Genomic DNA, 72089 nt, shown 5'->3' on the forward strand with positions numbered 1-72089 from the left:
ATGTGATCTATGGTTGAACGTCCTGCCATGAATCCAAAGTGATAAGGTCCTATGATCTCTTGTAGAGCAGGTTTCGGGCGATTAAGTAACAGGGATGTTAAGACTTTATAACCTACCTCAAGTAGCGACATTCCTCGATAATTCTCTACTTTTGTGGCATACAATTGCTCTCTTCCATTCAACCACGATCTCCTCTGATGACCAGATTTTGACAATAAGCTGTCTTATGGTCTCCAATAAAACTTCCCCTCCGTTTCTAACTAGCTCTCCACTAATACCACTACCACGTGGCGTTTTATTGTTTTTGAATGACTCTACAGTTGTTCTTATCTCTTCCACCGAAGGTTCAGGTACTTCCTCTTCCTCCGTATCTAACTCCCATTCGTGTTGTATACTTCCTTCTGGAGTTTCAACATTTAGCAACTTTTCTGAAATGTTTTCCAAACTGATGTGCTTGGTCCATAGGAGGTACCACATTTCCTTCTTCATCTGTTAGGATTAACGTTTGTTGTTTATGATTGCCTAGAGCAAAACCTGCCAATTTGGACAAGGGATGCGGTGTTTTCTTCGATTCCTCAACTGCCACCAATATTCTCTATTCTTCCTTCTAATGAGCCAGCCTGTCATTCGTCTCACTTCTGAGTATGTTGCCTGTGTATCTTATGACGGGTGACTTAACCACTCCAATCTCTTCTCCATTCAATCCTTAACAGACGATTGGCATTCATCATTAAAGCATGATTTGTTTTTGGGTTTAGGTTGTCATCTCAGTTCTTCCTTTGTACTCTGGATAACCACGTCCTTCAATTGTGTCCATATTCCTTCCACATTAGCCGGGGCCTCTCTTGACAAAAGCGAGCCAGAGACTCTATCTTGGTATCGCTATCTTACTTGCTCATTTGAAAGTTTGTCCTTATCATGACACTTCTCTTTTCCTTTGCCATTTTGTAGAGTGTTTTTGACAGATATTCAAAACTACTAACAAGTGGTCTGAATTCATAACAGCACCACAGTACGTTAGTACTTGCACGATTCATCCATAATGCCTTCCATCCACCAATGCATGATCAATCTGGTTTTCGTCTTACCATTTGGTGATATCCATGTGGTTTTATGTATCTCTTTCCGTGCGAAGTAGGTGCTATTAATTCTTGTAAGGTCAGCAAAATTTATCAATCTAACACCGTTATCGTTGGTTACTTCATGTAGTCTATTCGTCCCTTTTGTGGGACGATATTCATTTTGTTTTACAATTTGTGCATTGACATCACCCAGGACTAAAGAGATGGAATCTCGCGGTAGTCTGTCAATAGTGTTTTCCAAATCAGCACAAAAGTTGTTCTTTATCTCATCATCCGTGTCCTCCGATGGTGAATAACGGTTAACAATGTAAATCTTGTATGGTGATGCCTTCAGAATCATCGCACCAATGCGATCATTTATTGGGATTCACTTACTAACCGCTGAGAACACCTTGTTGAGAACAGCAAATCCCACTCCAGAGGTCTAATATGGCCGTTCCCCATAATGTGTAGTGATCTCCGACCTTCATGGATCGTTGGGGGATTCTTGTTTCTTGTATAGCTGCTACGAGGCACTTATAGTTGCCAAGTACTGCGTCCAATTGATTCATTAATCCTGTCGTGATTGATCTAATATTCGAAGTTCCAATTCGCAAACCAAGCATTCCATTAATCATCCCACTGTCGTTAACATTTTGATCACTCTGGTACTTTCTTTTGCTTTTTTCGTTGATCTCGTAATTCAAGGCTAGTAGGTTATCAGCCTTCCGAGCCCGAGCACAGTGATGGGGCTGCCATCCACGGACCTGAGCCACCCAGTTCGTGATCCAAGTAGCTTTCTCCTAGGTGAGTTGCCTTCTCCACGGCTCAAACAGTCCGACCTACACTTGGTCTCCTATGCCGTTGCCCATCATTGGATCTTCTGCCGTTAGGGATTATTTCTAAACCAAGGACATAGGCTATCTTAATGTCCCAATCTCTACCCACTCATCTGTCTTCCAAGGAGGCCGTTGGCATGGAAGAGGGAGACTCCTTATCCCGGGAGTCACTCGGTCGCCAGAGCCTCTTAATTTTTCAGGAGGGTGCACCACGTGCAGGTGACGATGGCTTTTGGATGAGAATTTCTCACCCTTTACACCCCAAACAAAACCCTGATGCCAGATAAATGACTTTGTGCTTACCTCATTTTCGTGGATGAAATACTTATCGTTCTACTGATTCACAAGAGCAGAAGACATTTGCAGTAGGGGCTGAGGTTTCTAAGTTCAGCCCAGGGATCTGAATTCCGCTCTAAGTAGGAGACATGTCGCTGTGTTGCTCTCCGGGATGACATGTGGAGAAGTGTCTTCTGACACCCTGAGGAGAAGTCATTCTCTCCTCTGCCCCACAGAGATTTTATCTGTGTCAGCCAGTACACTCCAAGGAAACACAGCTTTCTATGCTTCGTTCTAAATGCTGCGTTTCTTGCACCTTACTAGAAACAGCACATGTGAGCCATAAAGACAGTCGCTGCCGGAGTTCTTATTCCACTGGAGGTTGTATCTATGTTGCCTGTGATGTTCCTGGCATCCAGTTGCCACAACTGAAACGGGATATTTTGTCAAATGAAAGCCACTGACCTGCGGCCGTCTGGTGTGTCCTTATCAGAATTCCTCCGTGGGTGGTCCCTCTATCCAGGTATGGAGTTTTACTCATCCCAGTGAGCTTCCAGATGGCTTCATACTTACGTAAACCATCCATAAACCAATAAAGATGTAAAGTGAGTCAAATAACTACTGATACTCACTGGTATTAACATGCAGTTCATTTCTGAGTGTTCATTAATAATCTCAAACTAATGGGTTTTTATATTCGGATTTTATTTTAGCCACAGGGCAGTTTTGTAAAAAACAGTTACATAACAAACTGTTTACTGGCATTCTTGAGGGCTAATACAATTAGTTAATGAACAGATGTCGGCCGCGGTAGCCGAGTGGTTCCAGGCGCTTCATTCCAGAACAGCGCGACTGCTACGGACGCAGGTTCCAATCCTGCCTCGGGCATGGATGTGTGTGATGTCCTTAGATTAGTTAGGTTTAATTAGTTCTACGTTCTAGGGGACTGATGACCTCAGATGTTAAGTCCCATAGTGCTCAGAGCCATTTGAACCATTTTGAACCACGAACAATTAATAAACAACAAGCGGTTTGGAAGGTAACATCGTCTAAATAAAAATTGGCTAGGGCTTTGTCTCTAATTCAAGGGTAAGACAAAATCCTTCCGTAGTGGTTTACATAGAGCGCTAGAGATCCGTCTCTTCCGTCACCGTCTTTGACGGAACGTAAAAGGTGAATGAAATAAAGGGTTGCAAGCAGAGTTAAGTGTCTTCAAATGTACAGCGGGAAGTGGTAGAGGAGGAAAGGGGGCAAATGAAGGTAAAGAAATTCGATTCTGTAAGAGCGCGAGAGCTTGATAAATAGCCGACGCATAGTAGCGGGAGGTGGTGGAGGGTGTTATCTGTAACAGTCTGGGGAGCTTGACGGGACGGGCATGCCCGCGTCGGCCGATATTAACGAAAATAACATTAAGACGACGCCTGCGGCTCCATTAAGAAACCATTTCCTCGCCCACGCCAAGGAGGGCAAAGTGGTGCTGTCCAGAGCTGGAGGCTGCCAACGACGCAGCCCCATTCATCTGTGTTCCTTCCAAACGGTCGCACACGTCCAGTGCACCGCCTCCGGTGCTCCTGACGTGACGCCAAATAAATTCACATTTTGCCGCGTGCACTGCCGGCAGGGAAATTCTCAGATTAGTAACGCCCAGGACGATCAAATAAATAAACAAAGATAAATGAACATAGCTACGAAACCAGAGTGTGGTGGCAGTGGATCGAATTCAAACCTAGGCTGATGCAGAAGAGTTATTTTAAAATTCTGCTTGTGTCGAATACGAAGAAGGCTGTGAGACAAATCTGCCTTGGGAAGCTTCAGAGTGGGACATTAGGAAAAGAATAGAATATTTAGACCTACATGGTCCAGTGCTGGACCATTCCTGTTCTCATTTTGTGTGAACGACCTGACAGTTACTTAAGAGATAACAAAGACATGTTAACATCTGTGTGCTAAGCGTATGGAGTTAAAACCAAATATTCTATATCCGTAAAAAATTGTCAGAAATGAAGACTCCAGTTTTTAAATGCACATATCTACATCTACATCTACATCTACATTGATACTCCGCAAGCCACCCAACGGTGTGTGGCGGAGGGCACTTTACGTGCCACTGTCATTACCTCGCTTTCCTGTTCCAGTCGCGTATGGTTCGCGGGAAGAACGACTGTCTGAAAGCCTCCGTGCGCGCTCTAATCTCTCTAATTTTACATTCGTGATCTCCTCGGGAGGTATAAGTAGGGGGAAGCAATATATTCGATACCTCATCCAGAAACGCACCCTCTGGAAACCTGGCGAGCAAGCTACACCGCGATGCAGAGCGCCTCTCTTGCAGAGTCTGCCACTTGAGTTTATTAAACATCTCCGTAACGCTATCACGGTTACCAAATAACCCTGTGACGAAACGCGCCGCTCTTCTTTGGATCTTCTCTATCTCCTCCGTCAGGCCGATCACACATTACTTTATGACGATAGATAAAATTTTTGATGTACTTTCTCTTGAATGTCCCTGTTGGCTCAAAGTTACAGGCCAGGCACAATCCACGTATATAACTTTTCCTTTTGACATGTTTCACTCGACAGACGTGAGCAACTTCAGAGGTTAAAGAACCAGAGCCCCAAGTTAAATATATCTGGTTGTTTACAAGCCGCGTCTGTAGAGCGAAAAATGTCCATAAAGGAAACTTATTGCGATTTGCGGAAGATCTAAAATTTTAATTTCTACCTGTAGCTATTCCTCCTGCAGGTGGTGTCTACACTAGTTATCTTTGTTATCTGTTGTACGCTGGGAAATTCAACAAGGAAGCTGCCAACAGTACCTCATAGTTGCAGAAGCAGATTTACGTGTAAGTATCAATGAATGTCCTACTTCACGATCGAACGTCGCTTCGTCAAATTCTACTTTGCGAGCAATTGTTTGTCGACTACCTTTTTAATACTTAGTGGCTCGAACAACACGTTTTTTCGTAAGTTTCTATCTACTGCGGTAAATTTCTGACAAATAGAATGGTGTTCTTGCCTTTGATAGGGTGGCTTGCGTGCCTCAGCGATATCGATAACCGTACCATAGGTGCGATCACGACGGAAGGGTATCGGTTGAAAGGCCAAACAAACATATGGCTCCTGAAGATGGACGGCAATCTCTTCCATAGTTGGAGGGGAAACAGTCAGTATGACTGATTGATCTGACCTTGTATCATCAACCAGAATAGCCTTTCTGTACTGGTTCTGTGAACGGCTGAAACCAAGCAATTTTTGCCGAGGGCAAGCAGCTCTACTGAATGGTTAAACGATGATGGTATTCTCTTAGTAAAATATTCCGGATTTAAAATAGTCCCCCAATCGGATCTCCGGGTGGGGACTACTCAAGAGAACGTCATCATCAGGAAAAAGAAAACTGGCGCTCTATAATTCGGGGCACGGTTATTTTAAATCACTTAATCTGGCAGGTAGGTTAGAAAATTAAAAAAAAAAATGGTAGTCAACTTGAATAATAACCTCTTGGCTCTTCTTATAAATAATTTAGTTAGCGATCTGTCTCATAGCCAAGAAGCCATATTGTCGGCTAAGATATCTTAAATCATTACGGTCAACTTGCAACATGGAATGCATCGAACATTTCTTGCCAGTGAATAAATGAAGCAATTAGTCAATACAAGGAATGTTCGGTCTCGTCTACATTTAACCAAATGATATGGGTTTCAGGCTACGAAACCGGCCGTTAAGTAAATTAAAGACCAGCGAAGCGATAATTATTCACGATGTCTTTTTACGGCTGTGGTTCTCCCTCATACAAGATAGTGTCTGAAAATGGATAGGCTGAAGTTAGATACATTGGGGATTAGTGAAGTTCGCTGGCAGGAGAAACAGGCCTTCTGCTCAGATGAATATACGCTTATAAATACAAAATCAAATATGGTAAGGCAGGATTAGGTTAAATAATGAATAGGAATGCGGGTGAACTACTATGAACAGCCTTATTGTAACCAAGATAAGGTACTAAGCCCAGACCAACCCAATAGTACTAGTTTATATGCCCACTAGCTCTGGAGATGATGATGAGACTGAAATAATGTACGATGAGAAGAAAGAAAGTATTCTGCTAGTTAAGGGACACGAAGATTTAATTGTGATGGGGGCCTGGAATTTGACAGTAGAAAATGGAAGAGATGAACGAAGAAGCCATGTGGTAACATTTGGCGTAGAGCATAATTTAATCCTTGCTAACACTTTTTTTTTTTTTAGTCATCCATCAGTCTTCTGACTGGTTTGACCTCCACGAATTCCTCGCCTGTGCCTACCTCTCCATCTCAGAGTAGCGCTTGCAGCCTGCGTCCTCAATTATTTGCTGTATGTATTCCAGTTTCTGTCTTCTTCTACAGTTTTTGTACTCTACATCTTCCTCTACTACGATGGAAGTCATTCCCTGATGTATTAACAGATGTCCTATCATCCTCCTCAACTTCATCTGCTTCGTGACCATCAATCCTGATGGTTTCTTGCTGTTCTCGTATCTGCTATTTGTCATTACTTTCGTCTATCTTCGATTTACTCTCAGTCCATTCCGTACTCAATGGACTATTCATTTCATTCAGCAGATCGTGTAATTCCGTTTCACTCAGGATGGCAGTCCTGAATATTGTGTATGTGGAAGAGACGTGGAGACACCGGCAGATTTCAGATTGAATGTATAATAGTATGTCGATATTTGGAAACGAGATTGTAATTTTTAAGATATTTCCAGGGGTAAATGTGAAATCTCACGACAATTTATTGGTTACGAACGGTATAATAACACTCAAGAAGTTGGAAAAAGGCAGGAAATTAAGAAGATGGGCTCTATATGAGTCGAAAGAGCGAGAGTTGTTGAGAGTTTCAGAGGGAACAGTAGGCAACAATTGAACTGCGGAAAAGAATACAACAGAAGACGAATGGGTAGCTTCAGACATGGAATAGAGAAGGCAGCAAATACGTAAAAAGACCATTCCTAGCAGAAATTCTTGGATGTAACATAAGATAATGTATTGCATTGAAAAAAGGAGAAAATATATAAATATAGCAAATGAAACATACGAAAGGAGAAACAAACGTCTAAAAATGAGATTGAAAAGAAGTGCAAAATGAGTGATCAGGAATGACTAGTGGACAAATGAAAGGATTTAGAAGCATATTTCACCAGGGGAAAGATAGATACCGCCTACAGGAAAATTAAAGAGGCATGTGGACAAAAGAGAAGCAGCTTTAGGCATGTCAAGAGCTCAGACAGAAAATCAGTAGTAAGCAAAGAACGCAAAGCTGAAAAATAGAAAAGTACATATAGGTTCTATTCAAGGGAAATGAACTTGAAAGCAATATTATATAAAAGACAGAGGACATAGATGAGATGGTAGATGTGATTCTTCAAGTGGTGACTGAGCTCTGAAAGATTTAAGTCGAAACAAAGCCCCTGAAGTAGACAACACTTCCGTAAGAACTGCTGATAGCCTTGGTATAGCCAAACACGAAAATATTATACCACCTGGTGTGCGAGATGGTTGAGACAGATGAAATATCGTCAGACTTCAAGAAGAATGTAATGATTCCAGTTCCAAAGAAAGCAGGTGATGACAGACGTCAATACTACCGAATAATTCAGGGTTGCAAAAAACCAACACGAATTTTTTACAGAAGATTGGAAAAACTACTAGAAACCTACCTATGGGAAGATCAGTTTGGAATCCGGAGACAAGTAAAAACAGACGAGGCAATACTGACTACGATTTCTCTTAGAAAACAGGTTGACGAAAGGCCAGTTGCTATTTATAGCATTGGCAGAGTTAGAGAAATCTTTTGACAGTGTTGACTGGGAGACTCTTTGAAATTCTAAGCACGGATAAAGTACAGGGACAAAGGCTATGTACAACTTGAACAGAAATTATATGGGAGTTATAAGTGTCGAGGAGGATGGAAGGGAAGCACTAGCTGAGAACTGAGTGAGATAGGAGCGTAGTCTGTCCCCAATGTTGTTAAACATGTTCGTTGACCAAGCAGTAAAGAAAAACCAAAGTAAAATTTGGAGTAGGAATTAAAGTTCAGAGAAAGAAATAAAAACGTTGAGGTTTGCCAGTGACATTATAATTTGTGTTAGAGACAGTAAAGGACTTGGAAGAGTAGCAAAATGTAGTGTAGAGTATCTTGATAGGACATAAGATGAACATCAACAAAACCAAAACAAGGATAATGGGGTGTAATGACTTTTAACCAGGTGATGCTGAGGGAATTATATTAGGAAACGAGACACTTGAAGTAGTAGATGAGTTTTGGTATTTGGGCAGCAAAATGACTGATGATGGCGGAAGTAGAGAGGATACAAATTGTAGACTGCCAATGGCAAGAAACGCGTTTGTAAACAACTAAAAATTGTTAATACCGAATATAGTTTTAAACCTTAGTAAGTCTTTCCTGAACGTATTTGTCTGAGGTGTTGGACATGTCCGAAAGAACAGACACCACGCGATATCTACACCTGTGATACAAATAAATTGTGTGAATTAAAAGTGGATGGGGAAGAAAGGAGAAGAATTGAACTAATGTTAACAACTGCATCTATATTTAATGCGTAATCAGCTGCGACGAGTGAAAATGTGTGCCAGACCAGGACTCGAACGAGAAATCTCCAGTTTACTAGGCAGCTACGTTAAACACTGCGCCACACGGATACACCGTTTATCACACATACAAGGACCATCTAGAATGTTCCCGGTCGAGCCACCTTCTCATTTAATGGTCCTTATCCACAGTCCCCATCCGTGTCCACCATGCTCGCTAATTTTAGCCCGTTAGATGTTGAACATAAAAGTGGATCCACACTGAACTTTGTGGATTCGCTGCATATCAATGGACTATTCTATGACAGTATTCCATATATTACCCAACTGGAAACCTTCGACCCAACTGATAAGATGGTTTTATTTTTCTGTTTAGTTTATTAGCAACAAGTAAAGAACGGGTGTTTCTCACTTTCAGAAAACAAGAGGTACACAGTTTTCTCAGTTGTTATTTGAAGGGTAAAGGGGAATACAACCATAACCCACGTTAGCCATACGTGGAGATATTGTGTCGGAAAACTTTAAGAAATATTTCGTAGGAAAGTTAGTGACAATTTATTAGTAATGCAAGTTGTAAACACTGTTTAAAGATTCAAACACACAAATCAATAGAAAAAAAGAGAACCTGGAATTAATAATGTACGAATGTTCATATTAGGCTAGTGCAGTATTAAGCCGCATTTTTCCACAAGCTTAGACTTAAGTCCTCAATAACAAATTCTCCTTCACTATTTATAACAGACTGCCAACGCTGGGGTAACTTTGCCATTCTGCTACTCTAGAAACCACGTTGTTTTAAGGCGAACAACTCGTCAAGCCATATTTGGACTGCATTTTCATCCGGAGTGGAAGTTTCTCGAAAGATGATCAATAGAGGCCCGGAAAAGGTGAAAATATGAGGGTGCAAGGTCGGGCGAATAAGTTGGGAGCGGAATGACTTCACAACCCAACTTCTGTATAGTGTTTTTCGTCAGTTTAGTAGAATGCGGGCGGGCATTATCGTGGAGAAGCATCACTTCACACATCCTTCCTGGTTGTTGTTCTTGGACTGTGTCTGCCGGATGTCTCAGCTGTTGACAATAAATGTCAGCAGTGATGGTTACATCTCGTGGACGGAATTTGTAGCACACCAGACCTCCGCAATTCCACCAGATGCGTAACATTACTGAGCCGTGGCAGACTGGCACCAGCATCGGGTACGCTCGTTACATCGTTGCGGTCGGTTTTGGAGGTTACATGTGATCTTTGTACTGTATATCGTGTGGCCTCCTTCCCGGTAGGCGGGCTTCAAGAGTCGGCCGTCAGCTTCCGATAGAAAAACATTGAGAGACTTGTGACGTCTCCGGAGAAAGGAGTGTCGACTGCGACCGGGTGTGATCTATCAGCGTGATATGCCGCGGAGTTGAATTGGTCGATAAATCCGTATTTTGGGGCAGCTCGGAGATCCATGTTTCGTGATTTCTATAAAGGGTCACTGAAGCAAAGTGGTTAAGCTGCTTGAGTCGCTGGGTTGTGCTGTGTGCAAACATTAAGCAAGTTGGCCGTTAGTGTATGTGGCTGAGCGACGTGTTAAGAGGCGTTTCACTCGCCGTTAATCGAGAAGTATGAGGAAGAGCTCCGTGCGAGCTGGTTATATGTTGGCTCCGCAGGGAAGTCTTAGTTATAGCTCACTGGTTGTTCTCTAATTGATTATTAAGGGTGTTAAGTGATTGAAAACTTCACCTAAGTGATATAAGTATTATTGGTGAACCGTCCTCAAATGGTTTCAATTTAAAGGTCAGTGATTGCTGTGGACGGAACATTTTGTAGACTGATGCACGTGTGACTGGTGCAAAGATTCTGCCCTGTATTTTTGTGTGCGTTTCAGAGAGTTACAATTGTAATGTGTTTGTCAAAAGATGCTGTAAATGTCAACGACTTGGCGGGGAGTGAAGTGCAACCCGCAACCGAGGTCCCGCTGTGTTTGCGTAGCCCTGGATTGCTTTGGGCGAAGCCCTTTCCACCAAGCGGGTAAAACGCGTTTTATAATTTCATTGTGATTTTCAGACGTTTAAACAAACGTTTTTTTTTTTTTTGGTTAGATAAAGATAGACCTGCAACTAAGGAAACGTTAGCAAATATAGCAGGAGTAAAGTAATTAAATTCTCTCTACCTATTGCCATGTAATTTTGGGCTAATTGCAGTGATCTGCCTCTGTAGTAATAGACAGTCCACAGTGATTGTTGAGTCGATGTCACATCTCTATTTAAGTTCCAGTGTGTAATCAAGTAAAGTGTTATCAGGGTTTGTTTCATGGCAGTCTTTCTTGCTTCTGTTTCATATCCAAGTTCTAGTGAATTGTGGTTAAGCACATGAGTTTTAAGTGTTGTTTGGACCATGTTGGGTCGTGTAGTAATCAAATGCAATTAAGTGGCTGACCCAATCTGATGGGAACTGTGCTGCCAGTTGTAAGCTTTTGTTAAATGTGGCGAACCCACGGCAATACTGTGTTTGCTAGTTGTTTCTTAACTCATTTCACATGCATTTTATGATTATACATGTTGGGTTCTGATAACAGTCTTGTTTCAGTAAGAACTAATACTAAGTAACTGCTGCATTGTACTGAAGATTTTAGGGAATTATCTGAAGGAACCTTATGTTAATGAATTAAGTATGTGTAAATCAAAGTATGACTGCCAGCCATGATTCGCCATCCCGTTTCCCGTCCTCGTAATAGTTGTGGTATACATTGTGCTAGGTCGTATTAAAGGGGCCACATACCAATTACCTTTTGTGGATACGCGCAGGTCTTCGTGCGGGGAGATGCTGCTTTAATTGGACTGAACCATTCCTTTCTTTTCCTTATGTTAACATATATACACCCTTTATCGTCACCTGCAATAGTAAAGGATAGGGATGGTAAACTATGTAGTCAAAAGTATCAGAAAACCTCGCTGAAAATGACTTACAAGTTCGTGGCACCCTTCATCGGTAATGCTGGAATTGAATATGGTGTTGACCCACCCTTAGCCTCGATGACAGCTTCCACTCCCACAGGCATACGTTAAATCAGGTGCTGTAAGGTTTATTGGTGAATGGCTGCCCATTCTTCACGAAGTGCTGCACTAAGGATAGGTATCGATGTCGGTAGGTGAGGACTGCCGCCAAATCGGCGTCCCAGAACATCCCAAATGTGTTTTATGGGATTCAGGTCAGTACTCCGTGCAGGCCAATTCATTAAAGGGATGTTACTGTCGTGTAACCACTCCACCACAGGCCGTGCATTATGAAAAGGTGCTCCAACGTGTTGAAAGATGAAATCGCCTTCCCCGAATTTCTCTTCAATAGTGGGAAGCAAGACGATTATTAAAACAGCAATGTAGGCCTCTGTTGTGATAGTGCCACGCAAAACAACAAGCCTCATCTATGAAAAACACGACTACATCATAACACCACCGCTTCCGAATTTTGCAGTTGGCACTACACACGCTGGCAGGTGACATTCACCGGGCCTTCACCATACCTACACCCTGCCATCGGATCGCCACATTGTGTACCCTGATTCGTCACTCCACACAACGTTTATCCACTGTTCAATCGTCCAGTGTTTACGCCACTTACACCAAGAGAGGCGTCGTTTGGCATTTACCGTGTGGCTTACCAGCAGCCGCTCGACCATGAAATCCAAGCTTTCTCGCCAACCGCCTAACTGTCATAGTACTTGCAGTGGATCCTGATGCAGTTTTGAATTTCTGAGTGATGGTCAGGATGTTGTGTGCCTATTACACATTACGATCCCCTTCGACGTCGGCGGTCCCTGTCAATCAACAGACGAGGTCTGTCTGTACGATTTTGTGCTGTACGTGTCCCTTTACGTATCCACTTCACTATCACATCGTGAACAGTGGACGCAGGGATGTTTAAGAGCGTGGAAATCTCGCGTACTGACGTATGACACAAGTGACATCCAATCACATGACTACGTTCGAAGTCCGTTAGTTACGCGGTGGACCCCAATTTGCTCTCTCACGATGTCTAATGACTACTGAGGTTGCTGATATGGAGTACCTGGCAGTAGGTGGCAGCACAATGCACCTAATATGAAAAACGTATGTTTTTGGAGTGTATCTGTTGTTCACAAGCTAATTGACAACGAGCAAGCACAGATGCATTTGCGAAGACCCGACTGTTTTTGTAGTTTTGGCTTAGAGAATGCGGTCCCCGTTCATCCGATTTTTCAATCTTCCCCATTGTATGTAAATGTCACACACTGGTGGAGCGATCACAGTTCATCACATTTGCCAGTTCTAGAGTACATTCTTGTGAATCATTGTGGATGAATTGTGAAGTTATATGTCCACAACAGTCTCTTAAAAACGTTGGACCTGTAGAGAGTTTAGGAGTGGCGAACGTTTCGCGTATATTAAAAGTTATTACGTCCATACATTTATAAAAAAAGCCTGCTCTGTTTGCATTTTTATATTACCTTGACTGCCTAGACTTTTCTCAGATGTAACTGCTTCCATGCATCTGGTCCTTCTAACTTTTCCGGTTCGTTTTTCGCAGCTATGAGTTCCATACTATTTGAGTCACACTTTGGGCAAGTATCTCAGGAATGCAGTTTGAATGAAATATTGAAATCTCCAATTATACTGCCGTGATACTTATTAAAATACTCAAGCTTTGCTTTGATGTCAGGACAGTATTCGCCTTTATAGTGGATAACAAGTTTGGATGAAAAATTCCATCGACGCATATAATCTATTACCATTATCCACTCTACTTTAAGAATTCTGTAATTCAGAATACCTTCTGTACGTTTCTTAGCTAATTTCACGTCTTTCTCAGAGTACTGTACAGCCGGCCGCCGTGGCCCAGCGATTCTAGGCGCTTCAGTCCGGAACCGCGCCGCTGCTACGGTCGCAGGTTCGAATCCTGCCTCGGGCATGGATGTGTGTCATGTCCTTAGGTTAGTCAGGTTTAAGTAGTTCTACGTCTAGGGGACTGATGACCTCAGATATTTAGTCCCATAGTGCTTAGAGCCATTTCAACCGTATGAGGTACTGTATATTTTCTACTTTGAATCTGTTGCGCTACAAACCACGGATGCTTAAAAGCGCACCTGCAGAGACATCAGTGTTTCTGCCATATTTCATAACTCCACATAATACAGTGTTACGCCAGCTATTTTCATTGCTATGTATCTTCATTTTATGGGTTCTAGCCGCGTCGAACTAAATCAGTAAGAATTGTGCCTACTGAAGTCTCCATTTTCCCAAAACGATATTTTATATTCTGTATAAACTTCTTCCCAATCCGTTCAAAACATATTTTGGACATTTACACAAAGCACCGTCTAAATTTACTTTTATTTGTAGTGTATTCTACCCCATCATTCCTTCCAGGTTTCTGCCGTTGTTCTTTGTTTACTTCCTTTAATCTTCTCTCGAAGTTTCAGTACGAAGTCTTAATTCCCAGAGTCAATTTGTTGCGGTACTTTTTATTCTGATAAAAAATTAACTGTAAGTAACTTTAAAAACAGGTCTGTGAAATCAATACTATGGCAACCTCATCAATTAAATGATGAATAAATTGGCAACCAACAAGAACGTGTGTACTTCTATTTGTAAATACTGCGTGTACATTAAAAGGTACACTGAAGCCCCAAAGAAATTGGTATGGGCATGCGTTTTCAAGTACAGAGTTGTGCAAACAGGCAAAATATGGTGCAACCGTCTTCAACGGCTACATTTAGCAACAAGTGCCTGGCGCAGTTGTTACGTTGGTTACTGCTGCTACAATGGCAGCTTATCATGATTTATGTGAGTTTGATTGTGGTGTTACAGTCGGCGCACGAACGATGAGACACAGCACCTCCGAGGTAGCGGTGAAGTTGGAATTTTCCCGTACGACCATTTCACGAGTGTACAGTGAATATCAGGAATCCAGTAAAACATCGAATCGCCGACGACGCTGCGGCCGGAAAAACATCATGCAAGAACGAAAAAAAAAATGGTTCAAATGGCTCTGAGCACTATGGGACTTAACATCTTAGGTCATCAATCCCCTAGAATTTAGAACGACTTAAACCTAACTAACCTAAGGACATCAAACACATCCATGCCCGAGGCAGGATTCGAACCTGCGACCGCAGCAGTCCCGCGGTTCCGGACTGCAGCGCCTAGAACCGCACGGCCACCGCGGCCGGCAAGAACGAAACCAACGACGACTAAAGAGAAACATTGAACGTGACAGAAGTGCAAAACTTCCGCAAATTGCAGCAGATTTCGAAGCTGGGCTATCGACAAGTGTCAGCATGCAACGACTCATCATCCATATGGGCTTTCGGAGCCGAAGGCTCACTATCGTACACTTGATGACTGCTCGACTCAAAGCTGTACGCCTCGCCTGGGCCCGTCAACACCGACATTGGACTTGTGACGACTGTAAACGTGTTTCCTGGTCGGAGGAGTCTCGTTTCAAATTGTATCGAGCGGGTGAACCTGTACGGGTATGAAGACAACCTCATGAATCCATGGACCCTGAATGTCGGCAGGCGACTATTCAAGCTGGTGGAGGCTCTGTAATTGTGTGAGGCGTGTGCAATTGGAATTATACGGGACCTCTGATACATCTAGATACGACTCTGACAGGTGACACATACATAAGCATCCTGTCTGACCACCTGTATCCACGCATGTGCAGTGTGTATTCCAACGGACTTGGACAGTTCCAGCAGAACAATGCGACATCCCACACCTTTAAATTAGCTGCAGAGTGGCTACAGGAACACTCTTCTGAGTTTAAACACTTCCGTCTGGCACCAAACTCCGGAGGGATGAGCATTATTGAGTATGACTGGGACGCCTAGCAACGTGCTGTTCAGTAGAGATCACGCTCTCGTAATCTTACGAATTTATAGACAACTCTTGCAGGATACATGGTGTCAGTTCCCTCCAGCACTACTTCAGACATTAGTCGAGGTCATTGCATGCCATGCTGTGGCACTTTTGCGTGTTCACGGGGGCCCTACCAGTTTCTTTGGCTCTTCAGTGTACATTGACTGGGTTACAGTATCAATACCTTGTGAGACAGATTAACACAGAAATTAAAAATAAAATGCCATACCGTGCCCCCACAGAGATAATGGTAATCAACAAGTAACAACATGATATGGAAACAATACTAACGTCTGCTGTACTAGAACTAATACAGTATTAGCAATATCTTCCATCACCTTGTTTAAACTGAGGTCTGGATAATTGAAGTCATCATCAATACAGTCAGAATCATGGCAATCACCACAAACTTAACTTAAAATTGCGAAAGTATCATAACCTCCGTTACTGCAGTCCGCTGCTGCCTCCGTTTTGAATTTTTGTGTTAATACTGCCTCACACCAGAGGTTTCGGTTCCCATAGAAACAAACCAACAATGTGCTGTCATCAATAAGATGAAGTCGTAGCACCAGCTCTCATAGATCAGAGTTAACACTGTCTTACTCTACTTAGTTTGAAAAATTTTCAGGGTTACCATTACCTTCATCTATGTTAATAAAAATATTATTCACTAGTGTGAATCTTCAGGTTTTGGTGGCGCAAAGTCTGTTCCATTAAGTTTCAGGTGTGCAGCTGCAAGAAGAAGGAGAATTCTTGCGGCTGCACACCCGAAACGTAATGGAACATTATTGACTAAGTTCGCTAATTCTGTGTCTCGATATTTTATGCAGGCATCTTAACTGGAATCTTGATGAGTGTGACTTCTATACATATTTTCGCTCAACGAGATATTGTAATGATTTGTTATTATTGGCGATACTTCAGTGATTACTAACGTCACATATGTCCTCAAGCTGAAGGTCCAGCTTTCAATTCTCACCACGGTGTGTACCCCTTACAAAGTTTCTAGCAATGTTTTTCACGTCACACTTTTCTTCTCCTAAATGTCATCTAGCCTCTATACACTATTTTCACTTTGGGGTCTCACAGTAACGTTGTAATGTAACTAAATAACAAAATAACGCCATGTAAACATAAGTTGCCTTGTCGGTGGTGCTTGCAGTTAAAGGTCTTATAATGACACCAATATGCTTTAGAGCTTCTTCATATACGAAATACTACATACCCAATAGAATAATAAATATTTACTATTTAATTTCACTTACAGCAGTAGCTCATGCGCAAATACACACATCAAAAAAGGATTTGCATCACCTGGGCTCCGAGAGCTCCTCAACCTGTAAAGAAAATTGGAATAGATATCAACATAAACATTATTTCCGCCCTATTTATTGCTAGGGGGGTGGGGTGAAAAACCACACATTGTGTGTTGTACCACCATATAGCGAGATCTTCAGAGGTGGTGGTCCAGATTTCTGTACACACCGGTACCTCTATACCCAGTAGCACGTCCTCTTGCATTGCTAAATGCCTGCATTCGTCGTGGCGTACTATTCACAAGTTCATCAAGGCATTGTTGGTCCACATTGTCCCATTCCTCAACGGTGTTTCGGCGTAGATCCCTAAGAGTGTTTGGTGGGTCACTTCGTCCATAAACAGCCATTTTCAGTGTATCCCAGGCACGTTCGATAGGGTTCATGTCTGTAGAACATGCTTGTCACTCTAGTCGAGCGATGTCGTTATTCTGAATAAAGTCATTCTTTTACTTTGTAGCCCGCAGCTCGTGGTCGTGCGGTAGCGTTCTCGCTTCCCACGCCCGGGTTCCCGGGTTCGATTCCCGGCGGGGTCAGGGATTTTCTCTGCCTCGTGATGGCTGGGCGTTGTGTGATGTCTTTAGGTTAGTTAGGTTTAAGTAGTTCTAAGTTCTGGGGGACTGATGACCATAGATGTTAAGTCCCATAGTGCTCAGAGCCATTTGAACCGCTTTTTTTTACTTTGTATTTGAGAACAGCATAGATTAGGAGAACTTGCAGTGTCCACTAAGCAGTGTTTCTCGTAAATGAAGTACCATCTCACAGTGTTACCAGGATATTCTTCATTAAATTGGGCTTGAGAGCTTTATGTTTAAGTATTTTAGGTGACGTTGTGCTCGTTGTGTTGCAACAGTTTACAGTTAAATTTAAGAGAATTTTTCTTTCACTCCATCAGGCCGCGTGGCACAGCAACAGTATGTAGAACATTTGGATCAGAAAGTCTTAGCTGCAGCTTGTTATTTTACTGGCAACGTGTTTCGGCCGTGGGGCCCTCTTCATGTTACCTTAAAACTTTCCTTTTACAACATATTAAAACCAATGAAACAGTTATGTACTGGACTGAAGCACGTGTCGAATCAGATTCGACTGGTGCTTTAGTCTAGCAGAGAGTTGTTTTACTGATTCCAGCATGTTGTAAAAAGGAAAGTGCTACGATTGTCTAAAGATGCCACTTGAAGGCGAAACGTGTTGTTAATACAAGAACAAACGACAACCGATAACGTTTTTAATTCCCATTTTAAATGACGTTAGATTCACTTCGTTGAAAACTTATTCTCCGCATTTTTGCAGTTTAACGCATTGTGTGTTGAGATCTTAGAGTAAGCAAATGACTTGTCCAAATCATACGTGGTATTAACCTCAGAACCAAAACTACTGTCTTGCAACTGAAAATTGAACCTGGTTAGGCGACTCTTTACAAATAAACACAGTTAGTGTAACTGCAAGAGCGCGCACGGAGGCTTTCAGACAGTCGTTCTTCCCGCGAACCATACGCGACTGGACCAGAAAAGGGAGGTAATGACAGTGGCACGTAAGGTGCCCTCCGCCACACACCGTTGGGTGGCTTGCGGAGTATAAATGTAGATGTAGATGTAGATGCATTTCTCGTATTTTTGTGTCATTGTGACGGCGTTCTGCTGTAATATAGCGGACAAATCTTATGGTCATCCGGCTTGTATACAGATATTGTGATTAGGTGTTTAATTATGCGTGACGGGCACTGTGACTCGTTCGTCCAGAACGCTTTTCATGATGTCGCAAGACAAGTCGGGCTGTATACCACATGTACCAGACAGACACATACAACATGTACATTTTACGCCGATCCTACTAGGATATTGTAACGCAAACAGTTAATGTCGACCCTCATCCAGGATCTTGCTTCTTGAATCTTATGATGTCTTTAAATTGGGATGGCATAATGAGACACATCTTAGAATGAAAATCATTTGTAGCATCCACTCTTAGTCCCATTTTTTTTTCTGCTTGAACTTTACACAATGGCGGCAGCTTAGCATCGCATGGGACTTGTCTACAATTTTTCTTTTAATATCTAACTGTGTGTTGGGGGACTTTATTGGGCTGTGTGTAAGATATTTCTGACTGACGATTGAGGGTTTTCCTTTTTTGTTTTGGGTTATTTATCTGTGTTGAATTTGTGTTAGTGTTCGCTGAGCTACAGATTACATTTTAGTTTATTAAAATGTCTGGGGCTAATCGAGCGCATTCTAGAGGGTCACCAGAAAGGAGGGTTCAAAAGAATCACAAGAAGTTGTGTCAGAAATTTCTGAGGGAATACCAGCTTTTCCTTGCCTGATATCAGGAAAACGAATTGATAATCGAGCAGGGTAGAAGTAGAAGTGCTTGCGAACGTCGTCAAACGTGTGCAGAACAGTTCAAGATTAGGAATTATGGGAGACATTCCACTCTGGCAGAAACAAATGTTAGATAAAGCAGAAGCAGATAGGGGATAAGGACAGGACCGAGATAGGTAATCCGAAATCGCTAGATTAACAGCAGAATCAGGAAAGAAGCAGAAGTAACACAGAAAAAGCTGAAGCAGGCAGGGAACTAGTATAGGAGACGGATAAGGAAGCCGAAGGAGACAACAAAGAAGCAGACGAGGAACGAACGCAATTTTGGAAAAAAAATGACAGAGATGGACGGAAAATTCGATTTACAATTGAAATCATATGATGGAAATATTGCCAAAGTTACTAAATTGTAGAAAGCATCATGACCGAGGTGGTCTGGGTGGAATCGAGATAGGCAAAGGTAGAGGAAACTGATACCTCACTTTCACAAAGGGTCCAGACGCTAGAAGAAATTAATACATAATTAAGTTAAAAAGACCAAACTCTGAAGGAGGGAAGAGGGTTGGAGACGACAGAACAGGTACAGTTTGAACAAACGGAAAAGTTTCACTTACTGAGACGCAAGGTAGATAGATTAAGGAACGAAACAGAGCAGCTGAGAGTCGTGGAGCCTTCAATGCCAACAGCAGCCACTAGACTGAGGAATAATAACCAGCAGAATTCTAGCAGGAGTTTGCAGCCTAGTGGTGTGCTTTCGTCTGTAACAGATGGGGCAATTGTGAGAGAATCAAGTGTAGCATAGGACCTATAGTCGGTAACGGACAAAACTTTTATGATATACATTTCTTCTAGCTGAGAGAATTTCTAGCTTGTGCCGCAAGCAGAGGTCTGCATATAAAAACGTGGATGCCGTAATTCGAGCACAGGCTACCGGCCTGTACGTTAGTAGCCACGTGAGTGGTAAAATAATTACGTAGGTGCTGTCAGTGATGAGCAACTGTGATACGTTCGAAGAATTTGAGTCAGAAATTATGAAATTGTATTGGTCTCCTGAACAGAAAAGTAGGGTGTGCCCTAGCATCACAAAAACTCTGTCACACACAGCTACACTTTTTGGTCATATGGAACATACCCTCAAATGATTTTAAAATGGATTAAGCGCCTTAACCACCTTACAACAGTGGCAAATTGATCAAATTATTCATGAACACAATACCGACAGAGCATAAGAGGTCGCTCCTGTGTATAGAGAAGAAAGGATTTCAAGGCGTTCTAGTTAATTTCAATTGATCTTGATGAGTATGTACGAGAAGAAAAGATTGTCGACTTTACAGCAGATGGGCGCCACTTCGGCAAATGGGGTAATGAGGGCACAAATGGGAGTGTTGGAGTAAGCAACAATGATAGCCGCCCTCAAAGTCAGTGAACGTACTGGCGTAACCAGAGACCTAGATTCATATGAAGAGATAGATCGATAGGGAGTCAATATACAAGAACAGCCAAGTGAGCGAGAAAACGGAGGTGTGGAGATAACAGAACTGAGAAAATGAGCTCCAGACCGCTGTCAGCAAGCCTGACCCAAATGAGCAGTTTTGTACGGCAGGTGTTTTTTGTTTTTATTTGCATTTGAATGTAATTTTTTGCGTGATTTTTGATTTTGTGTCGCTATCGTTTTTAGTCTTGTAGTTATTATTATTTTTTTTACGTATAAGTTACATTATTGCTTGATGAGCTAAGTTAGTAAATATGCGTGTCTCGTAGTAAAATGAAACGTATGTGTCTGAGCGCACACCCGCTTTAATTTCACATTCACATGGGATATGGCTGGTTCAAATGGCTCTGAGCACTATGGGACTTAACATCTGTGGTCATCAGTCCCCTAGAACTTAGAACTACTTAAACCTAACTAACCTAAGGACATCACACACATCCATGCCCGAGGCAGGATTCGAACCTGCGACCGCAGCAGTCGCGCGGTTCCGGACTCAGCGCCTGAACCGCTAGACCACCGCGGCCGGCCACATTGGATAAGGAATCTTAATTTGCATTAGCATAAAATGTGTTTTACTACTGTTCTACACAAAAGTGTGCGGCTACGACGGCCTAGAACAATCGGCGTGTCTTATTGAACAGTATTTTTCATTATTTTTCAGCTATGACAAGAAGTCTGCTTTAAGGCAACCGTAATGTAATGTATTTTATCACTTATTTGTTTCCACCATCTGTTTAGGAGGATTTAACAGGCTGTAAGTATTATGCATTTATGACTTTAGGCTTGATTTGATATCAATGACGTGAGGAGTAGTCTTGTTTTCTAAGATCTGCAAGGCTATGGTACACACTGCAGATGTTTTTGAGATAATGGCCTGCCGATGGCTGCGAATACACTCCGAGGTACTTGCCGATGTTGTATGATGATTTCCCTGTCACCAACTTGAGCCATTTGAGCGCTGAGCTCCGGCCGGTGTGGCCGAGCGGTTCTAGGCGCTTCAGTCTGGAACCGCTCGACCTTTACTGTCGCAGTTTCGAATCCTGCCTCGGGCGTGGATGTGTGTGATGTCCTTAGGTTAGTTAGGTTTAAGTAGCTCTAAGTTCTAGGTGACTGATGACCTTAGATGTTAAGTCCCATAGTGCTCAGAGCCATTTGAAACATTTTTGAGCGCTGAGCGAACAATACGAAATTATGTTTGCTTTTTATGTTTTGTACTTCACCTGCCTAAGTCTTGCAGCCAATTTTGCTTGTTTTATACTGTCCATTTGGGAGTACACCACCCTATTAAACTCGAAATAAGATATGGGAGTCACATGAAGTAGTCGAAACAGCGATTAATGGGAGCACCCGACGCTATAAAAAATTTTTGGTCTGAAATGTTTTGTTTTCGATATAGTCCACTAGTATTTTTTTTTCCGACATCTCAAACGTTAAAGTTTTGCTGTGGAAACAGTGGTTTTGTATGCATTTCGTAAAATTAACACTAACCGCAAATGAAGAATAAAATTATTGTTTCGTATAATCTGTGACGGTTCTACATTAAGTTGCAACGCATTATATACTCATAGAAAATCAGTTTCTAGATACTACAAGTGAAGCTGTGACCGTATACACAAATACTGTATTTGCCGTGTTTTATGCGTGTGGTACAAGGAAAACAGTTCCTTTAAGCAAATGTGGCGAGTGGTTCCAGCAGTAGGTAGACGAGACAAGGGGGTTCTTTCTACTGAAACGTCAGCTTGGGTAAACGCTACATGCACCAATCCACTAGTGCAGCGATACTCAAATAGTGCTCCACACAAACCTGGGGCTGTGCAGGGACTTTGCGAGGTCTCTGCCAAAATCAACCTAAAGAACAAAGCACCTCCAGTCCTGTCACACACTAACGAAAACAGCCATTATAAATGTCATATCAGTGTTGGTTTTACAAAATTATTCTTTTCTCTCAGAGCGTAACAGCTGAAAATTAGGCAACAGGTAATAAGTAGCGTAATAAACGTAAGATAATACTTATATTCAGCTTATACTGGTACGTATGTGATGAGTCGATACTCGTCACCAAACAAGCACACAGACTCCGTGACGACGCTTTCTCCATTTTCTCCATCTCTCTCTCTCTCTCTTTCTCCCCCCTCTCTCTTTCTCCCCCCCCCTCTCTCTCTTTCTCCCTCCCTCCCTCCCGCCCGCTCTCTCTGTCTGTCTGTCTGCCTCTCTCTCTCTCTCTCTGTCTCTCTCTCTCTCTCTCTCTCTCTCTCTCTCTCTCTCTCTTCCCCTGTGCACGCTGTCTCGTCTACATATACTGAGAACAGCCCACTGTGCTCTCTCCATCTCTCTCTCAATCACAAACACTTAGAACCCCCGCGAAGGATTTTCTCGCTTCGCTATCTATGCTCCGCTGCCAATGGCTGTATAAGTCAGTGCCGTTCAGCACGGAGTGCAGTTCCTACTCGAGTCTGCGATTGCATTGCACAGTCCAGTTCGACACGCCAAATCTGAGCGCTGCTCTAGTACCGCAGTATATCCGATTCGTGCTTGTTATTGACCACTGTCCTAAAACTCAGTATCTTGTGGTAATGTTATGTTCCTCATATTGTAAAATTAAACAGTTGTGTTTAAAACATAGAATGATACGTTGGCTTAATGGTGTCGCAACAAATACTCGCATCGAAATTTCGAAGGTGCTTCCTCCGATAGATGTGGGATCAACCTAAAAGATTTCTGGCTAGGGCTATTAGATTCAAGAACGTAATGTAACAACTTGAAGCTCCATGATTTCAAGCAGTAGGATGTCTAAGAATTTGCAGAATGTGAGGAACAGAAATTACGACAAATCTTACTTCAATCTTGGATTAGCCTCTTCTAATGGTTCACATCTCTGCATGTTAACGTAGCCCACAAATTCTGAATAGTGCCACGGTACCTGCTAAGATTCACGAACGTTTAGAGGCAACTCGCATACGGCCCAACTGTAAAGACAAGGGTGAAGGAATTTTTATACGTAAGAAAGAACAGTTATTAAGAATATTAAAAATGAAACAGTTACAGTTACAAAGTTATTTTTATTTAAAAATACCGCCTTTCGCCGTGGTTAGGCTTCACCATATTATGTAAAACTATCAAATGAAGTTCACTGCGCCGGCTACCAAAGCTCTACTTCAACTACACGTATGTATAACCGTTTGGAATAAAATTCAGTGTTGTATTAACTAAAAAGAGCTATTGGAACCTTTGAACTTTTTATAGCAGCAATAACATTTCAAAGGTCCCCACAGCCCCATTCACTAAATACGACGACTGGAATTTTATCCAGACTGTTTTATATTATGTGGCTGGCGTTGAGCTTTGGCCACCGGTTCAGTGAACTTCATTTGATGGTTTTACATAATGTGGTGAAGCATAAATTGCGTGAAACGGATTGATTTCAAACAAAAGTAACTTTGTAAACGTGACTGTTTTATTTTTAATATAACCACGAAAACCGGATGTAGCGTCAATCAGCCAACGACAGAATGGAATGAATACTACAGTTACTGAGATGTTTACGATCCAAAATGTGAATGGAAAACGCATGGAGGCATTGTATTTGACCAGCTATCGCACTGCACAAGCGGTCCAAGAGCACATTATCACTGAGAATTTAATAAAATCACCTGTGGGAGGAGCAACACGACGTATGCTCAAAGAAAAATCTGCAAAACATCTTTCTACAGTGCCACTTTCGAACGATACTGTTCGAACTGAATTCACTATCTCGTAGGCTGTATCACACAAAATCTAGCTGGTCACCAACAACACAATGAGTTCTTCATTCGCCTTGCAAATGAATACGGCGACTGATATTGCTGGACTGGATTCCGTTTGCACAAGATGAAAGAAACGACAATTGCATTTCAAAATCCATACTTTCTGGAACAATGCAGCTAAATTAAATGAGGCATTTATCCAGCATGACCCATCAAAAAGTATCGAACAAAGCACTAACTATAAATTCTTTGGATGTCTCTTCAAAGATTTAGGCATTCTTAAGAATCAAAAATTACATCAAGACTAAATGAAATTAACATAACGTATTTGCACCCGGTCCTTGGTTCTGTGTATAGTATCTAGTGTATAGCTACGTATTCTGCTGTCTTATAACAATCTGACAACTGGCACGAGACGAAACTAAAACTTCATTTACATTAGAGAGAAACTTAAATATGATTATTTTGAGTCATTACTTCAGTATTTAAAATCATTGAAAACTTTGTTAAGAATTCAACAACCTACTATATTTATTGGATGCTGGGCAATACTCTTGCAGCACAGAGATAACGGACGTTCTTCGTTGTCTATAAATTTGTTCATGTAAATTTTACGTCAAAAGTAATTTACAACAAACACATTTTATTGCTTAGAAAAGAGAGTTGTTCACTAAAAGCTGTGAGAAAAACTACTCTATGTCCATTTACAAAACTGTTAGTAATTGATTATATGGTTTCTGTCTCTCTTAAAATAAAGAGATCTTTTTTTTCAACTTCCCATTAGGAAATGATGTCCACAGTGAATTTTCCTTTAATAGTGTTTTATTTGCAACATTTAGCTACGCTCTCCAGCTACTTCTCTGCATATTTGCTGCTCGTAGACATTTGTCGTAGAGTGCTATCATGTTTATAATACCTTCGTCGTAGAAGGCCTAAGTCTTCCGGAAATTTTCTATGCTGGTCTGCCATGAACGAAGAGATAAAAACCAGAGGGCGCCAAGTCCAGGCTGTTTTGTTGGTGATCAAACAGTTCCCATCGAGAAAGGTGCGGGAGTGTCCTTTCCACATTTGCAGGGTACGACCGAAGAAGAAAAGACATGACAATTTTGCAACGTGGACTACATGATATGAGGCGGAACCTTTCAGCAGGCACTTCACATTAGACTGGAGAATCTATTTTCCTAGGCGTTTTACGTGCTGACTGTGGTGTCACCGCCAGACACCACACTTGCTAAATCGGCCGCGGTCCATTAGTATACGTCGGACCCGCGTGTCGCCACTGTCAGTGATTGCAGACCGAGCGCCACCACACGGCAGGTCTAGAGAGACTTCCTAGCACTCGCCCCAGTTGTACAGCCGACTTTGCTAGGAAAGGTTCACTGACAAATACGCTCTCATTTGCCGAGACGATAGTTAGCATAGCCTTCAGCTACGTCATTTGCTACGACCTAGCAAGGCGCCATTATCAATAGATATTTAACTTGTGATGCCTGTACCTTCATACCGATGTACACCACTTATGGATTAAAGTTAAGTATTACATCAACTACGTACTTTATTTGCTACTATTAATTCCCTTAACTGTTCCAGACCTCACGCCAGTCTGCGTGAGCTTAACGCGTGCCTTTCGGCTTCCTCTCATAGTGACTTGGCTGTCTTGCCAAGTCACAACACTGACTGTGCGCTCGGAATTAAAATGTGTGATGTGACGCGATCGACGTGCATACTAGAGACACTGCAAAACATATATGCACAAGGTTTCATCGGGTTTACAATGTGGTTTTAATTTCGTGACCTGTCGGACGTTGAAAGATAAATACCAATCGTACGTTCTCAAAATGCAGAACGAGAGTACAGTATACTCTAATTCTAAAGTATATTGTAATTGCAAGTGTAATCTTAAAGACACAGAACATGCCTCAGCACGATGAAAGCTGCTAATAAGATTTCAAATGCTTCAGTACAGCTCAGCAACTCTAGCATACTCTTTAGGGAAACAGTTAAACGCAAAATCCGAACGCAAGAATTGCATCCAGATAGCAGGCGAAGCCGTTCTCCTTACTCTTGATTACAAGGATATGTAGTATTAGTGAATACTTTTGCCTTATTTTCACACTCCCGGGACACAAAAGACCGTGTAAGGATTAGCATTATCATCTGATTTGTACTTTATCTTAAGGTAATCGTTAACGTGGCTGTCCTAGAAGTCAAAAGTATATATCCAACATGCCATTGTTTCGTACCACAACATATACACTGCCGAAACACACTTTTAACAAAGGATGCTCGATGTGAGTTACGAGTCGTCGCCCATGCACATAACTCACATAATGCGTACTTATGAAGAATATGTAAACCAGAACGCGTGTATGTTTTCCTTAATGCTACAGCGGAAAAGCTGTCAGTCAGTGCCACAACAGGACGTAGAGGTTGGCATCTACTGCAACAGTTCGGGGAACTCCTTCCAAACTGTCTCCGCACAGAAAGCACCCACCAATGCGTCGGTGGCTCGTCGACATTTCAACATGATGTATTTCATCGGATATAGAGTATTTATGATTTGTGGCCTGAAATAAACTTTTTGTAACATTCCTTAGCAGTATGAACTCATGCAGAAATATAAACGATGGTTGATGGCTGTTTTGCCTGATGATAAGTCGCTCATAGAGTGAGTTAATGTGCACCCAGCTTCCTTTGTCCGTAAATGTTTGGAGCAGCTCAGTCAGAACTTGAAAGTATTTCCGTAATTCGAAAATAATCCACATCACACCGAAGTTAAATATCTCTGGGAACACTTAGATTTGTGTTTTCGCTATGTACGACTCTCACTACGCACTCGTGAACAGCCACGGAAAATAATGCAGACGTGTGCCCGCAATACCAACACTGACCTGTTATCGCTCAACTGAGCCAGTTCCAGATGGCGTATTTGGTGTATGTGTTGTAAACTGTGATTACTCTGTGCTGAATGTGCATTTACGACGTCAGGTCCCCCCAGATGGCTCACGGCTCTTCAAGAGTTTGTGAGTGGAGACATGGGGTCCCGTACTGCTGTCGACCTTCCGTTCTTCCTGGGTGCATTCCCTTTCCTCGATCCACCCCTTCTGTCTCCTTCTACGCCCCTCTCGGTGACCTTGCTCGCACCAGTCCGGCTTTCCTCCAGGTTTCCGCTATATTTTACGGTTTTGTTTCTCTTGCATTTTTTTCATCTTTCCGTGTCGACGTTCTTGGTGGCCCCATGGGTTTTGACCACCTTTAGGAGTGGTTGCTTGTCATTCTGGTGCATCGGAAATCCCCGGCAATGGGTGTCATGCCAGATGGCCCTTGCTGTGTCTCGGTGTCACCCAAGGATATAAATCGCTATCAGAGTGGGTGGTATTATGGCAGAAAAATTGCATATGAAACGCATTAAACTTCAAAAACTGACCAATCTTTTATGGCCATCTCTTAACTTGGGAATGGATCTTTTAATGCTACTTGTCATGACCATGTAGCCTTCCCTTCCCTGGCTACCCCCTGAGAAGAGGGCCAGACTTCCTGGCTTGGTGTGAAATCGTTTACCCCCACCTGATCTGTGGCAGGTTGATGGGGACACGTCACCGCCACCAAACCGTTAAACCGTTATTTCACATGGAAACTATCTGCGTCAGGTTTGTGAAGTGGACTCCCTGAGTAAGATGCGATCATGTTTACTGTTGTTCAGAACTTCTCCTGCCGCCCAGTCTGCGGCCCGTCATGCCTGTGGCCATTACTCCTTATCAGGCAACGTTCAGTATACCATCCTTCATGCTGATGAGAAACTCTGAGGCTTTTGTTTTGTTTGGCGTGTTCAGAAAGACCATAAGGACAATCGCATTAATACTAACAGTTTTACTCTGACGTCTGAGTTGCATTCCCTCCTGGAAAAGGTCAAGGATTGAGTTGGGTTGGGTTGTTTGGGGGAAGAGACCAAATAGCTAGGTCACCGGTCTCATTGGATTCGGGAAAGACGGGGAAGGAAGTCGGCCATGCCCTTTCAAAGGAACCATCCCGACATTTGCCTGGAGCGACTTAGGGAAATCACGGAAAACCTAAATCAGGATGGCGGGACGCGCGATTGAACCGTCGTCCTCCCGAATGCGAGTCCAGTGGGCTAACAAAAGGTCAAGGTTATGGTTTATTGGTGTGAAGTGCTTTCAGTGCTGATGTTTTGAGCATATGTCTCTCCACCATACAGAATGCATCAGACCTTCTATGCTGTGAATGAGATGGCCACTCTTTGGGGGGACATGTGTGTTCCGCTGCCCATATGCATTAATTGTCATGACCATCACTCTCCACTCTAGGTGGATTGACCAGTTAACAAGAACGAGTGTAAGTTAGTTTTCGTTTAATATTTTATCCTACACAGAGACTCATCGAAAATATGACAGTTTCACCCGGTGGTTATGACATCTAACTTGGCTGTGTTACATTCTTTAACCCTCCTCCCACCTCGTCACCCCAGTTCCATCTCCTGCTCTTCTCCCCTTTACTTGCAGTTGCCATGTCCTCCCATCCAAGTGCTACTCCCGCTTCTTTCGTGTCTGCTAGTGACTGGATCCCCTCCCAGGACCCCTCATCCTGGCATGTCCCAAAATGAAGACCTGCTGCCACACATCAGCCCTAGGACCCACAGTCCACGCCATGCAAGGTTGCCTGCTAGCACTCAGTTCCAGGTCTCACTGAAACCGTCTCCCTATCCTGGCTGTGCCCCTTCAACGTACAGTAGATAATGTGCAGATGCTGGGAAATTTACCTTTCGTGCGCCCAAAGGTGCCAACTCCCCCATTGCAACCTGAGTTTGACGTCTTGTTGTGGACGGCGTCCTGTTCTCTTTTGGTCACATACGGTGACCCAGTGGCATGGCTGGCTTCAACTCATAGGCTTCCCATTTGGATTCCCACTTGGTGCTTATTCAGTGGAACTGTAACGGATACTACCATCCTGTTCTGGAGTTATGATCCCTTATTTCCTTTTAATGCAAAGCTTTTGCTGTTCTACAGAATTATCATTTTACTGATGCTCACTCACTGACTCTTCGTGGGTTCCGTGCTTTCTGTCAGAACTGGGTTGGCTCTTTGAGAGGATGTTGTTAGCACATGGATCCCACTTTGTACCACACTGGAAGCAGTTGCCATCTGAATCCATCTGGACTCTGCAGCCACAGTTTGCTGTCTTAGTCGGCCCCCAGAAAGGCCACCTGTACCCACAATCCTAAATGCCCTCCTCCAGTAACTCTCCTTTCCTTCCTCCTACTTGGGGATTTTAATGCCCATGCCCCTTGTGGGGCAGTGCTTTCTCATCTAATCAAGGTCACATAGTCCATTTTTGTGTGGACAACGACCTGTGCCATCTTAATGTCGTTTCCTCTACCCATTTTAGTGCCTCTTGCGGCACTTTCTCTGCCATTGATCTTTCGCTCACTTTCACTCCGCTTTGTCTTTCAGTACATTGGTCACTGCTCAGTGACCTCTGCAACAGCGAGCACTTCCCATTGATTCTCTTGTTTCTTTCTCTCCTCCCAAAGGGCATGTTATCACACAGGGTTTTCAATTGTGCTGATGTGCTGGTCTCTATATATCTCCCCAGTCGTTTTTACCCCCTGTTTGTCGGGTTGTACTGTCGAAGTGGTCTGGGACATGTTCGATGCGACTATTCTCGCTGCCAGCATTGCTGTCCATTCAATGAAACACATTATTTGCAGGCTTAGCTATAAATAATAAATGATTGAAAATCAAATTCACAATTATACTTATTGGAGTAAACCTAAACTTCTTCCCTCAATATTTTCGAGGCCTGGGTCCGTTTAGTGCCAGGTAGTCACGTAGTGGCCCATAACTGTATCCAAAGCCATCTACGACCGCCATTTAGCCGTGCAATGCCGTAAGCAGTACCCGTCCTCTACAGGTCTAAATACCTCTCAGTGTCTTCACACAAAAGTTTGTTACTTAATATAACAGAGCAAACAAGTATGTTGACGATCTGTCTCCTCCCTAGGTCCTCCCTAGGTCCTTCTGTCCATTGTCACAGGTGTGGGCCACACTCTACAGGCTCTAAGATTGCTGACAGCTGTCTTCCATTCCGGGTATTACCCTTTCATGTGGCATTTGTACAGATCCATCTATTTTCATAGAACGCCTAGCAACACATCTTGCAATGGCATCAGCTTCAGCCACCTATCTAGCAACCTTCCTCCTCCACAAACAGCAGGCGAATAGCTACGTGCCTATATTTTACCCTTGTCATGCTGAGTCCTACAATGAAGATCTTACTGAATGGGAACCTCTTCTGGCATCCTCCTCTTCCCACGATTCAACACCTGGCCATGATGTCATCCATAAGCAGTTGCTATAACACTTCAATCCTTATTGAAGACAATATAGTATCTCCCCTGAGTGTTTAATCGTATTTGGTTCCAATGTGTTTTTCCGTCTCAGTAGGTGGACAGTGTTATCGTTCCTGTCCTTAAGCCTGATTAGGATCTGTCACCCCTCAGTAGACACTGGCTGATCTTCAGTTTTATTTGAGCAAATGGAGGCCCGCTCGCTCTGTTTGGTCCACGAAACTCTGGACCTTTTGTCTCCTTGCCAGTGTGGCATTTGGGATAGATCATCTGCTCCAGCTGGAAACCAAAGTATGGTTGGACTCCTCTCAGTGCCGCAATCTTGTCACAGTTTCCTTCTGCCTATGTAAGCCTACAACACAGTTTGAAGCCATCACATCTTATTTACACTACATGAGTGAGATCTTTAGGGCTCCCTTTCTAATTTTTCTTTACCAGTTCCTGCTGCACTAGTTTTTCCGAGTTCAGGTTGGCACCATTCTCAGCTTCCATCAGGCTGTGGCTGTCCTTGCTCTGTGTGTGGATGATTTAAGTATCTGTGCTAGTTCCTACCCAGAGATCTCTAAGGGGAATGCCATCTGGCGAGCTTCCTCATGGAATTTCTCACACTGTTTTCAATTCTTTCCCCTTAAATAATAGCTGGTGCATTTCTGTCGCCGCACTATGGTCCATCCCGATACAGAGCTCTACCTTGACACGCAGCACATGACTGCGGTCCTCCAGTTCCATTTCTTGGGCTTTCCTTTGGAGAATAAGTTCAGTTAGTTCCCCATATACACCTTCAGAAGGTTGACTGTTGCCTTGGAGTCAATGTCTACACTCCCTTGTCCACCCCTCTTCAGCCACAGATCGTTTGATTCTTCTTCGCTATTAATAGGCTTTGGAACTGTCCTGTCTGGTTTTGGTTGCCATTTCACATTTCTCCTCTTGGACCGTGTCTGTTTGGCCACCAGTGCCTTTCGCACAAGCCCTATCAGTAGTCATCCAGTTAAGGCTGGGATCCTTCATCCCGTTTTCGTTTGGCAGCCTAAGCCACTAGTTTCTTATTCTTTTCACGTCGCCCACCGACTGCCTGCTATTGAGTGGGTTTACCAGTTGGGATCCACCTCGCTATTCCCTGCCCTGATTTCGGCCCTTCTTCTTTGTTCTGCTCACTATGTTCGTCCTGAACACCTTTCCCCTCGGGTAGTTTCCAGCTCTAGATTCAGAAGGATCTCTCCAGGGATCTGAAAGCCTCTATTGTTCCGGCTCTAAATTCTCAGGTCACATGGGATATTCCTTCATGTCTTTTGCTGGCACGGAACACCATGTCTTGCCTCCACATGTGAGGTGTTTAATGAGAACTGTTGGCCTTTTACTGGGGCTTGTGCTCCATCACGAAAGATATCTGTGGACTCGAAGAGCGGCCTTCAGGCAGTTGTCCACTGTTTGGGCAAACCAAACCGACAATCCATTAGTTTCTGCCATCCACGACCTCTTCAGTGATCTTGACCATGCAACTTGTTTGGTTTATTTCCTTTGGGTTCTTTGCTACATGGGAATCATACATAATGAGTTTTCTGATCATGTGGTTTGGGAGCAGCAGCCACCTACACTGAATTCTCTGTGACCTCTCCCCTGCCGAATTTGCGGCTTCACATCAAATTACTTTCCTCTGGTAGTTGGCTGACTCTTGGGTACCAGCCACCTGTCTAATAAATTTCGTGTGGTTAAGGACATTCCAGCCATGTGGTGTCCTGCCTTCCGCTTCTCTCGGGAAGAATCTGCCAGCCTCCGCCATCTTGGTATCAACCATACCATATTGACCCAAAGTCATTTACTCTGTAATGCGCACCCACGCCCCATTTGTAGTTGCTGGGCTCCCCTCATGTCGATCCATATTTGGCTGGGCTGCACTCGCATATTGGCCCTTCGTGCTAAATACGCCCTATCAGTCTCCTTGCCATGGGTAATGGTGCACTACCCTTGCATAATTACGTACGTCCTCAGATTTCTTCACTATAGTTTTTCTTTTTCTCCCAGATTTAAGTACTTCAGTTTTTTTCCGGAAGTGGAGTACCTCGGTTAACATTCATGTCGGTTTGGGAGATCTTCGGCCTTACTTCCATGCCAGCCAAATTCCACCCCTCCCCCCCCCCCCCAGCCGGCTGGAGTGGCCGAGCGGTTCTAGGCGCTTCAGTGTGGAACCGCGCGACCGCTACGGTCGCAGGTTCGAATCCTGCCTCGGGCATGGATGTGTGTGATGTCCTTAGGTTAGTTAGGTTTAAGTAGTTCTAAGTTCTAGAGGACTGATGACCTCCGCTGTTAAGTCCCATGGTGCTCAGAGCCATTTGAACCATTTTTGAACCCCCCCCCCCCTCCCATTTTCCTTAAGTTTGGTTTGGTTTTTGTGCTGTTGTGTTTCTCCTTTCCTTGTGTTTTGTGCCCCTGGTGTTTTCCTGTTACATAACGATCGTGATGTGGTGTGGGGATCGGGATGGGTCGGCACCGGTGCGGTGCCGTCGCGCGGAGCACTTCTTGGACGCCCCCTGCTCTCGCCCCTCCCCTTCTCCTTCATCCCTTTCCTGTTCTTTACTCTTCTTACCGCCCATGTTCCTCCTGCCTCTTTTTTTTAACTTTTTCCTTTCCCCATCTACTGACGATGCCGATGACGTTGTTCCTCCCTTAGTCTCTGCCTCTTTGCATCGTAGGAGCGATTACCTTGCTCTTTGGTCAACACTCTTCCCACTCCCCTCCCCTCTATTCAGTCAAACAGCCAGCCAACCAACGGCGTCAGGTATGTAGTAGCGAAGTAATGTCTTTAAGAGAACGAGAAAGTCATGTCGTCGTTCTAAAGGTTCTGACCACAGTAAACGCTTCGAAAAGTGGTCTGAAAATCTGGCGATGAATTACATTTTAGTGCGATATTTATATGGTCCGTCGTGTTATCGCAGTGGTCGCAGAGGGTAAAAGAAAACGCCAGTTTTCTGTGTAGAATAGTATCACAAAAAGCTAATGAGTGAAAAAAATCACTTAACTACTTCTGTGTCTGCTCCAAACCGTGGCAATGAGAATGCTCTAGTAGCGTCTCATCGCCATAGCTACAAAACTGCAAAAACTAAAAAACCTCATTCAGTAGCTGAAGATTTAGTGCGGGCCATGTATAAGTGATGTAGTGTACTGCGTGCTTGGAAAACCTTTCACAAAAAGTCAATATGGCATCACTGTCCCACAATACGATCAACAGCCGGATTAAAGACATGTCAAATCATGACCAAAATCAAATTTTCGAAAGAATTCGTATCAGTCCTAGTTTTGCAATTTACCTTGACGAATCGATTGATTTTACCAGTTTAGCCTTTTCGTTGTTTTTCGTCCGCTGAAATAATGATGAGTCTGTAGAAGAGGAGCTACTACTTAGTAGACCTTTAAAAGAGAGAATTACTTGAGGAGATAAATTAAGTAGATCGGTGAATACTTCCGCGAAAATTCAGTAATCAGGACCCGTTGTGTAGGCAATTGTTCATATGGTGCGAAATCTTTGACAGGGTGTTATGATGGGTTTGTTGACAAAGTGAAATCAGTAGCGCCGCACGCTACTTGGATTCATTGTTGCATTCATTGACAGGCTCTTGTTTCTAAACGCATGCCAGATGGATTGAAATCTCTACTGAACGATGCAGTGGAAATAGATAATTTTATTAAGGCTCACCCTGTTAATCTCCTCATCTTTGTAGTGCTTTGTGACGGAAAGAGAAGTACAGGGTGATTCAAAAAGAATACCACAACTTTAGGAATTTAAAACTCTGCAACGACAAAAGGCAGAGCTAAGCACTATCTGTCGGCGAATTAAGGGAGCTATAAAGTTTCATTTAGTTGTACATTTGTTCGCTTGAGGCGCTGTTGAGTAGGCGTCAGCGTCAGTTGATGCTAAGATGGCGACCGCTCAACAGAAAGCTTTTTGTGTTATTGAGTACGGCAGAAGTGAATCGACGACAGTTGTTCAGCGTGCATTTAGAACGAAGTATGGTGTTAAACCTCCTGATAGGTGGTGTATTAAACGTTGGTATAAACAGTTTACAGAGAATGGGTGTTTGTGCAAAGGGAAAAGTTCTGGACGGCCGAGAACGAGTGATGAAAATGTAGCACGCATCCAGCAAGCATTTGTTCGCAGCCCAGGAAAATCGACTCGCAGAGCTAGCAGAGAGCTGCAAATTCCACAATCAACTGTATGGAGAGTCCTACAAAAAAGGTTAGTTATGAAACCTTATCGTCTGATATTGGTTCAAGCACTGTCTGCTGTTGATAAGATTAAAAGAATCGATTTCTGTGATTTTATCCTTGCTCAAATGGAAACAGATGAATCTTTCGTTTCAAAGATTGTGTTTAGTGATGAAGCAACTTTCCACACAAACGGGAAAGTCAACCGTCACAATGTCTGCATATGGGGCACTGAGAATCCGCGGGAAACAACTCAGTATGAACGTGACTCGCCTAAGGTCAACGTTTTCTGTGCCATTTCAGCCAATAAAGTTTTTGGTCCCTTTTTCTTCGAAGGTGCTGCTGTAACTGGACTACAGTATCTGGAGATGTTAGAGAATTGGCTATTCCCTCAGCTCGAAAATGAAGCACAACAATTCATATTTCAGCAGGGTGGAGCGCCACCACATTGGCACTTATCTGTCCGTAACTACCTGAACGTCAATTACCCGAGGCGATGGATTGGCCGCCAGGCAGCCCGTGACAGAGCACTTCATCACTTGCCTCCAAGAAGCCCTTATCTTACCCCCTGCGATTTTTTCTTATGGGGGTATGTGAAGGATATGGTGTTTCGGCCACCTCTCCCAGCCACCATTGATGATTTGAAACGAGAAATAACAGCAGCTATCCAAACTGTTACGCCTGATATGCTACAGAGAGTGTGGAACGAGTTGGAGTATCGGGTTGATATTGCTCGAGTGTCTGGAGGGGGCCATATTGAACATCTCTGAACTTGTTTTTGAGTAAAAAAAAAACCTTTTTAAATATTCATTGTAATTATGTATAACAGAAGGTTATATTATGTTTCTTTCATTAAATACACATTTTTAAAGTTGTGGTATTCTTTTTGAATCACCCTGTGTTTGTAAGTGTTTATTGTCTCACGCTGAAGTTACTTGGCTACTTCGAATTAGAACTATTTCCAGACTGTATGAGCCCAAAGATTATGTTTTTCTCACCAGCCATGCCTTTCACAAAGCAAATTGCGTGAAGGATCAAATTCGGCTTCAGACTTAAAATTTACAGTTTAAACATGCCTCCTCAGTGGTCAAATATAAACGTTTATCTTGTGCAAGACCGTGTCGAATCATTTTTGGGAAACGTGTTTCAGTAGAAATCAGGCCGACTGAATCGATTTCCTGTACGACTTTCTGGTGAAAAATCATCTTTCTTTGGATGAAAATGTCAAGAACGTGGGTTAAAGAATATTTGAAGGGACTTGGAAAAACCTTCAGGGAATATATCCCTGCTGTGTCCAATAATAACAACTGGATTCGCAATCCCTTCAAAGAGTCAACAGTTTTAGAATCAACATTAAGCCTAAATGAAAAAGAGCAGCTTCTTAAAATTTCCATTGATTTATAGTTACGGAAATATTATAAATCTTCCTCATTAGTTGATTTTTTGTATAGTTTAAAGGAGTTCCCAGTATTGCCGAAGAAAGCTTTGTTGTCGTTTGTATCCACATATTATTATGAAAAATCGTTTTCCTCGTGTGCTTAATTAAAAAATTGTGCTGGAAATTATTCATGACTTCATTTAACTTCTGTTGTTCCCGATTTCAAAGCTCTGTCCCATAAAAAGCAGACTCAACCTTCCCAATGAACTCTAAGGCAGATAGTGAGTAATTAAAACGAAAACTTGTATTCATTATTACAACTAGGCCTACATTGTGTGTAACTTTTAACCCGTAACAAGAATAACTGTACGTCTTAACCGGTAAGGGTGAAGTTAGTGTAAGGTTATTAAATCCTTACATTGAATTAAATTTTATGCATGTCTACTGTATGTATATTTAAAAACCAGTGGTTCACTCAACTCACGTCGTTGTAGAAGCGGTTGGAAGCTACTGATCCAGACGAACAGCCAAACTAAAATTTCTGCTAATAATAACTTGTCCATAATAACTTCGTAATTTTCACTCACTGCTTACACATTCCTAATTTTGCTAATAGTTGGTTGTTCGGTTATTGAAACCAACACGCAAGAAAGGCAGATTAAACAGTGGAACTACGCAACAACCTTGTGTCGATAGTTTAACTGCAGCATTGCAAAAGCCTAGATTATGAAATAACGATATAGATACACATTTGTACTTGTGGAGCACCTCATTAAGTGCTGACTGCGGCATGAGTTACAAGAGCCTAAGTGACTTCTCGAGTCACTGCGTTTTATATAGAACGTTGACAAAGAGTTTAGCTGCCGGAAGAGATGAACTTTGGGATAACTCTGATGTTGAATTGAAATGGCAGCTACAGTCCTTCTAGATTATTTTGCATTATTTTCAAAAGGTCTCGATACTGTAGGGAGACAGCAATGTTCCAACAACTAGACGAATATAATGATAGTGCTCTGTTTTGCATTAAACTGTACAACTGCAGCCTGCAGTTCGTTTCCTTTTATTTTCAAATAATCCATGAAGGGTTAGCTGCCCATCTTCAGGTTGTTAGAGTTAAGGAGTAACCTGTCGACAAGGAATTGTAAGTTACCACGCAACTGTAACAAATGACCTGAAGACGAGACGCTTGCCCGTAACCGGTTATTTTAAAATTAAGAAAAGCTGTGTATAGATTCAGATTGAATACTTTTATACAAACAAGAACAGTGGATACACCCAACAGACGAATATGTCTAGTTCTGACACCATAATTTGTTACTGTACCCTTACATTTTATAATTAAAATTGTGTTTCAATGTCGCCTTGTAAATAACCTACGTTGTGACGCAGAAAGTACCTCTGTAGCACAAGGCTGAGGGCTGTCAAGGACAGATCACGGTATGAAGCGCAACTGTTATCAGCCAACAAAACCAGCTGACGCAGTAGTTGCTCATTAGTCTTGCATACGGAGGGCGGCAGTTTAAATTCCATTACGGAAATCTAGATTTAGGTTTCATTCCTTTCTTTATGCATTCATCAATACATAGTCTTAGAAAAGATCACCGAATCCTAAACAACGTCATGGTTGAGGCATTTGGTTTACTATGTCTCTACAGTCTCTATTTGAGTTCATAAAAAGTATCTGCTACAGATTTTAATTACTTTATTTACCCGAACATAATAATTAAGTGTTTTCGGTAGGGTCATTTCACCTGTCACTTCAGTTTTTCGGAACATGTGGAGTATCAAGAGTACATACTCTAATGGTCCTCAGGGAACGAGAAACAATTACTTATGGTTGACATGAAATGCTTACGTAGTAAAACGAACTGTTATTCTGTGTACAAAAGAGTACATAAAATGTAATTTATATGAAAAGCAGTATCGATATTTCATGATAATGAATGAATGTTTTCCAGAAAAGACACTAAGAACAATGAAAACAATAGAAAAAGATTTTTATAGTTTTTTACTCCGGTGTGAATCTTGTTAGATGGAGATGGATGTACCTTGTAACGTATTTCTGGTAAATTTATGCTGTGATTGATAAACAAACTCGTAGCATTAGCATCCCTGCACAAATGAAAAATTAACTCTGCATTTTTCAGAGATATAGCATGCGGTACAGCGCGAGTAGCAGTTAGTATTGTTGGCCACCATTTGAAGAAGTGCAAATTCTTTTCTAAATTACTCCAATAATACCTGGCGTAAAACCAAAGGGAGATGGTTTGCAGTTAATTTCTTGAATAAACAGACTAAAGTCAAGTTAATTTAACTCATTTCGCAAAAAGAAGAGTCGATATTCAAACAGATTCTAGTGGTTGCCGCTTAACGGCTACCTTTTGTTCAAGTGATGAGATTTCTCACAGTTAAGAAAGTGCTCAGCCTTGAGTTTATAATAAGTGTACCATGCAAAAGGTGTTTCTCCATGCGAACCGAGGAAACTATAAATTATTATTCATACTAAAAGACAATTCATTACAATGAGATATTTCTAGTAGTAAACGATTAAGATGCTTCACACGGTAATTTTCGTGAGCTATTTTACGTCTCTACAGATGCTACAAAGTGATTTATTTTTCACACTTGAATGTAGAAAGCCTTAACGATATCGAAGATAAAATTACTTGGCCGTGGAATGAAGTTGCAGCTGATATGTTGTACGTAGCCTCATGTGTTCTTAAGACGTGTATTAACGGCGCAAGTGTATTCACACCTATTGTTCAGTGTCTTGTACTCACAAACGATACACACACACGTAGAATAAGACATACTGACGCTACAACGGATCTACACACGCATGTACACATAAAAAGTCACTACAATATTTTCTACCAATATTGAAATACGATTTCTCTTGCAGTTTAGTTGGTTTTCCATCGTTTCTAAATAATTTAACTCTGCTATCCGCAACCTGTGTGCATGAAACTACAGAGATCGAATTAAATCAACTGCAAAAACTCTTTCGTGTTCTGTTGAATTCATAACAGAACTGTTCTTTTCTTATAAGTACATTTTTGCTGTGCAGGTTACTGTGTTGTAAATGCTAGAGAAGACTTTCTACTTAACCGTGTCTTAAAACTGCTTTTAGCACGTGATGTAAGAAGACTCCTTGTTATTATGCGACAACTACGGGACAAATAGCTGGGCGCCTAAGCAATATTCATACGCTGTTTTTCGTAAATCAAGAGAAAAAGCACAAAAAGTTATGCTAAGTAAGATGTTCACTAACACGATGGAAGGTAAGCAAAGTGTCGTAATATGAAACGTCTGAAGAAATAGAGGTTAACAGAACTTATACTCAAATTGATAAACAAAACACAGTTTTATTAATTCCCTGCTGGTTTCTGTCTCGGATTTTTCGGCCGACTTTGGCTGAAGATTCGTCTGACGTTTCGCCAGCAGGAGTACATCGCATTGTCAAAATTTCACCCTCCATTGTTGGTGGCAGAAGATGAAGAACCGTCAAGCAAACGTCGGCCGAAGAGCCCGAGATAGCAGCCAACAAGCAGTTTGTCAAGAAATAGCCACGAAAACGTTAAGAAATTACGGCATATTGTATTATACATTATCTAAAATGTCACATATTTTATGTAAGTTAAGTTATTTTATATCACATTTCCGCTGAAAAATTTCCGCTCTGTTTAGTCCTAAATCCACCGACAACGCCTGACAACATGCGTCAGCGCATTGTCAATGTATGTGCGAACATTACGGAAGGCAAACTACTCGCTGTTGAGAGGAATGTCGTTACACGTATTGCCAAATGCATTAAGGTTGACGGACATTATTTTGAGCATTTATTGCATTAATGTGGTATTTACAGGTAATCGCGCTGTAACAGCATGCTTACTCAGAAATGATACGTTCACAAGGGTACATATATCACATTGAAACAACCGAAATAAAATGTTCAAACGTACCTACGTTCTGTATTTTAATTTAAAAAATCTACCTGTTACCGACTGTTCGTCTAAAATCTGAGCCGTATGTTTGTGACTATTACAGCACCATCTATCACAAAGCGAAAAAAGTCGTCCAACTAAAACATTCATATTTCTTTACGTACTACACGAATATGTAATAAAAATGGGGGTTCCTATTTAAAAAAACGCAGTTGATATCCGTTTGACCTATGGCAGCACCATCTAGTGGGCCAACCATAGCGCCATCTGGTTTCCCGCTTCAAGCTAGACAAGTTTCGTCCTTTGTATTTTTTTCGTTTGAAGCTTATTTCGTGAGATATTTGGCCCGGTCACGATCAACGGACCACCCTGCATATGTGAATGACCTTCCACTTAACATTCAACAAGCAGAATTAGTACTTTATTCAGACGATACTAGCATTATTATAAATCCCATTGAAGAGAAAGGAACAGAAGAGATTTTAAATTGTATTTAACGAATAATGACGAAGTGGTTCTCCGAAAATTGACTGTCGCTCTATTTTTATAACAAAAAAAAAAGACACTTAATTCAGATCGTTTAGTGAAAAGGATGGTTCAAATGATCAATGTAACATGTGAGTAACTGTGACATTGTGAACTGGAAAGCCCTGAAAAACTTAGCAGAATATGGACGAAATAATCACCGCTTTTACAACCCCTGAAGAACAAGCAGACTTACGTTCTAATCCCCCCCCCCCCATCCTTCCGCCAACACCGTTAATAAACTGTTTCAACTTATGGCAGGTCCGCGTAACAGTAATTTATGGAAGTTTTTACCTTGCAATGCAACAGAAGTTTCATCTCACATGGTGCAGCCTCTTGACCCGAAATACGCCCCGTTCTAGCACACTTTCCGGTTCTCAACTTTCGGTAAGTCAATCGTCTGTGTTGAGCTCAGAAAGACATTGTGTCCGTCACATTGACCTTCATTTACGCCGTTACGCAACGGGTGTTTTGGAAGTGGCTGAAGCGCCTCTTCGGCAGAGCCATTTCCTGCAGAAATGAACTACTATGAACACCACATTTACTTCGCCAACTTTGGAGAAGAGACCCCGTAAGTACGCGCAGACTCGACCGACGTCGCACTTGAGTGCTGTGAATGAGCCGCTCTAAGGGATTTCTCAACCATATAAAGCAACGTCGCACCTAGTAATAAGGCACGTAAAATTCATGACCGCCAATTTCACTATCTTTGTCTTGTTAGTAGTCGTTACGTTAAAGTAAAAATCAGCCTACCGGGCGCTCTCAACCGACCAGAATGTTTCTCGCGTCTGCTCAAGGATCGTATAGTCAATAAAATGTCTTCCTTTTGAACAATTATCGTAAATATGCGAATGATAAAAATTTGGAATCTTAATTCAACCATCCTATATGATCCAAGTTAAGATTAAGTAATCAAAGAGGAAAGGAAACATTCTATGTAAATTATCAAGTGATTCGCTATATTTATGTCGCAATTCATCAGATGGTAACCAACGACAGAACTGTTTAAGGGTTTTAGGGATCTCTACAGTAAAACGGAAGTTTTTGTTTCAAGTTGAATAGGAATTTCGGATGATTGCCGAAATGCTGCCAATTAAGACGATTAATGCAATGGAACAGCTGGTAAGAATATACCATGGTATACCTAGAGCTTCGATAAACTGAACATTTTCTGTGCCTGCGCTCCTCGACAAAACGGTTGTCTACTTGTGCAAGCTGTTTGCTTTCAGAAACGTTGAGACATAGGGGATTTCCTATTTTTTATGTGTGCAATCGCCGTTCCATAGTTCATAAAAGGATCTCTACAAATGAACACAACGTCAAATCTTTTCCAGTTGTTGCTCCCCCTAAAAAACAGCAGATATATTTTTCACCATACTGTTGCAGGTTTTTCAATATGGTTGTTGACGCTGGACTATCTTGTGTACTCAAATAAAGACCAAAGGCCGAAAAAAGAGAGTGTTTACCAGAATCGGAGGAAAAATACATAACATCGAAGTACACGATGTTGAAATGCAATGAAATACTGGATGTGTAAAACTATTTACAAAACTGGTTCACTAATGAAAACTGTTAGAAATTTGTTTATAATTATTAACAGACTACTTCATCAACAGAACTGTTAGTTAATTAAAGCGTAATTAATCATACTAGACCGGTCAGCTACAAATATCTGAAACCATCAGTGACACCTTTCCGCATTTATAACAATGTCCTTGAGCACCGAGAAACGTTATATGCGCTTGACTTCAACTGGTGTTCAGCATCTTCATTACAACAATTTGAAATTTGCCGCTCTGATTTGCTGCAAAATGTTTTCTATTTCCAAACTACTTCCAGTGATCATTTAGCCATCATCAGTGTTCTAAATTTATTAGGAGCATAATAGAAGATGAGCAGAAACTTGTTGGGCCTTTGAATTTTTATATGACAGCTCTCGGAATTTTTTACATAAAACAAACATTATTAACATTTTGCACCTTTATTATTGATATTACATAATTTCAGCCCTCAGTCGCTAGAGGGCTCAGAAATGTCGCATGTAACACGGCGGGGTGTAGCCTCATTTTTCCTTCAGCATGACAACGCCAGACCGTACATGAGAGCTACATCTGCAGCAATCCGACGTCTTGGGTTTACTGTTATTGATCATACTCCATACAATTCCGACTTGGCCCCGTCCGATTCTCATCTGTTTCCGAAACTTAAAGAACACCTTCGAGAACTTCACTTTTATAGTGATGAAGCGATGCAAGGAGAGAAGAGGTTGTAGCTCCGCCAACAATGTCGAACGTTCCACAGAGACTATATCAAGAAACTTGTCTTTCGCTGGGAGGAAAGTGTCCGTCGCCAAGGTGGCTCTGTTGAGAAATGAATATGATGACATTAAGACTAAAGATACGAAATGTTATTAATGTTTTTGTTTTACTTAAAAAAGGTTTAGGAGTTTTTACATAGAAGATTCGAGTTTATTACTTTTCAATAGCATTTCTATGAAGACAGGACACAGGACTCACACTGAGGTGTCGTAATTTATGTGCTACCTCCTAATATCGTGTCGGACCTCCATTTGCCCTGTGTAGTGCAGCAACTCGTCGTCACATGGACTGAACAAGTCGTTGGAAGTATCCTGCAGAAAGTTTCAGCCATGCTGTCTCTCTAGCCGACCTTAGTTGCGGAAATGTTGTCGACGCAAGATTTTGCGCACGAACTGACCTCTCGATTATGTCCCAGAAATGTTCGATGGGATTCATGTTGGCGTTCTGGGTGGCCAAATCATTCACTAGAGCTGTCCAGAACGTTCTTCAAACGTATCGCAAGCAATTGTGACCCTGCGACATGGCGCATCGTTGTTTGGGAACATTAAGTTAATGAATGGCTGGAAATAGTTTCCATATGGTTGAACTTGGCCACTTCTCGTCAATGATCGGTACAGTTGTACCAAAGGGCCCAGTCCATTCCATACAAACACTACCCACACCATTTTTAGCCACCACCAGCTTTGACAGTGCTTTGTTGACAACTTCGGGCCATGGCTTCATGCGTCACACTCGAACGTTGCTCTTACCAACTGTCGGGACTCACCTAACCAGGCCACGGTTTTCCAGTCGTCTAGGGTCCAACCAATATGGTCTCTAGGCCAGGAAAAGCGCTGCAAGCGTTGTCGCGCTGTTTAGAAAGGAACACGCGTCCGTCGTCTGCTGCCATAGCCCATTAACGCTAAATTTCTGCGGTTTGCAGTTGTTTCACGCTGCTGCTCTCGGCCGTTATGTACAGGCCGTCGGCCATTGCACTGTCCGTGGTAAGAGGTAATACCTGAAATTCGATTTTCTTGGCTCACTCTTGACGCTGTGTATCTTGGAATATTATTGAATTCCTTAACGATTTCCGAAATGGAATGTCCCTTGCGTCTAGTTAAAAAACAACGGGTTTTTAGCGAATCACAGAACGCCGACCATTCACAGATGTGCCTCTGGAACTGTCTATCAGCGTTTGAGTTCCGCTCGGATTCTGTCGGTTAGCCGTGCACCACACACTCAGAGGACGACCATGGCTCAATGTAACACTTCCGTCACCGTAGTCATTACTCCATCTCATACGGGGCATACAAAGTAGTTGCAATACATCCAAGTACCACATACTGCCCCGGAGCTGATAGTAGCCACACGGTCTAGGACGCCTTGACACGATTCGGGGGGTTCGAGTCCAGCGTAGGGCATGGGTGTGTGTGTTGTCCTAAGAGTAAGCTACTTTAACATGGATTAACTGGTGTGTTAGCCTAGGGACCGATGACCTCAAAGGTTTGGTCCCATAGGAACTTATCACAAACTTCCAAATTTTCGTACAACACGTTCAGCGTTACGTTTACTTTTCCGCCTCTTCGCTTGGCCACTTTTGGGACTTAACCCAGTGACAGAACAGCAGTCTCTGGCGCACTCACAACTCATCGATACATGGCTGTGCACGGCTCGCTATAGATGGCTATTTAGGTACAGAAATAACTAAATTTCCCTAAAATCTGTTTCACTTGCAGTTTTTATGTATAGGTTGCTTCTTGTACTAAAATATTCCGGCGATGAACGTTCATAATTAGTTATTTAATTTCATTATATTCGTTCATAATCAACTAAAACATAACGCTTTACTTGTACTCGTTATATTCATTCATTATTGACTAAAATATAACCCTTTTCATGCAGTCGATTATCTGTAAAGAGGTAGTTTGAAACTGTACATCGTCCACATAAGATCAATTACTCTAAATTGGGGCCTATTCAAAATGAGGCACTGTGACCTGTTCACATCATCTTGTGCCAAGTGCGACAGATTAGTTACGTGAAGCAGTTACCTATAACAACTGTCATGTAGCTGGGAGCTAAGGGACCTCCACACTTTCAACAAATGTTACACTTGGCGTTTATAGATGAATGAAAACTGAACATGTATCTGAGACTCCGTTACAGACATCCGCACGAGGATATGTGTTTAATGTGTCTGGCTTTTAAGAAATAAGGAATTTTTGGGTAAATCATACCGTGTTATCAGAACTACGTTGTTTCCAATTGGAATTTAACAAAAATATTTCGTAAACAATCCTAGAATTTAAAACTACTTAAACGTAACTAACCTAAGGACATCACACACATCCATGCCCGAGGCAGGATTCGAACCTGGGACTGTAGCGGTCGCGCAGTTCCACACTGTGGCGCCTAGAACCGCTCGGCACTTCGCCCGTCAACAGTTTCACATTTAGGAAACTAAGTATTTCTAGTTGCATTTTAGGTGTATTTATCCCTCATTCTGACGTATGGGATATAATGTTTTGTACTTCAGAGTTAAGGTCAGTTTTGTGGTACTTTATAAATGACGTCACGTTCACGTGATTGGTACACTGCAATACGTTTGTAAACACGTCTTGGGGACAAAAAGTTGATCACTGGAAAACAAGTAAAAACAGGTACTGCTGTTCGTGTCTTCCTGGCGAACGATGTTACAAGAAAGGCAATTCTGGTGGTTATCGTCCGCCTGGTAGAACTGTTGATATTTTTAAAAATATTGGCTATGCGATTTATCGATATATCAATATGTTATAGAAATATAATTATAGGTCCTCGAAGTATCGAGAAAATGTGTCGATATGTCGAAGGAAATAAAATCGACGTACCGGCCAAAAAAATAAAAAGTATCGGATGAACGTTGTAAATATACTGCCAGTTTTAGAGTTGTATAATTAAGTATTGTTTTATTATTAGATATTCTGTACATCAACAGCCAGTAGCCTGCTTATTGCCCTTACAGCAAGAACTGAAAAAAAGCGATGCACGTTCATGCCTGGGTTCAAATTATTCGAATGGCTCTGAGCACTATGGGACTCAACTGCTGTGGTCATCAGTCCCCTAGAACTTAGAACTACTTAAACCTAACTAACCTAAGGACATCACACACATCCATGCCCGAGGCAGGATTCGAACCTGCGACCGTAGCAGTGACACGGTTCCGGACTGCGCGCCTAGAACCGCGAGACCACCGTGGGTTCATGCCTGGGGATAACCACTTTGCTGACAATGTTAACTGCATATAAGTGGCACAGTAAAAAGTGTCGATGTGCCGGCCATTCGGTATGATCACATGTCAGATTTGTCTGGAATATTTCATGTTGACTTGTCTGTCTTCTCATTTCTGCAAATGCCATCGAACCGGCAGTGGTAGTGCCAAAATTGCGTGGTGAAGTTAAATGTTGCAGTTTCTGTTGGTAGCGCCGATTACGTCAGCATTTCCCTCACACGTGTTCGTCCACCGCAAAGACCAGTCTTATCATTTGTTCATCAGTTTCAGCAACTATTTTAGTAGTATGCCAAGGTAAAGAGCCAATGTGAAGAAATAGCACAGTAGTTGCGTAATTTTTTGTAACGTAGCTCGTATACGATATCTTCACATCGGATATCTTGTTATTCCATCCACACAGTCATCGCCCCCCCCCCCTCTCTCCCACTGCAATCGGACTCCATTTTCGTGCCATCTAACTTGCTTCACACAGTCAAAGAAAAAGACTGCACGCGATGAAAACTCAAAAGATAGTAAGACTCCTCCACACAGTGGAAGTAAAATTATGTTCTGCTACAATTTCAAAAGAAAAATATAAATTATATGCCGAAAATTGAGAAAAAAATATAATATAAAATAACAATATCGGCACACGGTATTGCCGTTTCGACATTGATGTATCGGTATATCTGTGTAGTAAATATCGCCCGTATATATCTATACATATTGAGAAATGTTGCTTAATCGATACATCGACATTTTATCAACAGATCTACCCCCTGGTAGCTAAACTATATTTGCTTGATATACTTTTTTGTTTTAGTTGTGGATAAAAATTTATTTTGAATGGTCAATATAAACGAAACATGGGAGACACCAAAACGATATTTTGTCAAAAATCGGATTTTCGTCCCCATGTATATTCCGACTTTAACGTGTATAATAGGAAACAACGTCATAATATAATTTAACATACACGAGCTCTTAAATGATGTAGTGACAATTTCATCTCTCATATCATCTTGTGTGGATCGAGTGTCACTTTATGACAAGGTTCTCAAAGGGCTTTTACAGTTAGCTATAAAACGCCCCAACCTCCGTCACGGTGGGCACAGCGGTTAGTAATTAAGACTCGCCTCCGTTGTTCAGAGGAGACTTGGCGCCAGGCGATCGGGAGTCACGCCGCGTGTGCCCGATGCCACGGCGAGCTGCTTCAAAATGCAGCCCGCGTTGTCGCAGCTCCGGAAGAGTAATGGCCTGGGAGCCTATCTGATCCGGCGGATTAGTTCGTGTCTGAGGGACGTAGATTAAGCCCGCCGTATAAACACCGGCGTGATGCACTGCCTTCTTTATCAGCCAGGCTCGGCGCCGGCAATTAACAATTGTAATAGAGGGATGCGCCGGCAGCGAAGCAATCCGGCGGTGGAGCACGGATAAGACGGAAGAGGGGCCAGAGGGGTACAAACGACGGTCAAGACGAGGCTGGCAGCTGATAAAAGCGGAAGCAGTCAGGAGCGAAGAGGCTAAAGAAGAAATCGCGAGACCGTGTCCTCCTGAGGAAAAGAATCCTGTCACGGAGGATTTGTTGCTCTTGCGGTATGCTGTTAACTGATATAGACTGTTAATGCATTTTGGGGCGACTTCTCTCTGTCTGCGAACGCCGCTCCTGATTTCTGACAGCGAATAAGTTAACTTTTCAATACGCAGGGAAAAATTATATCTTCAATGGTAAATGGATGTCGACGTGTGCAACCCTAAGAGAGATTTATTTAGAGGCCAATAACAGGAACAGTGGATCCGACTTGACGTAGGAGTAATATATGGTTTTACCCCAAGAATATCAAGCGTGGATGTAGTGTACGCTGTTAGGCAGTTGAAGGCGCACTGAACATCTCTTTGTCATCGCTTGTTGGCCGCTACTAACAACAGTACACTTTTATTACATCTTCATTTACGTGTTTTTGACATGGCCCATCATCAAAATACCCTTTTATATATAAAAATTCTGCCTGCATATGTTTGTGCTCGCTAAACTTGAGAAGTAGTCCGTCGACTGCTTTGAAATTTTGTCACAGTATCGCATGTGGATACTTGTTCTTAGATGTATACGTGTATAAATAAATATGTAGTATGAACAGGAGAAATGGTGTTACCAAAAACCTCAAAGTTCTGGACCGATTTATTTCAAAGTTTTACACGGTACCCTTATGAACATTTGGACGAACATAGCTTACCTACACGTTTTCAGTATACGTAATATGTAAATATATATGCAATACATAAAGGGTAAAAGTTGTTAGCAACAGGCTCGAAACGTTCTTGAAAGATATCTTGAAATTTTACGCTAAACTCTAATAACGCACATTCAGGTGATTAGTAGGCGATATATTTTAATATATACAGTATATAAAAATACATGCATGCAATATATAAAAGGGATAAAGGGGAAATATTGTTACCAAAAATCTCTAAATATGCTTGATCGATTTACTTCAAATTTTTGCTCATTACTCTAATAAACATTTCTTAGTTTACACATTTGAATTAAATGTTATTATACAATGAAGACTTTCACGACCGGATGTTTCAGGTGCTGAGAATTTTTCCGGGTTGTATGGCCGTGGTCCTGACGTTTCGTCCAAGGTTACGATGGACATCTTCGGAAGTGCTCCTGGTTGTGCTGAGTCTTGCCAACTGACGAGTCGGACGTCGAAGAGCAGCATAAATTCCATGGAAAGTGGGCGTGCTCTGGATTTCACGTGATAGCAGAGATAAACCTTGTCAAAGATAAAAATTTTTAACTATCGATTATAGTACATCAAAGATTACAACTTCTCATCGATTCTGTAGCACCACAATCCATATATCACTGAGTTTCATGGCTTCTTCTTTTCTGTTAAAATTATCGCCATGTTTATATAATTCGATGGCTTCTCCATATAGCCGTGGATAATAGTTCGTCGTAGTACATAAAACTCCACCTTCCGAAAATTTCACTACGTGATCACCTGATTGTCTATTTTCCCTAGTCGACTGACTTTTATGTCCCTTCAACCGTGTATTCACACTTCTCTTTGTAGTTACAATGTAGACCTTTAGAGATTAGATTAGATTAGAGTAGTACTTGGTCCATAGATCATGAATACGACCCTTCGTAATGATGTGGAACGTGTCACACGTACACGGAATCTTACATACACCACTTGCCTAAATAGGCCAAGCACTTCGTTCCGTTAAGGATAAACGTACCCCTCTGTCTGCAAGTGGTTGTATTTCTGGTTTATCAGCCTATGAATAGAATACTGCGACAAAATGTGAATTTGCAATAACAGCTAACAGGTCTGTAGGTGAGGAAGCAGGGAGGGAGGGGGGGAAGAGTAGGTGGACAGAGGGGTCGGGGGAATAGGGCATAACGACAATGAGGAGGGGCAGAATAGGCGACAGGTGGAGACGAAGAGAGGAAGGGGCGAGGGGGGTTTGCAAGATAGAGGGAGTAGGAGACGATGGACAGAGTGACTGGGGAAGGAGAAGGAGATGGAAACTGATACAAGTATCGTATTAAATAATTTCAGGCTTAACATTGTTGGTCAACTGGTTTATCAACCATTCGGATACTACGTCCTTTCGACTGTTTCACATGTTTTACGTTTCACATCAATACAGTGACGTGGTACGGAAATACACTTTCAGGAAGTTCGCACTCAGTTCCGTATCGATATTGGCGAATTTATTTTACCGAATAAGAGTGTCTTTTGACAGCATTTCCGCCTTTAAATCCATAAACATACGAGGGCGCGCTAACGAGTAATACTCCACAACTCTTTATGTTGTTCTCAGTAAGGGTTGAGGTATCACATGCAGTGCACATTACTCGGTCGACTTTTGCGCTTCGCTGACGCAAGCTCCAACCCTCTGCCGCTGCAAGACTCCGAATTGTAGCGTGTAACATGGCGGTGTGTAACGTAACTATGTGAGAGATCCTCAGAAACTCGTTCGAAGAATTAGTCCGCACGTGGAGCACCCTCTGCTAGAACATGACAATGCAACACAACACACGAGCGCTGCGACATCTGCAACAATCCAACACTTTGTGGCCAAAGTCATCGATCATCTTCTGCCCCAAATGATTTTCATCAGTTTCTAAGACATGAAGAGTACTTTCTACGGCTTAACTTTGATGGTGGCGACTTGGTGCAAGCAGAGGTGAGGTTATGGCTCCGTGAACAAAGCCAAACATTCTTTGGTGACGGTATCAACAAATTGGTGTCTCACTGAGAGAAATATGCTCGCGCTTGGGTGACTGTTGGGAAATAAATATGCACACTTGTCTAGTCCTGAATAGTAAAGACGTAGAATGTTACTAGCTTTAGTTTGATTTAAAAGCTTTAAGAGTATTCACATAAAAAATTCGGAGGCGTTACTTTACAGCACGCTTCGTATAATAGGGGGTGTGTTGTAACTAGGAACACTTTTCAGACTTTCGCATCTAACGAGTGCCGTAAGACAGGTTAAATATACTTTCTTATTTCATTTTCAAATGAAAGCATTCATTTTAAGTGTGCTAAAGCATTTTTTTTAATTACAAAATTTACTCTGGAAAAGTAAAGCGCCAAAAACTGTTCCATGGTACAACAAGCTCACATACATAGGAACAATTATCATATTCGGATTTAAAAGTGTTGCAATCGATAAAATCTTGTCTATACTATATTTCACAGTTTACGTGTTACGTTATTCTACTACATACCAATAACAAGAAAGTGAAGCCAAATAAATAAGAAGTATTGTAGAAAATCAGTTACAAGTTAAAAACATTTGTAAATAGAAGTTATTGGCAGCAAACACGTATTTCCAGTTAAAAGACAGGGAAAACTGTTGAGACATTACAGAAAAAACGACCCTTGTTCTATGGTAGTAGGCATTCCGCTTCAAGGTACAAGGTGGTGCACGATCGGTGAATGAAGACTTAGTTGTTCACGTGTCATGTAACTAGAATTACAGACATACGGAATTTTACCCATATAATAGCTTTGATATATTATACAACACTTAAATATATAGACCTCATAATATTTACAAACGCTGCAAGAAACACAACCTCATGTCTGACAACAACAAAACAGCAGAAAATGCCAGAAAATTCTTATGGCAGTTGTAAGACGTCGTGGTCTCCTGACCTTCATTGTTTACATATTCCGCCCTCACAATCATGTTCCGCACATCAAGACGCTTCATTCGAAACCAAACTCGATAAGATAAAGTCATTGTTGTATGAATTCATGTAAACGATATGAAATTAACAAGTAAGCGCACCGTGGTTGAAATACTCGAGGCTGGCGTACACACATACATTCCAGACACGACGGTCACGGCCAGCCTACGCATTCTTTACACATAGCACGCAGTTTCAGAGATTTTCACAGGGAGACAGCAAACGCCAAACGCCGATGCTACAGGTTTGCGGACTGCTCGCCTTAAACGAAACATCATTGTCCCGTTTTAGAAGATTGACAGACGATATTTCCGACGCCTTGAGCTGAAGGAATAATGGAAGAGACCGAAAGATATACCCCTTCACGTCTGCCGTGGAGAGCCGCCGTTCCGTTGTCGCTCTTGGAGCGAGGAACAAGTCTCTCCTCGGTACTTCACTGGGATAGCACCTCTGTCGAGAGCGAATCGAAGTGCTACTCTATATTGAGTCCATGCGTTTAAGCGTTGTTCACTGTGTTGGCCGACACACTTATTGTGCGGTGTGAACGGACAGAGTCATAGTTAAACGCCTGCGAGCGAATTTTGAGTGCCATCGCAGTGGACTGGTTATCTGACCGGTGTACCACGCTAATAGTTAGACTAAGGGCGAATAGGAATCCTTGACTTCATCAAGGCATAGGGAGAGTTTGATTGGCGAAGGTCAGTCCAGATAGAACGAGAGTTATCTTATTTGTCAGCAGCGAGCGGCGCAGACAGCAGTCATCGCAGCTTACGGTATTGTGCGCTACAGCTATTGCGAGCCCCATATTTCCTCCACAACAGTACACTTCACTGTATTTCACACGCGACAGCCATGACCGTACCTAGCAACATTGTAAAGGATAATTGTTCAAGTTGAGTAGGCGCGCCTCTCAGCCATTCTGCCAAGTCAACAACCATCTTAAACTTTGTACAGAAATTTCATTAGCGAATCCTATCCTTGAGAGGTAACTTCACATTCCGAAAAGAACCAGGATATAACTTGTTCAATTCATAACTAAAAGTGCCATTGTGATTTCTCAGAATTTTTCAAAATAAATAATAACTTTCGTTAGTTTCATGTTTTCCTTACCCAAGTATCCCACTAGTTACGTAAGAAATTTTGTGAATTTTTGTGTGATTTCCTTACAGCGGACGACTCCAGAAGATATTTATTGCTGAAAGTTTTTCGGGCATTTCTCTTTAGGACGTTAGGAGCGTCTGTCTGACTGCTGTAGTAGTGTGGGGGTGGAAATTGCATGTTGCAGGAGCCACAGGGTAAAGGGTACATCTCAGATTAATCCGTTGCGCAGAATAACAGATCAACCCCACACCTCAGACAGTATCTAGGTCGAAATTAACATCATGTTTTCATATATATTCTATCGTCTAGGTAAAACGCTCTCTCCTAAATCCCACAATGACAAATTCAGCTTACAATCATTATCCATTATTAGGTGGTTTAGATGCCAAAACACTGTAACCATTTAGCAATGGCTTAGAGTCGAAGTCGTAATTATGAGATTTAAAATTGATTACATATAGTCAGAAGTGAAAATCGTACCTTTCAAAAATATTCCCTGTTTCAGTCTGTGACAACATATTTCTCAACTCATCTTCGTCCTTCGCTTCTTCTGCTTCGGAAATACAGCCACCGTGAAGATGTCACACCACCTCTTACCATCATTTCACCCCATCTTTTGACATCTTGGTGACAGAGGTAAGATCCGCGACACACAGCGTTGGAATCGTACGGTTTTAATATTGGTGCCCAAGGAAAACATTTGAAACACACCGCCGCTCAGAATCGAAAGGAAAATGCCGGAGGGATGGCAGAAAAGGGCATCAGTGAACCATCCCTTCCATTTGTACTTTGATTACCACTCATTTCGCAGTTGTAAACGACAGTACACTGCTCGATGAGTAACAGGGCGACGTTCTTCACAAATATAGCTGCTGTTGCCACCTCGTGGGCGTTTCAACCCTGCTCTATGGACACTGTGGAACTACAACGTCACTGAACGTGATGTCACCACTTTGGGGTGTAGCGTAAGAAAAATTTTTGCTCTGCCGTACAGGATGGAGCCACTTGGGACAGTTGAAAACCATTCGACGAAATTTGAACGTGGTCCGAAGCAGTAGAGTCTTTTAATGTTTTGTCATCTCTCCTTGTTAGCGCCCTCTTGTGGCTTGATGACGAGAGGGTTCGACATTGACACATCCGTGAAGAAAGTGGCAAAGTGTCCTTTTAAGATCAACCAGTTCGAAATCACTGTCAGTGCCACCCGCGGACCTTTGTTGAGCACGTTGAAAATGTAACTCTAAGAAACTTCGACATCAGTCCAGCCAAGCACCTGCTCTAGCTGCTGAGCGTTAGGTAGCCCCTTCGAAACCATTAGGTGGCATTTGCCTACTTTCTGTCTCTAGAGCAGCATCGACTGTTGTCGAAGTTCCTGTCAGGTACATTTTTAACGCGCTCAGAAAGGCGCAAGGCTGGCTCCGAGGGTGTTTCCGAACTGGGTGGTCTCATAAATACACTCTGTAATTTTAATCACGCATGTATCAAACCCAACCCTCCAATGACTACGCCACAATATGGTGCGAGGAAGAAGGAATGATAAAGCATAAAAACGATTTTCTACTTCGGACCACATTCAGATTTCGTCGAACTGTTTTGAACGGTCGCTAGTGGTTCCATCCTGAATAGCGCAGCAAAAATTACTGTCACGCTTCACCCTAAAGGGGTGAGATCACACTCAGTGGTGTTTCAGCCCCACAGCGTCCATAGAGGATGGTAGAAATGTCCAGTGGATGGCAGCAGAACCAAATTCGACAGGAATGTTGTCTGTTCCTCATCGCACAGCGAACTGTGTGGGAAGCAAGGAGCCAAGGGAAGGGGTGGTTTCACTAACGCCGTTTGTGCCAGCCCATGATGCTTTTTATGTCTATTCTGAGCGGAGGTGTCCTTGAAATGTTCCCACCCTAGGTGTAGCACAGAGCTCTCAAACGAAGGGTGAAATGTGGATAAGAGAGGATGTGACGACCTTCGCGTGACACATCCATGTGGCGTTGAAAGAGTTGTGGCGAATTTTGATGCCAATGTGACATTATTCATCTACCTGACAACTCACATGAACTTCTGAGGTATAGAACTTTTTTTCTCGCTTGTCGACATCCTACAGTTTGAGAGTCACCGAGATGGAAGGTAAAGTTACTGGGCGCCAAGCTTCTGCGCTATCACAGAGAAATACTGTAGGCAGCTTTGAGGCAAATTTCGAACTTATGGGTCGCAATGGGAGACAATTACGAGGTTCCGAGAAAGTGATCCTTTTGTCACGCAGGTGGGCAATTTTTTTCCTTGTCTTTTATTGTCGTTCCTTCTCCAGTGCTGATGTTAATGAAGTTATTTTGTTAACCATTACGTTTCATTATTTTTGACACATTTTCTATCTCATGTAGGATTATACTATCCATTCCCTTCAAATGACTGAAGTCACAAATGAAAACAGAATAATCAGATATGTTCGATATATCCTACACAAACATTTACGGTCGTACATATGGAATGCGGATTCACTGACATTTGATACGTCCAACTTTCACAATACTTGTCAGTATTTGCGTAATTCTGCTTAGCTATACGTACAGCCGCGAAACGTTTCACAGGGATACAACACAGAAACTCTTCACTGAACCAGTGGTTTCCATGGCACAGGCATTTTCTTGGAACCTGTGGTGCCAAGGGAGTACTGTTGAGCTTTGTAAGCGAACGTTCAAAAGCGCAGCGAGCATAGAAATAGCACTTTTTTGTTCTGAACGCGATATTATTTTCAACGTAATGCTACCGGCCGAAAGTTTCACAGAACTGTACTTAGAGGAATTTGCTTTTGTAAACAAAAGAATACGTGGCTGACCTTCGGGTCTGTAGCAGTAAATCTGTACAAGAATTATTCAACATGTAGCGCGGACGACATATTAGTAACGGCTGCCTGCACCACAAATGGTCGCGCACCGTCGTAATTTCTGCACAGCTATTTCCAGCGGTCATACAACTTGTCATTTCAGGCTCGCAGTTGTTAGAGAGGTCGTTGTTTCCAGTTTTATTGTTTCCAGCGGCGAGGTGTGGGAGGGGTCGGACAAGGTTCATGGCTGAGTAATTCTGAAAGCAGTCACTGGCATTAATGATCGCGTAGTAATGTACAACCCTATGGTGAACAGGAAACTCTCCATAAGATTAGCAAAAAATGAAATTTGTGACATTTCACGTCTCATTGCTCATACGATCGTAAATTTTATACGAGGAAAGTAATTACTGGTTACCTCTCGCCTCACTTAGGGTTTTTTCTCAACACTGCCTGTTACTCAAAAGGAACTGTTGACTCTTTGAAGTGTTCTGAAATAAATCTGTATACGTTTGCAGCACCTCCATATTGCAGTGGCTGTTAATCAAAATGTGCAGCTTCGCCTGCAAATATGTTGCACAAGGAGTTGATTTGAATAAACTGTAAAGTTCTCTACTGGGAAGTTTGAAACGTCCCCTTTGAACAATTATTCATGACTGAGCTTAAACTGACACACAATATTTTGTTAGCGCAACGCAATCTGACTTTCAAAATTCCCTACAAAAGAATGGCCCTGACTAACATTAAACTATACCTTTCACAAATCACTTACCTCACAAAAATCTTCGCTGCTCAAGCTACTGCAATACAACGAGCGCCACTACTGCCAGCTAAATAAAAGATTCAAACTATGGAAGGCACTAACTACTGATAGGGATAGTTAGCAAATGAAAGATATTAATAGAGAACAAACAATGTATTTACCTTGATATCATCATATATAAATATAGCAGTTCATGACAAATTTCAAAACTCCGCCATCTCTCTCTCCACATCCACCACTGCTGGCGGCTCACCTCCAACTGCGCAACGCTACGCGCTGTTCACAGCCAGCTGCCTAACACTACAATGGCGAGTATTACAACAATGCAAAGCAGACACAGACTGCCCACAGCACAGCCAGTGATTTTCATACAGAGGTGGCGTTACCAATAAAAAAACCTAAACAGCCTACTTACAAGTTCGTTGATGTATTTCACGTATCACTGGAACTTTTTGCTCCGCTCCTGTGCGTATCAGTCATATCTATCTAATCTCACTGTCCATCGTTCAAATGACGCGGTTTTCTTATAGGTTGACGAGGGAAAAATTTCAGACACAACAACACACAGAACTGACACGTAAAGGGCTCAGGGAATGGCATAAAGCTTGTCAATGAAACCATCACTTTCTTTGGAGAGTTGATTATCATACATTTCGTGGTCGAAAACGATAGTTTACTGTGCGATCAACAACAGAACGACGTTCTTGACAAAAGCTGCGGCAGCTGAAAACCCCAGGATTGTTTAACTGCTGTCTGAGGACATTGTGGACCTGCAGTCCCGATGGACATGGTCGCACCCGTTTGGTGTTTATTTCTAACGCAAATTTTTGCTTTGGTGTGCAGGGTGGAGCATTCGGGAGCTGTTCCAAAATTTTCTCCAAAATTTGAAAGCGATCCGAAACAGTAAACAGTGCTTATGAATTTCAGCCCTGCTTTTTCGTGCAGGTGGCTTGATCACAATGGGATGGAGGTTAGTGGGGAGGCGAGGTTCGACATGATGAAATAGCAAAAGTACCTTCATAGACCACCCTGTTACGTAAGACCTTCTGTGCGACCAATCAGTCTTTGTTGAGCGCCTTAAAATGTATCTGTACAGAAATAACTCGTAATGGAGTTGTAGAGACCTGCAGGCAGGTTATGCAGGTACTCAAGACCCTGCTACGGGACATGTGGAATGGGAGGGGCGTCAGGAGGTCGCCTTTCTGCAGTCGCATTGAAATTTTCAGGTTGTGATCCCCTTTTATATTCATGTCATTTGTTGAGGTTTTCGTAATGCATTTTCTCTGTACATATTGTTCCTCTAGGATGTGACGCCATTGGTATAATAATTATGTGAAGTGTAGTACAGTAGGGAACTCTCGTAAGTCATTTAACATGTGTAAGAAATCATGAAAGATGTGTAAGTAGGAAACAAAAAGATAAAGGTAAGAAACAGCAAAGAAATGGTTATAAAATGAAATATGAGAAATGATTAGGTAAGGCAAAGATAAGAAATGGATACTTAGGGCAGTGAAGCTAAATAATATGCAGTTATGAGCATGTACGAAACCAAAGACAGAAAGAAGCAAAGAGTACAATAAAAAGTGGTATTTGTTGAAAGTTTGATGAAATTATAGGCAATATGATTTAAAGGTGCACGAACTAAAGGATGAAATATAACTAGATCGCATGCTAATTACTGACAATAGTAGGTACAACAATAGACTGATGTTTGACTGACTGCCTAGAGTATTCTTTAATGTGAACCTTGGTCACTCCCTAATTTATATTTTTTTCAATTATATATTTGTGTTCTGCTTATCTGAGTGTGTGACCACTATCCTTATCTGTCTCTTTCTACCTCAATCCCTATATTTTTTGTATTTTTACACATTTTTGCATACACATTGTAACCTCCCCGCAAAAATATAGAAAAATGAAAATATTTTAAATGTGAATGGAGATCGAGCTAAACGTAACCTCCCCGTAATTATTTTTAAATAATATGAATTGAATGAAAATGCAAATAGAGCCAAATGTCCGCTTCCCACAGTAGTAAAACTCAATGATAATAACAATGTGCAAAAACATTAAGTCCCCACAAAATTAACGTTATGATCAACCTGATAAATTTCGTAGGGTCATCTGCGATGACCTTAGGCCCTGTGCAAATCTGATAAATTGATTCTGGCTGGAAAAGCATAGGAAGTATTGTTTCAATTGTAATGATTATTTTCTTAAAAAATTGCTTTCAGAAAAAAAAATTATTATTGGGGCGATTCTTGAACAAATTAATTACTGTTAAGATACATTACATTATCAGATGAGCGCAAAGCTGCTTCATTACCTTATTTAAAAATACACCTCGTCCTGAACCTTGACCAGAGCCCCATGTCGACGCCCACCGACTCCTCACACGCAACTGCGACTGTCTCTCGCCCGCTACTACATGCTTTCGCGACTCGCTACGTACAACAACTTTCTCGCAACTGCAGCTACCGACTCCCTACATGCAACTGAACTCTCGCGCGGTCAAGCGCAGACCAGCAACGATAAATAACTCTCTGGTCAGAGATTCTGTCATGCCTCGCCATCGCTGCTACCGAGTACATACGCGTTTCAACATTTACTTCAATATATTTAGTATATTTTTAATAGCAAAAATAAGATCCAATTACTAGCCAACAGTGGTGTATACAAAATCAACTGTTCTGATTGTGGCAAATTTTACACTTGTCAGTCAGGCAGAGACATAGCAACTAGGCTAGCTGAACATGAACGTTTCAGGTTGCAGAATTCTGACTCTGCGTTTTCTGAGCATGTACTGACTGTGGGTCACAACTACCAACCAGTGTCCTATGTACATCACTACTGGAAGACCTGGAAATTAGCAAACATCTTGCTCACAGTCCAGTTCTAATCCTAAATGACCAGACACAACTCAATACCTCCCCTCTCCTGAATTTCATATAATCGTCCCTGTTGTTCATTTCGTACTTCCCATACTGTCTGGCCCTACATATTTCCGTTTTTCTGTATTCATGAAGTTCTTTTGTTTAATTGAAGTTGTCTATGTAATCCATATAGACTGTAGTTTCAATTGTCATGGCTTTATTTTAACTAATACTTGTATTACTGCCCAAGTTTAACACCTCTTGTAGTTGTTTCATCACATATTGTTTATATTTTACTTAGCTCATTTATTTAATACAAACTGTCGCATAGACACAGTTTTGAAGATAATGTATTGGTAAAACGCAGTACCACCACACTCTCATAGATTATTTATTTCTGTTTATCTTATTGATGTTGCTTAAGTTCCTTATGTATTCTGTAGTTACATTGATAACGGTTTCTTCTTATTATTGGTTTGTTTATCACTCTCGATGCCTTATACCTCCTGATGTAGCTGTGTCAAGTACTAATTATATTTAATTTTATTAGTTTAGTTTTTTGATAGAAACTGTTATATAGGCATGCTGTTCCTATTTTGTGTTAAAGTTTTTCCTGTCTACTCCATTTTTATTTACTTAGTGTTCAATTTACTTTTTCATTGCATTACCACCATACTATCAAAGATGTTACTGTATGTTTCTGCTTCAGTCTAGACGTGTTACTTCTCTTCCAATGTTATTTGCTAACACTGTAACTTCTTTGGTGACAATACTCAGTAAATGTCTGAAGATGGCCTTGTATGCCGAAAACCGGTTCGGTTAACACAATAAAAGTAATATTGTAGAACAAAAGCAAACTGGAGCTTTTCATTTAGTAGATTTTCTGTAGGTCATTCTGTATTATAATTGTTTATTATCATGAATATTTCTATATACTGTTTCACATGATTTATCTGTCTGATGTATCTGTAATTCACTACTGTAAAACGATGATGCTACTATTTTCTTTAGCTATTTAACCAGATATAGAAATCTGTTGTTACCATTACGCTGCATGTGCGTTCCATATATATAATGAAATAAAATCACAGTACTGCTGTCTTATTATACGTAATTTCATATTGTAAATGTAACAGATTGTAACTGATTGATCATTCACCACAAATGATTGAGACTTACTGGGGCAGAAAAAATACATCTACTGATTATATACTAGAATATTGTATGTCGCATAATGGCATATTTCACTGATACAAGCTGGAACTGACTTTCATAAGGAAGCCTTCGATACTACAAGACAGCTTTCAAGCTATCAATGGATCTACAGTCTGCTTCAAGCAGATACAACTACATTTTACTTTATGTATGTGTGTGGAGTTGTCAGCTGAGAACTGTGCTTAGTCTCACTGAGTCTACTTCAACACAACTTCCCACAACAGTGACATTACTGCAGCGAGCTAAAGAAAGTTTGGTCAATTGTGAAAGGACACTCTACTACCTGCTTTCATCGTGCACATTACTACTGCCATATGTGACTGTGCTTCAGAACTGTAGACCCTGTGTGATATAGACACTCTGACCTAATTCCTGTGTGCTACAAAGACAGTCTAGATCACCAACACTACTTCAATAAAAAATATGACACATAAACTTTCAAAATAGCCCTGTGCAGAACCTTGTCATAGATATCATGAGAAACTGAACCAGTGGTGAATTTTGTTGATTAATATGTTCTTGAATTTGGGGTAGGTTTTTTACTTATAGTTCTTTAACTCATGTTCTTGTAAAAGTATTTTCCTCTGTGTATTTGCAGTATTTTGTTGTATTTTCCTATCCATAATGTTTATAAATTGGCCTCGTCCCACTCCTATCTGAAACGACCCTCGTACTGGGTGAAGGTGAAGGATATGTAAGATGGTAATGTCATTTGGTTTTTGTTTGTCATTGATGTGCACATCAGAGAGAGAGAGAGAGAGAGAGAGAGAGAGAGAGAGGGCAAGTTATAACGTTACCTTTAAACAATCTTTGTTATTGTCGTGGAACAGTCTTCGTTGCTGCACAGTCTGGTCGATTCTTAGTTGAAGTGTGGTAAGTGATGGACGTATTGAGAAGTGCCATGTGGACGTGTGATTGTATCTGTTAGATTAAGAGAGGGCAGCAAGGAAGAATATGATGTAGACACCGAAAGGTCAAAGGAATATAAATTTTTAATAATGTGACTGTTTTTGAAAGGAGTCCACCCCAATAGCTGAGTGGCCAGCACGGCGGTCTGTCACGCCAAGGGGCCTTGGTTCGATTACCGGCTGGGTCGGAGATTTTCTCTGCTCGGGGACTTGGTGTTGTGTTGTCTTCATTATAATTTCATCATCATCAGTGGAAGGCAATGGGAAACCACCACTGGAATCACTTCCCAAGGCGCTCATGCGGTGGACCTCTCCGACGGGGGTTCCCCCATGACAAACCTGCCGTAAGGCAGAACACAAAGTTTTGAAAGTCTTGAAAGGAAGAATTTGAGGGAAGACTGCAGCACTGCGCACTTAATTTATCGGAATGATTATTGTCAACTTGTTAACTTGCCCAGAGCTGAGAGAAAGACGATCGCTTTTCCTGGTCATGAATTAACATATTAACTGATTAAGCTGTTTGATTTTTGTAGGAATTACCTGTTAATTATTGCACCCTTTTTAAATCCTTGTTCACTTTGTTAAGCATAGTACTGTTCAGACCCAGGTTATGTGTAAAGATCAGGTCAATTATTACTCTGTCTTTTTTAATATATATGTTTCATTCTAAAATCGTTCTGTTGTTGATCGCACAGTAAACTATCGTTTTCGACCACGAAATGTATGATAATCAACTCTCCAAAAAAAGTGATGGTTTCATTGACAAGCTTTATGCCATTCCCAGAGGCCTTTACGTGTCAATTCTGTGTTGTCTTGCAATGTCATTTTATATGTATAGTTACTCTTTGCAACCCACCATTTATCATTACGCATTACCACAGGTAATAGTCTGAATATGTATTTAGAAACAGAAATCTAGCTTAGCCGCTGCCTGCTTTTTGTTGTGCTTTCGAGATATCTGTAACAGTGTTGTCAAGAAGCAAGGTAAGAGGAAACTTTGATTAGAGCGGGGTAATTGTCTTACTTCCGTTGCGCATTTAATACAAAGACAAGCTACATTCAGATCAGTTCAGTTCAGTTCAATTTGGGTTCTGTTTAGTCAAAGGTTATCATACGAGTGTAAGTTGGATAACAGTTTGTGAATACATAGTTTTGGTAAAAGGAGACCTTTATAGAGTGGGCGGTAATGTTAGGCTAAATTACATACAGAACGTAGTGATGAGTTTACAATTACACTACCCAGATACTTACACTCTTCTGCTTCTCGAATTGCGTGGTCATCAGTCTTTTTCGTTTCCCCTCGCTCATTTATGTCTTGTAATTTCTTTCTGCCCCCCATAAATTTTGTTTTCTCATTGTTCACCTCTAATCCACTTTCCTTTCTTGTTTGAAAAAGCATTCTATCCGGTATTTTCAGGTCATCTAGATTTTCATCGATTAATGATACATCATCTGCAAGGGCCAGAACTTTCATGAGAATGATGGACAAACTGATGTTATCGTCAACGTCTACATTGTCGGTATGTAGCATATGCCTTTATTTTTATTAAAGATTAACTGATAGTGACTGCCAATGGTTTTCCACATCTCGCTAGGTGAATAACGGGCTGGTCCCCATGTTCTGCCTCAGTTAAACGACTTGCAGACATTTGAAAACGTTCGCACTCTTTCGTGCCTTACACTAGAAGCAGACTGCTGTGGTATTCTACTTCCGTCCCGTGGGGGGGGGGGGGGGGGGGGTTCGGGGTGGCGACAAGAGAAGGTCATCCAGCCTCCCTCTGGAACTAACACTGCCACGTCCATAATAACAAGGCCGCCCCGCGTTGTAGCAAGACAAAGGCCCTAAAGAAATTAATGAATGATTGACAATACAAGAAGTAATTGTAGGCGTTTTATTTCTTGAGAATTATGTTTGGCTGGGATGGCAGTTTCACAGACAGACAGCCGATGAAACCAGGGCAAGGAGCACCATAAACTACCTGCAAGTTGTAAAAAGTGAGGCGGAGACCCTGTAGGATAGCGTTCACTGAAGGCTGTTGTTTGTATTGAACAGGATGAAGGGATGTCCATCGTAAGTCGATACAATACGGACATCAGGTAACGCCGCAGCCGTCCGAATGGCCGCAGAGGAGTCGTTGGAACTCTGCATGAGATGACGGCCGTTACCACGTTCCTAAAGAGTTTTTCTGCGGTGAGGGCATTGTAAAGTACAGTAAAGGCCATCGATGGCGGGCAACAATGGGGCTTGGATAGAAAATGCAGAGAAGACGGCATTAGTCTTCCTATAGGAGAACAATATAGCGGTGGGCACCATGAAAGCTCTGTGAAAGCTAAAGTTTGCGTTAGGTAGCCGTTAGGGATTCAAAGGCGTCATTCAACACAGTTGCCGCTGACAGCAGCGCTGGTGGACAACACAACGACGCTGAAAAAAAAAAGAGGGTAAGATCTCTTGGCAGAAAACGACAGGCGAGGTATGGGAATTCTATATGTGTGAGACTGCGACCTTTTAGACCAAAAATACGAGTAGCTGATCCCTCATATACAGAAAGCAGGTAGAAATCACAGGAGGGTCGTAGGAAGAACATGATAACGAGCTACTTTGAGGCAGAACACAGCCAAATCACTTTCGTTTCCTTAGCTGTAGGCCACTGGGGGCTGAAATGCAGAAATTTCATTGGTCAGTCTGGTTTGACACAGTAATTTGGAAAATTGCTGAGCAGTGGTAGGACGCTCCAGAAGAACTGGCATTTGTTATTGGATGACTGCTCATGAGAAGTTAGGACTGACTCTTGAAGAAGGGACGAATGTTACAAGGGAAGACAGGAGGAACTGGCTCCTCGTCCAATGTAGTGACAGAATAACTTCGAATTCTGCTCACAGAATTCGTTGTAGGAAGTAGTCATTTCACTTTGTAGCTCCTGCTGGAGCACGATATAAAGTTTGCATTAGATAGCCGTTAGAGGTTCACAGGCGTCGTTCAACACAGTTGCCGCTGACAGCACCACTGGTGGACAACACAACGACGCTTTTAAAAAAAGGTAAGATCTGCAATCGTCTTCTGCGTGTATGGGTCGCAATGTGCTCATCAAACCTTAGAGCTTCTATGAGTAGGAGGAAGATGCCCTTTCGGCATCCATAATTTTAAGAACTCAAATTTTGGCAGTCACTGTAATCAGATCGCAGAAACGGATCAGAGTGCTAATAAAACCTCCCTATCGGTTCCTTGTCTTGAATCTCCACCAGCATTAATTATTTGTAATTGTTTGATGTTTTCTGATAATTCGTCAGTGAACAGAAGGGTCTTCAACATGTTCGTGTTATGCTTCAGTGCAACTACTGCAATCATTTCGTGTGAGGATTTACAATAAACAATATACCTTACGGTAACTCTGACTTTCATTAATACGTATCTCGCTTGATAACAAAAATAAATTACAGTGTTGATATTGCACCACACTTATGAAGTCTGTGAGGCCATAACTCAGCGTTAATAAAACATTCTTACGTAAGAAGTGATAATTCACAGTCTTCACTGGTCGTGTACTTACCGATATTGGTTAATTACCTAAAGGCGTAGGCGGTGGGGCAGTACTTTTCTTTTCCATGACTAATTCCCTGTGTTGCTTCACGTGTTGCACTTAGTGACTCCTCTATTATTACAATGAACAAAAGTGGTGATCCCTTCTTTCCTGATTCCTATTTTTATGCCAAAAGTAAAGCCATGGAATAACCTCCATTCATTTTCAGTATTCCCCTTGAACCTTCCAGTGTAACTTTTACAAGATTTGTAGTCTTCTTTGGTGTTAAAAACTTCTGAATTTTCTCCCACAACTTTTCTCTGTTTATGCTATCGTGGACTTTCTTAAAATCAGCAAACAATAATGCTGTTGTTTTGCTCTAATCCTAATGTTCTGACACGGCTTCTTTCAGTACAAACATCTGATCAGTGGTGGATCATTTCTTCATAAATCCCGCTTGATTCCTGTCTGTTATCTCTCTAAAATATGGTTTCCATCTTTTACGGAGAATCTTGGGAAACACTCAGTAGGCTGTGCTAATTAATGGGATGTTTCTATAATTTCTGCATTTTCCTTTGTCGTCCTTTTTATGCATTAGTACTATGACCGCTTCTGTACTCTCAGATGGCATCTTTGCTTCGTTTCAAATGTTTGTCACGAATTTGTGCACTTGTTTTGCAGTTGTATCTCCTCCCTTCAGTTATTACTCCATGTTTTCCTGGAGCTTTATTGTTTTTTAGTATTTTCATTGAATCTGTTGTCTCTTTCAGTGTCTGGAGTGCAGCTAAAGCCTCTGCGTTTTGACATTTATGTTGTCCTCCATTTCTGTACTTCCATATTCAGCGTTAAAAATCTCCTAGAAATGTTCATTTCACAAGTCCATACAATTTGTTCTTTCCAAAACAGCATTGCCCTTTTTATGTTTAGTGCCATATATCCATGGTATTTATCTGTTTCTGAAAAACCTAACAGACCTGTAAAAATCTATTGCATTCGGCTACTTTGACTAGACTTTCTACGTGCTCTCTTTTTCTCCTTCTGAGAAGATTTTATGTTTCTCTGTGAGCAATATCATGCGCTTCTTTGTTTTCATTGCAGTCTTCCTGTAAGTGGTTTTCCTCTGCTACTCTTGTTTCTTTCATTTTTTGATCATACAAAGTACAATAATCTTCCGATAACCACGGAGTTTTCTTCCTTATTTTTCGTTTGTCGAACACTTTTATTGCTGCTGCTTCCACGTTAGTTGTTTTCGTCATTTCCCGCAGGCCTTTAATGTCGAGGTTGCCTTGCATTGTTAGAAGCACAAATATGTTTTTAGGCTTAATGACGGATACCAGTGTCTTTTCGCTATCTTTCATTTTTTTGCGTCAATATTGCATTCTTTTATGCTATTTCCGCCCCTTAGTTTTCCCACAGCCATTCGTTGCCGTACCACTATCATTACTAAGTGGTAGTCCGTGCCTGTGTCGGCTCTTGTTATGATTGTCACATTCATTACACTGCTTTTGTGCTTTCATCTACTAGGACATGGAGTATTTGGTTTTTTGTTCTACCATTAGGTGATACCCAAGCTTGTTTGTGAATGTCCTTCTGGGAAACGTATGTGAGTATAATCCTCAGGTTTGCAACTCTGAAGTAGCTAAGAAGTCTCACTCCATTATTGTTACTTTCAGGGTATAAGATTGCTATACCTGCAACTCCCTTCCAAATAGTCTCCGTTCTGACTTTGTGACTGGCGTCACCAACACTGAACTTTCTGTCGTCTTCCTAATTACATATCCATCTACACTCTAATACGGAAACCATAGTGCACCATCAGTGCATCATCTGAATGGGCCGGAAATCAGCATTTCCATGTACAGGATGTTCCATTTATGTGGTAACCGCCTGCGTGGCGGAGTAGACGCTGGGCAGCGAGTGTACCGTTGCCCGACGATCAGACGCCGTGTCGCACTTCTGCTCCTGTGGTTCTACATGACTACATTTAAAATACAAGGAAATAAATATTGTACCGCCGGCTGGTGTGGCCGAGCGGTTCTAGGAGCTTCAGTATGGAACAGCCCGACCGCTACGGTCCCAGATTCGAATCCTGCCTCGGGCATGGGTGTGTGTGATGTCCTTAGGCTAGTTAGGTTTAAGTAGTTCTAAGTTCTAGGGGACTGATGACCTGAGATGTTAAGTCCCATAGCGCTCAGAGCCATTTGAACCATTTTTGAAAAATTGTACCCACACATGTCACGCAAGGAGATGCTGAAATTGTCTGCCATTATTTTCCGTGCATTTCTGACATCTGCTCAAGAAATTATTCATCACACGATGTAATTATGTCTTAGATACTGATTTAATTGATTCACGAATGTTTTACTTAAGTTCATCTGTCGTGTGAGGATTTGGTGAGTTCACGTTGTCCTTCATCGCATCGCACAAATAAAAATCGCATGGAGTTAAAGAAGGACTTCTAGTGAGCCATGTATTGCTATTAATCACTATTTCATAGAACACATCGTTAATTGAGTGCAAAGAAACCTGCACTCCAATGTCGAGGAAGTAACATATACCCTTGTAAATGGAACCAATCCTCGTCTGAAAACAGAATGAGGAAAGGATCATATCACCATCATGCATTTGTTTTGAAACCCATTAGCAAAACGTAACCCTGTGTACAGGATCACCAGGTCGAAGTTCTTGTACTACTGGTAGTTTATAGGGCCTTAGCGCAAGCAGCGTAGCACCTCTTTATCCGGAGGTGCACGATATTTGTGTTTGGTGTGAAAGACGTGTAAGAGACTTCTTAGGGTAATTTTTCAGGAGATATACAATGTCATCGAGACGAGCTTTTGTGAGCACTGTACGTAGTCGTTTACACGTCTTGAACACTTCCCGTTTCATGAAATCTATTCACTAATTTGTGAACTGTATTACGACTCGGAACTCGAACACCTGGAAACTTCTGTTCAATCTCCGAATAGTACGAGCGGACTCTGTACGCACATACGAGTCATTAACAAACACTGGTTGTCGAATTGAATAATTAGCTCTTACTACTGTTGCTTTCGCAAAGTTCACTGTTACACTCGTGATGCCTGTTTCACTACTCAAATGAAACTGACCGACAAGATGCATTTGTCTGTACGACATTCACACCTGCAGAAAAAAAGGGGGACATAGTTCGGTCCCGCGAGACCCATTCGACCAGCAGGTGCGCTTCCGTGGCCGGCCTGCAATACCCTGGGCAGGCGATCATCAGATAAATGGATCACTCTGTAGATGTACAGACAAACAAATGATTCCAATTTCAGAAAAAGACAAAGAGCTTCACAAATTGAACAAATCGATAACGCGTTGCTCCACCTCTGGCCCTTATGTAAGCAGTTATTCGGCTTGGCATTGAGTGAGAGAGTTGTTGGATGTTCTCGTGAGGGATATCATGCCTCACTCTGTCCAACTGGCGCGTTAGATCGTCAAAAACCCTAACTGGCTGGAGGGCCCTGCTCGGAATACTCCAAACGTTGTTAGTTATGGAGAGGTCCGGCAACATGGCTGGCCATGGTATGGTTTTACAAGCGGGAGAAAGTCTCACCGAGTGCGGGGGTGAATAATCTTGCTGAAATGGAAGCTCAGGGTGGATTGCCGTGAAGGACAAAGAAACGCGGAAGGAAAATCGTAGACGTCCGCTGTGATGTAATCGTGCTGCGGATGGTCCAGGGTGCCATTTCGTTTCGTAGCAGGGCCCCTTTGGTTGTCATCGGCGGTACCCTTGCAGCACAGCGGTACGTCGACGAAAAAATATGCTTCGTTCCGATTTGGCGCCGTTCATGACGAGCCATCCTAGGCTTACGTTTCAGCAAGACGATGCCCGCCCGCTCACTGCGAGAGTGTCCACTGATTTTCTTCGTGCTTGACATACCCTGCCTTGTCCAGCAACGTCGTCAGACTTCTCCCCAAAACCAGCTCAGGATTTAGACGATCCGACGCTTTAATTGGACAGAGTTTGGCATGATTTCCCTCAGGAGAACATCCAACAACTCAGTCAGTCAGTGCCAAGGCGAATAACTGCTTGTGTAATTGTCAGAGGTGGACCAACGCGTCATTGACTTGCTGAATTTGTGACGCTCTTTGTCTTTGTTTTTACATACACTTTCATCACGTCTAGCGATCTCCGTCCTTTTCGGATGCTTTCTTCGGGTTGCGCCCTTTTTTTCCTCCTCTGCTACCTCACCTCATTCGTGTAACGTAAGTACTATTATATTTGTGACTCTGTCTGTTAGTCTTATGTCAGCTATCGTTTCATCAATTAGTTGAAAATCAGTTACTGCCGCTACTATTCTTTTACTGCTCATGAAACTTCCTCCATTTTGGTATTTTTCATCTTCTGCTCCATTGTAATATAGCATGTGTTGGTAAATTCCGGTTTTGCTATTTCTGGGTATCCTGTTTCTTGTAGTCGAACTAGATGCATTTCATATCGATTGAGTTCTTTTGACAAAACATAAATTGCTTCAGGTGTTGGCAGAGTTTTAATTTTCTCTTGTTCGAGATAGTAAATTCTTGTTCGTAAGCTGGTTTCGATGTTCCTTGTTTTCATTTCCATCTGAAGCATGTTCTTGACGTTTCGTAACACATTTCTTCTTATGGGAACAGTTGTTAGTCCAGAGCCTAATCACCGTGAGTACTTTATTTTCTTACTGCTGTCCAACTCTGCTGGCGGCAAAGTCGACGAGTTTTCATCAGTTCCAATGTGAACGCGCCCGATTGAAGTAAGTGGCAAATCCCCATACGGGAATAACAAAAGTGTACAGTAGTTTGCTACCGTAAATGATAAAACCGTAATATAAGTAGTAGTTTATATGTGACTATTATTCATTATATTGGTTAATCACATTGGTAAAAGAAATTTCCATCCGTTGATGTCTATTCTACACGAAATAACAGATGTTTTGGCGAGCATGAAAAATGGACTAGGGTATTTGGGAAAGCTGCGTCAGAGTAATAAACTGATCAGCGAAAGTAATTTATCCGGGCAGCAGCAATGTTTGGCTCGAGCGACAATTTAGAAAAACAATCTAACTTCCCTCAGTCTACAAAGGAAATACAAAATTTAGAAAACAGTATTTTAATTATCTTCGACGACCAGATTCTTTGTAAGTAATTCAAAAGAGGAGAATTCTACATAAAAGTACAAGAGAAATGCAGTGATGAAATAAACAAGACCAAATTCGTGGCACCGAACACCAACAATATGCAAATTGTAAACAGGAGAACGAGAAAGGAATGTAGGAGCTTTTTCTTACAAAGAACGTTAAGAAGACTACATTTTTGGCATTTAATTTCAGTGAGTAGTTAGTAATAAAAATCTGCCATTGGTATTTACTTCAGTACTAAAATTTATAACTTACACGTATTATTTGGTATCGCGCACCGTGCTAATCAACAAAGTTTACGACAACGCGTCCTCTGTCTTCTTCCTTTACTTGTTTTTCGTGTACGTATAAGACGTTCATGTTCATGTTTCCTATGTTCTTGAATAGTACTTTTACCTTTAACACATTTTCTGCCTAGACGATTTCATTAATCTGATATTCTTGATAATCATTTCTGACAAATATCACGTATAGTATAACAGTTTACTGGCTATCCCCGACTGATATCATTGGTATGGATTTACGTGACATGATTTAGAATAATAGCCTGTATGTTTTCTCCCACAATAGTTCCGTGAGTTACATGTCTCATAATAGAGTGGCTTGACGTATCGAAAGCTTAACGGAGGTGGCCGCTGAAAGAAGTAAACTATCTTCATGACATGTTCTAGTGGCATTAGAGAGTGTTACAACACGCTCATAAGTAGTGTGGGTGTGGCGCTCTGATTATAGCTAACTTTCCCACATTGTTAAATGACTGATAATATCAAAGGGCTAGGCACTTACTGGTCATCAAAGCGCTTTGAATGTACCACTGTGACCTGTTAACTATAAGCAAATTTGTGCCAAGTATTTCACTATCACTTGAAAGTTTCCAATGCGATGTTACTTTGTGTCGAGTGGTTCGTTCAAAGCCGGAACAGATTCTGGCAAATTACAAATGCACGTCGATTCCGCAGGTCATCATTCGACCTCAAGGTGCGTTGTTGGTAGATCGGTGTTTAATAATTATAGGAATCATGAAAGGGTTGTGCTGTATCTAGTGGAAGAGAAACGTAAGTGGCACAAATGGTATACCCCATACGGACGCTTCTCAACTTGTGAATGCCTGTCTACATTCGCAATTTGGAAAAGCATCGAGGAGGGTACTCCATATTAAACCAAATGCAGTGGTTTCTTCCAGTTCACTCCCGTACGAAGAGCTGAATGACTGCTTGAACAAATCTGTGTGCACTGTAGTTAGTGTAATATTGACTTCGTGGTCATTAAGGTATAAGTATATTCCTGGACTCTCCAATAAATATGATCGCTTAGTTGATTACATATTCCATACATCATTTGAATGATTCCTTTATCGAAATGATGGAGGACGAGGTTGTTTGCATGATATGCATACATGATTAGTGTTAACATCAATGAATACATTTTTTAGTCATACTCATGCAACTACGCATAGAAAAATTTACTTTTCTTTTTAGAGACTATCAATTTTTAAACAGAAATCTGTCCATGGAGAGAAGCAGTTGTCCAGGATGAATGAGTGTATGTTGCATTTTAAGCTTGCTTAAATACTTGTCAGACATTTTATAAAGTTTTGGAGCATTCAACCGTATTTACAGACATCTGTTCATTAACTACCTCAATTTTAGTATGACTACTTGATGTACAAAACTAAATATAGTGAGTTTCCTCAAAATTTTTGGAGCCACAGAACCACTTAATAATTCTCAATTTTAGTATGACTACTTGATGTACAAAACTAAATATAGTGAGTTTCCTCAAAATTTTTGGAGCCACAGAACCACTTAATAATTCTCTGAGGAACGTCATTTATATTTCCTCCAATTGGCTTTCCTCTAAAGTGATTTCTTATTACGCTAATATCGTCTGCAAGACGTACCATTTCTGCTTGTTGAATGTTAAGTGGAAAGTCATTCACATATATAAGGCACAGAATTATACGCAAAATTGAGTCCTTTGGGGCTCCTTATGTAATTTCTCCCGAGTCACTAGAGTTTTCTATCTTACCAACATTGGTTGAATTATTCAGCACAAATTTTGCATACTTTTTGTTAAGTATGATTCAA

This window comes from Schistocerca piceifrons, chromosome 7 (assembly GCF_021461385.2).
Source record: "Schistocerca piceifrons isolate TAMUIC-IGC-003096 chromosome 7, iqSchPice1.1, whole genome shotgun sequence".
NCBI classification, from domain to species: domain Eukaryota; kingdom Metazoa; phylum Arthropoda; class Insecta; order Orthoptera; family Acrididae; genus Schistocerca; species Schistocerca piceifrons.